A 72,089-nucleotide genomic window follows, 5' to 3' on the forward strand; every position below is an offset into this window, starting at 1 on the left:
CTACCTCAAACTTATCATTTCAACCCCAAGGTTTATTTACATCACTTATGATAGGTGTAGTTCATCTCGAGGCACACAAGAATGAACCTAAAATTTAAATTATTACATTCAATTTTCAACTATCCTACCCTTGCATTATGAACTGATTTTGCACAAGTTTTTGCAACATGTTATATCACAACATTTAAAAACATTCAATGTATCATCAAGACACCAAAAATGAGAGGCAATTAGAAGAAGAATCATAACACACTTCAATTCTTAAGGGTCAAACAACCATATCCACATGATCCACAAGACCATTTACATGTTGGTGAATTATGTTTTTGATATCATTCATCATCATTAATTCAATCCACCAAGGTAATTGATCTAGGAGAACACAATCACCTGTCAAGCCAGCAATCTCCCCAATAATATTCCTAGATATCACCTTGACAATTTACGTGTAAACCAAGAGAAGGCTAGTGGATATTTTAAAGCATATTTTAACAAATTAATATTGCACAACATATATCAGTCTTGTACCTTCAATCAAATCCACATTGATTAAAATTGATCCTGATTGTCAAATCTGAACCATAAGATTTTATAATATCACATAGATCATGTAAAAATCAATTGACATAAATTTATAGATGAACAAATCAATTCCACATTACATCTATATTATTTTTGTATCGCCAATTTTAAAACTAAATACTCTTATACTTTTAATTCCTAAATTTTTATTACAATTATAATATCAACCAATTAATATCAATTAATTATATTAATCCAAGAGCTTGAATATGGACAAAAATAGAAGTAAATTATCTCAAGAAAGCCAACCAAGGGTTCCACCATCCCTTTCATTAAATTGCCATATGGCTTGGTCCCATCCTAAAATAAATGTTTCTCATTATTACACTTTTACCATGAACCAGTATTTTGTCTTATATATTTTCTTTAAAAAGTTTCGCTACTAAATAAATAATTTTGAATTTGATAAATAAATTCGCCAATGAATGAATAATTTGATATGTTATGAGGCATGGGGAAGGAGGGTAAATGGTGAAGAGAAAACGCACAAGGTCGTACGCAGGGCCACATGAACATATCAGGTTGTTCTACAATCTCTTTGACATGTATTATCTGTGACACATGATAATCACAGCATTGGTGGCACCTAAAATAATAAAATCCCTTATTGGTGGCACCTAAAATAATAAAATCCCTTATGGTTTCTCGTACTTGAACCATTCTTAATTAAAAGCATTCATCTCCTTCTGAAGAAGAAGCAAAGTGCTGTTGGTTGATAAAACAAAATCAACTGCAACGAAAAAGGGCCACCTTTACACATAATAATTGATCCCAATTGGATTCTAAAAAACTCCAACCCTGCTAACGCTTTTATTTTACTCCTTAATGAAACAACTGGCTTCCATGTTCCAAATATCCTTCTTTACCCTATACAAAATAGTAGGAAACAAAACATATAGGCTGGGTTGAAAAACAAATAATTAAGAAACAAAATCCACATTGAACAGAGCTCAGAAAGAGCCAAAGCTCCATCTGGTACAACTAAGAAAAAACAAAATCTTGCATTTAAGATAAACCTGCACTTGTATAAGTAGAGATCCACTTCTAGAGGGAATCATTAAATTCAGAGAAAATAATATCAATATCAAAACCCAAAGTTCCCTTCAAACTGCTGATCCTATTCAGTATATCATGTGAGATCAATGGCTCGACTGAACCAATACCAGATATACCATATGCACTGTAAGCACTGATTTAACTTTCCTTAAATAATGTTGCTAATTCACCTAGAAACTTTATCTAGGGACTGCATGAACTTATTTTATTCAAGTTACACAGAACTTTCATTGAACATGTTTCCCTAGGAAAGAAAAAATCTTCCCTCTGATAGTCTATAGAAAATGTTAAAGCGTACTACTTCTATGTAATTCATGTTATAGTTACTTTTAGCCTGTACTCACATAGGTCAATATTTAAAGGCCTGTTGTGTCGACTATCCTTATCTTCCTTTTAATTGTTCACAAACATGAGAACATCACCAATAAGTCTCTCTAAGCATAAAGATAGGAGGTAGGATAGTCTATAGAAAATGTTAAAGCGTACTACTTCTATGTAATTCATGTTATAGTTACTTTTGGCCTGTACTCACATAGGTCAATATTTAAAGGCCTGTTGTGTCGACTATCCTTATCTTCCTTTTAATTGTTCACAAACATGAGAACATCACCAATAAGTCTCTCTAAGCATAAAGATAGGAGGTGGGCCACTCCAACGGAGGTAAGGTTTCAAAGCAGTATATCTAATGTGCCTCAGCATTGAACAATTCACAACTCAAAATTCAATACCCATTGAATGAAAATATATAAGTTGTACATACTGCAGATTTAGTCAACAATGAGAAGACTCTGTAAAGTTTTTCCAGCCAGAATAGGAATTTGATTGAATAAGGAACTGTTGATCAGTCATAATCGGATAAGGATGATGTTGACCGAATGGTAAAATGAGCACTACTTAATTCAAACAGGAAAACATGTTCTCAACAAGGAAAAGAAAAAAGATGTCCACTTGATTCAAAGTGTGATGTGTCCTAGAGGATAAAACATCTACTTATTTGTCATATGTCCATTATCTTCAAGCCAGAATATATGGATCTTAATATACAGCAGAAACAATGGTTATATTGCACATGTAAGTTTAAATAGGATACAGATTTTGAAATGGCTTTACAAATGATTATGTACATATCTCCACAACAAAAGTTTACAATTTTCAAAAACAAAAGTATAAACAGAGAAAGCAATCATTAGCTACCGTGCAGTAGTCACCCCTTCTTTGAAAAAAAATTTAGCCACTGAAGGTGGATGCCAGCGAGCATTACCAGGATTATTAGGATCCTGTCCTGCAGTTTGGGCATCCATGGACTTTTGACCTCCCTGTTTTTTCTTTCTTCCCACTACTTTGGAACCAATACTTCCCACAAGCATCCCAAGTTTCAACACAGTCAAGAAACCCAGAGTAAAAATCACAGGTTGCACTGCCCAGTGCACAGCTTTCAGATGATCAAATTTTTCTACCATACTAACACAAGTATGGAATTGTACAAGTTCTACCTCAGCTGGATCTGCCAAGCAAGGTACATTTCCAAAGAGACGGCCAGGAAACTTCACAAGAAGACACCCATTTGGAAAAATCCATGAAATCCTGCCTGTGTCCCATGCATTTTCTTTGCGAGGCCACTGAAATCTAGGAGATGAAATAGCAACTTTAATTCTCACAAACTGCCCAACAGAAAAAGACTCAGCCATCTGGAGCTCAGAACAACTTCCTGTCCAAAGTGTCTCAAAACCTAGAAAAGCCACTTCAACTTTCTCATCACGGCTTACTGAGTGTAAAATACCCACTGGAGATTGTTTCTTCCCAGAACTTGAACCCTGCAAACTTAACATATGCAGTCGAACCCAATCTCCAGCGGCAAAGCCTAAAGAAACTCTCTCTAAATTAGAGGCATGTATCCTCAAGGGGTCATGCAAGCCATGTACGCCCACAAGCATATACATATCACTATCCATTCCAACTATTGTCCCTTCCACAGTGCTCATATCCCCAAATTTGATCAAACTGGTGTCCTTTCTTGACCGCACATAATCCCCAACTTGAAGCTTGTCCTTCAAAAATAACCAGTTGCAGTTCTGCACATCATTTCCTTTTCCCTCTAGCTTGTCTCTAGCACAAATCCATCCACTATTTCCAAAAGTTGCATTTGGGCTGTTCCAATTAACAGAAATTCATGAAAAGGTGCATCAGATACAAAATTTATCTGTTAAATGCATAGAGGAATCTATGTGACAACGATACAAGAAGCTGGAAAGATCTAAGCATTCTTAAAGTTATCAAACATCCTGATAATATCTTAGTATTCTAATTGCAAAAATTGATCATCCAGATATGATTAATATGTTCTTAATATTGAATTGCTTCCATCAACACAAATGAAAACCAGTTTGATTAAAATAGTGAGTGTCACTCTGATCAAATATCAAGCATGGCATCCACAATAGTAGCCTCTTTGATAAGATTTAATTAGCCAAAAAATCGATAAAACAAGTCTGCATCTTCAATTTAGACAATTAAATAACTTCCGTGCATGCATAGTCAATTAAATAACTTTGAGTTTAACTTTGAATACAATATACAAAAACCAATGCACAAATAAGAATTTGAATAAATACAATTGAGCTTACCTAGAGAAAGCATAAGCATCTGCCATAGAGATTCACCATCTCTAACAGAGTTATGAAAATGATATAAAGGTAGCAGTTCAGAGCTTCTTATATAGAATATTCTCTTACAATGACAAGAGATGAGAGAGTGGGGTAATTCAATTATTATAACTAATTTTGGCTCTGAATAATGACCGAAAATAGCCGTCACTAGATATGACCGAAAACAACAAATGGAACCAACTACAATTAAATGATACATTCTATAGGAAATATTGGCACCAATACAAAACAAATAATTAATTGGTAAGTATTCAATCATTTTAAGGAAATTGATTAATCATTAATTAATAAAAACGGATTTGATAATTGTGCTAGAACCATATCTAAGTCTGTGTGCAATGGATGGGTCTCCCATATAACTAAGACTGCCATCTCTGTTCTCTAATAATTGGTTTTCTTAGCAATTTTAGACCTTCCCTGAGAGAATGCTACATGAGGTGGCTCTCCTTAACTATAATTTATTAAATAATGCCAAATGATACTATTGAGTTGCAAGTAGAATTGGTGTATTTAGTTTTTTAAAGTTTGCAAAGGCATTATAATTCAATGGTTCTTCTAGGCTGGATCCATTTTTTATGTTTGGTTATCAACAAAAATAAAGTTCCTATTTTACTAATAACTACTATCAGTGAAAATTTAATACACAAATAAACTCTTTTCTCAGTGCTTCTATATCTAGATTTCTAGACAAACAGTGACTTGTAATCGATGATGAAAATTTGACTTTTAACTTACTGACAAGCTCCCAACTTTGTTTATCGATTGTTGTGAGATAAATCATATAAATGACATAATACTGAACGTGTTTTCAGTTTCACACAAAATACTCCAGAGTATGATGACAACCATCAATTTACTGATTGGTATTTTAAATTTTAATTCATCAATTGAAGTCTCCGATAGATCCATCTAGCAATTGCTGAAAATTTTAAAGAGCCTATAAAATTAATGATCATATAGCCATTGAAAGCAGTCTAGAAAAGCACGTTGTTTTTAAAGAGCCCATAAGATTAATGATCTAATAGCCATTGAAAGCAATCTAGAGAAACATATCGTAACCAAAACAATGATGTATTAGAAGTAAAATATATTGATGCCAAGATATATCTATTCCTAGTGGAATAAGAATGTACATTATCTACTTATATTATTGCCATATTTTCATTGCTTCCAGAATTGATACTAGGTACAACAGTGATACAATATCCAACATTCCAAATATTAGATTGTTAGCAAAGCCATGTAATGAGTAGTACTAAGATTACTAAAAGTGGTTGCAAACAAAATTGCTAACATACAAAGAGATGGATACATTATCGCTGATAACAGCATCATCCTCTTCTTTTGTGGCGTTTGGCATCCTATTACTTCTTCAAAAGATGTAAATGCCAAGGAGCCTTCCCCTACTTTATTCATTTTGCATTAACCTGAAGTTCTTTTCTTTTACTCATGAAATTACCCTTTTATTATTACATTACTTTATTCTTTCTATTAACCAAAGCCCAGTAGGAAGGAACAAAGTAAATAAGTTGATTTTCTTTTAGACTAGCTAATGCTCGGTAGGAAAGAACAAAATAAATTTCTTTTAGACTGACAAGTTGTAGCTTTGTCTATATACCAATACTCTAGTTGTAGATTTCTAAAGGTGTAGACACATCATACAAGCATGGACAAGACAGACAAAAAACACTACTGAAGTCGTATCTCTATCTTAATACAAGGTCTTGTTTCCTAAAAATCATTTTACTTTGGAGGATTGAAAATTGAGGCTAAGTTTGTTATTTCCTAAATTTAAGTAGAACACCCCCAACATAGACCCACGTACAGACAACCTCATATTAATCTGAAACTCCTAAAAAAATGTTTAAATTTTGAAAGTAAACATAAGTTCAAGTTGCTATCCATAAAAAGTTTTCTTCCCCCAGTGTCAAATATAGTACAAAAAAAGTTAGATGTATAGTATAATAAAATTATAAATATTAAAATAATAACCTTCCCAACCACACTTAAAAAAAGAGTTCCTCCGATGGTCTCAAAAGCCTGTGATCCCTCACTCACCATGTGAGAAAAGAAACCAATTCTCAAATAATCAAATTGATGAATAACAATGTAAATACGGGGAAAATGTGTACCTTCATGCAAAGTTACAAGAACCACTTACTTTTTTAATGCAAAAAGAATATCTGCAAATGATGGCCGACTTCGAAAATCATATTCAAAGCAACCTTTGACAACATTTTCAATGGCACAAGGCAATCCACTGGGAACTTTAGGCTTTTCTTGTCTAATTACAACTGCAGTATAAATTTCCTCTGCTGACTTCGCAAACCAAGGCATGACTCCTGTGAACATCTCTACAATGCTACAGCCAAATCCCCAGCTATCTGTTTCAAACGAAACTGGACCTCTTACATCTGCTCCCCATTGTTCAGGTGCCATATAATTTGGTGTGCCTAACCTTAGTGTCAAATCAGACTTTGACAACGGGATTCCTAGAAGTAGCATTGGAATTCCAAAGTCTCCTACAACTGCTTGATCTTGTTCATCACAGAGGAAATTGAAAGGTTTAAGATTAAGAACTAGGACCCCTTGAGAATGAAGCTCCATCACACCCTGTGCCACATCCACACTATACCTGTAAACAAAGGAGGGACAAAGTTATGACCAGGCAAACCTTATCCTGCTTAATACAATAGCCATTTCAAAACCCATTTAAGACATCAAATTTTCCTTTCCCAGGATATACCATTGTTGTACAAGTACACGAAAAGAAAAAGAACACTTACCTTCTTATTTTCTCATGAAATGTGTTTTAAATAAATGATAAAAATGAAATCATGTCTTTTCTCAAAAAAGTCATTAGAAAAAAAGATTTCTTAGACTTAAGGGCTTCTTCATGCTTTTCAATTCTCTTAGTTCCAGTGCACTCAGAGTTTTTTGAAGGATAAAAACAAGCAACTAACAATAAAGATACTACCAAGATTAGCAAAATAATTGTCACCTTCTGAACAAATCCAACTCTGCAAATTGGTTACAAACTTACATCTACTCCAGAATAGAGCTGCTTTAAGTCAATTTAATAACTCTGCATTCTTGAAATGTACCATTCAGGATAATACTTCACTTTGAACGAAAGATAAAAGCTAAAAAGTATTAGAGGCTGATTAAACTGGTCAATATTTAAAATTGTATAGTATATTTTTCTCTATTAGATATCTGATGCTTCTATCAAAGTCATGACAAAAAATAAGTATTTTTCAGTTCGAGCTATTCAACAATGCACCTAAGTGCTACAGCAATTATTTAACAGGGCTTGTAAGTTGGAAGCAATAGATACTACTTGAAGTTACCAAGCCAATGCATTATGTCTTCAGCTAGTTGTAGAGCACTAGATAAGAGCACATTATTAAATAGGGTTAATCCCAAAGGAAAAGACCATCTGGCACGCAAGAGGGGGATCACCTAGTATCAAAAAGTCAACAGAGCAGAAAGCTAACTGAAAAAAAGCCAACTCAGCTGCAGAGTTTATGAAGAGTAATGAAATCTAACATGAGGTGACTGATCAATTGATTATTTGTCCAAAGTACATAGATTCTTTGATTAGTGAGAAATCAGATCTTGAAGGCCATCAAAGCAAAGATCTCTCTCTGATGCACCTACAAAAGCCATCAAAGCAAGGATCTATTTCTCTGGTGAATCTATGAAGGCCACTAGAGTAAGGATATATATGGCATTGGATTATGCAATAAGGCTATTGATTTTATTTTGTTAATCATGATTCATAAGTTTTTATGAGCAATGTATAATTATCAGTAACTGTAACCCCCATAGTAGGAGCTTTGAAAATAAAAATGGGCCGTAAGTTTGTAACCTCCATTCTAGAAGATTTGAAAATTAAAAAAGGGCTCTATCTTTCTTAAAACTGTGCAATGTTTTCTATTTCTCCAATCTCTGGTGTATCATTTTTCTTTTACATATAATTGGAAACTGTTATTGATATTGGAATTTTGTGTTACTATTATTTTAATATCTCTCACCAAAAATAAACACATTACAAACTTCTTTTTTGTTTCAAAATTACATACAGAACAAATTTAGAACAAAACATCATGACGACAGCAACAAATACAATAGAATTGCAACTCCGAACTTTGCAATATTGTATGTAGTTGTACAACCAACAAAATGATGAAAAGCACAATTAAATCCAACAATTTTCAAATTTAAATTACAGCTAACTCTAGATTACAATGGTTAATATCATCTTGAGTAAAATGTTTCACTCATTTGTGGAAACTGCAATTAAATCTAACTTATAGCAACTAACAAATTTTGTTAACAATTCATAACTATGACAGGTGCTTTCCTTTACCATATGATGCAACTAGAGTTTCAAAGTTGACAATAGTTTCACCATATGCAAAAAATTGCCCCATCTAGCTGCTCAGGGAATTGATTCTTATTTTGCTTTATATCCTCCATCTTCTTGCAGATATCATCCTCTAGAATAAAGAGTTTGTTTTCACCCCAAGGTATGGGCAACCATAGGTTTCTGAGCTCTTTTATATTTCCATGTAGATGATCTAAAGTGGATGCACACTGATTCAACGCATCCTGCATTTCACTCAGCTTCTTATAGTTTCTAAAAATAGATGATGCCTTTATTGAGGCGTCCTTCCTAATCTCAATTCCTATAAATGCCAAATCTTTGTCATTGATTTTGTAGATCATATTCAAAAGTTAGCTTGCTTTGGTCTCTCCTAAGATCATCACTTTTTTGGCTACACTAACATCTTCCCTAACCTTGTAACATTGTCCATATAGAGCATCCATGAATTCAAGCATATTATTCAAATGTCTGCTTTCTCAATAATTTGCCCCCAAATGTTATGGAAATCATTGTCTGCTTAGCAATTCCATTTACCATGTATTAGGGCAACATTATTTCTTTCCTAGCTTCTTCAAGCTTCCTCCAACTTTTGTTGCAAATTTTAAAACTTTATTTTCTTAGCACCATACAATTGTCCATACTCATTTTTCAATTGTTTTTCCTTATACTATCCTCTAATTTTTTCTCTAGTCGTTCTAGTTCAACAAATAACTTAGACGACTGTGTTTGAATGCTCTTCTCCAAATTAGACATTTTACCTACTATAACTTTGTTCTTTGCTTTCACATTATTTAGGTCTGGCCTTAACTTGTTTGTTTGTTTATTCAACTTGTTTTCTTTTCTCTACCTTTATCAGTGATGTATATATGACATCATTGTTCCTTTTGGATACATTTATTGTTGTAGCTTTTCACTCTTCCCAATACCATTGAAAGATTCGTTATTTCATAGACACTCTACAGAATTTGATCCTTGGGTTTGCTAACTTTGGGCATAACATATATGTACTCCATAGTATCTTTATCTCTGTCATGTGTGGGCCATTCCTTGGATGTTGCAAGGTTTGAAGTGAACAAAGTCCCCATCATTTCTGTCTTTGCTTCTTTATTTCTTTGTGATCTTTAGGCAAACTCAATTTCATAATCAGAATTTGAGACGACATTCAAGCATTATCCTTTTCTTGGGTTGACAAAAAACATATATCGTTTCAAAAGGGTTAATCATAATGATGCCTTTGTCTTCCATTTGATCAAGCAAAAGAAAAATGACCTAAAGAAATGATGTCTCTTAAAGCTACAGCTATAATTTATAAATGGGGAAATTGGTTTATTTAAGTTCCAACTTTCACACATATTAGGACATCCAACAAATGTTTCACAAGGACACCATATAGATTACCAATGTGAGTGATACAATGGTATCTTGAGCTTACCAAACAATCGTGTGGAGTGCATGAAGTGTTAACAAGCAAACTCAAGCTACATGTCCAATTTCCTATTAATATTGGTGCCTATTCACATACACCTATGCTATAGGCAAGGAATTTTGATGTGAAGTTATTGAAAGTAAATCTACATAGTCATGATACAAGATCCATGTTTGATCCTAACACGTTGATAGAGTAATATGTAGGATCATTGCATAAGCATCATCTAAACCTCAAAGACTTTTGGGCTGATTGTGATGATGAACATAGAGTCGAGAAAAGGAAATTTTGTATACTTACAATTTTTCAAATCTAAGCATTTGGTTTTGCAAAAGTACAAAAAATCATTTTTAATGATGGAGATGTATTAGACCCAAAAAATCATTTTTAATGATGGAGATGTGTTAGACCCAGTCTACAATAAAAGAAGGATTTTCAGACTCCCTATATCAAAGATGAACAGATCTATGGAAGAGGCAAGCTCCTTAGAAGAAATATGCCATGAGGTTATTGATAGGAGTTTAACTTGGCCAAATAAGAAGAACAAGGATCCTAATTTTAGCAAGAAAGAGGCAAAAAAGGTTGACAAGACCACATACCCTCGTCCTAAGCAAAAGAAAGAGGAAACAATCCAAAAGCAAACTTCTACACAAGAAAAGTCTTTCTTGTCTTGGCTGTCAATGCAGTGAATCCTAAGCTTGAGCAAGAAGAAGAGGAAGAAAAACAACAACTTCAGCGGAAGAAGAAGCCAAGATTCACTTTTAATGTCGAGAATCAAGCAAAAAAATATGCAAAGAAGAAATCTCATGAGGCTCCTATTCCCTCACAAATTCCTTCTACATTTCATTGCCTTCCTCCTCAACTCACCCCACATAGAGCCCACTCAAAAACATGTTGCCCCTACTCCAAGTGAATCTCATTCTCCCCAAAAGTTTGCCACCCTCAAGGTTCACCACAAAAGGAACCTGCTATTGAAAACCTTATTCCCGAAGGTCAAACTTCACCACTTTCTTCTTAAAGAACTCCTTTGCCTTCACCTCTTCCTCCTACTATGCAGCCTAATAGGCCATATGTTCAAGATACTTGAAAGCTCATGATTTAGAACAATCATTTCAACAAGGTAGACCTACCTCTTCTATATTAGAATAATATTAAATTATTACAAGGCATATAGTTTTAGTAAAGCCACCTTAATGGCAAGTGTTTTCTTTCCATTGTTTCTAGATTCGCTTTTTAGTGTTAAGTGAGTCATGTAATGTTTATCCATTTGGATGGATTCATTCTCCAATCTCTATATAAGGAGATGAAACTCTTTAGAATTGTGTCTTGTTAATTAATAGAATATTAGACTATTGTGTTCTAATAATTTTTGCAATTGGTATCGAAGCAAGGGGTTACATAAGCAGATCAATCGGTCACTACAAGAAAAGTTCAGGTATACGATTTTTCTGAAACTCATATCTGATTTTTTGTTGTCCGCAAATCATGTCGCTCACCTAGCTTTTTCAATGACCATTATGGAAGGTTAAATTTACACCATAATTATTCTTTGCAAAAAAAAAGAAAAAGAAAAAAAAAATCACAACTGGTATTCCTATGAATTGCAGCCCGGAATAAAGGAAAAGTGTGGTTTTTTAACTTCTAAAAATCGCAAATATGTAACTCATGATTTTTTGATGGCTAGGTTTCTGCAAGTCACATCTTGTGCAGGTTGAGATTGTGCCATGAGGTTGAAATTATGGCTCAAAACGCCAAAAATCATGAGGTTATCGCTAGAAGGAAGACGTTTTGGACAGATTTTTAACAAAAACTGCACGACAAATTTTCTACACAAAATCATGGATGATTTTTTACACATAGGACAAAAGAAAATTGTGTTGAATTTTCGAGCTTGTTTAATGACTGATTTCATGCCACATTTAGGGTTATTTTTGTTGTTCATAGTTGAACGCTAGGGTTTGCAATTCATTTGAGGTAAAGACTTTTTGTGTGATATTTTTATGTAGACCAATGTCCTAAATATTTCAGAACTTTGGCAAGGAGGTATTAAGGTTTGAAAGATATTCAGTTTTATAATATTTTTCAAAAATAAAAAGTTCGTTGAATAAGTATTTTGGCTTCAACTTCCACACTTGGAAAGTAAAGTCCAGATGCAATTGATGAACAAGAATCTATGGGAATAGTTAATGGATATGAGACACTTCCTACAGATGCTAATAAAGTATTGGAATGGCAGAGCAAAGATGATAAAGCCAAAGTTGTTATTGGTATTGCCTTCTCCAATTCGAAGTTACATCATGTAGGTGTGGAAAAATCATCTAAGGTAATTTGGGAGAATTTAAATACACTGTTTGGAGCAACAACGGTTAATGCAAAATTCTCTTTAAAGCTTCAACTATTGAAGTTCAAGATGGCTGAAAAATCACTATGTCAAGCCACATGAACAATCTGAGTCTCTTCTTCGACAATTAGCAGAGATCAATGCTGTACTGGATGATGAAGATGCTAAAGCTATTTTACTAAAAAGTTTGCCTTCAAAATTCAGCAATGTAACCTTTACTCTTAGTCAATTTTCCTCTAAAAGTTTCGAAGACATGATTTCAACTCTCCTAGCTGAAGAAAAGAGAACTACTGCAGAACATACAATAGATGATCGTCAACCTGAGGTAGCATTATACTCAAATGTTAGGACATCTGAAAAGGACAAAAGAGGGACAGAATGCTACTATTTCAAGAAAATGGCCACACAGCTTGGAACTGTAGATTTCAAGAAAATGATATCCTCAAAGGAAAACTCAAAGGAGCTAGAGCAGCCATTGTTGAAGATCCCTGGAATGTTGACGATGGTGAAGGAGAAGTTGTTTTTTATGCATTTTAAAGAAGTCTAGTTCTTTGAAGACAGATAGAAAACCAATATAGACAGCTCTTAATGGACGTTCGCCTAGTTAGCTTGGGAATCTATGATCTTGGGAAAAATACCCTTATGAGGGTTATGAAACAACTTAATGGGGCTCTATGAATTTAGCTCAGCATGGATTGTTATCCAATGGTTCGAGAGATCTGTAATTTGAAAGTTCAGGGAGGTGGTATTTTGGGAACTTGGGAATTCACCTAGAGAACTAAACCTTTACAAAGGTTCAAGCTTGATGGAATTTTTCCTGGTGTATGGTCTGTTTTCAAAGAAAAGCTTCTGAATTTTATTTCAAGTGAAGTAAGCCTTAAGAGGGGTATTAGAAGGAAATATACCCCTCAATTTTTTGTTGATTTTAAACACAATAAACACTACAATGCACCTGTTAAGGTTAGGAAAGATAATCTCAATACTGCTGAAAGTAACCCTCACTTTCTGATCACCGAGAACCCCACTTGGGAGGGTGAGAGCATACAGTGCTGAGGGGATCGTTAGGAGCTTGAACACTGAAATTGATTACAAGATGGGCGGCAAGCCAGCCCCTTCCACTTCCAGTGGGATAGAGAAACAGAAGACTAGGCGGTAAACCAGCCAAGGAGAAACACTAACACACAAAACAAATCAACTCTACCACAATATTTCAGCGGGAGGACTTATTACAAACTAAATCAACTCAACCGCAGTATTTCAGCAGGAGGACTTAATACTACTAAATCAACTCAACCACAGTATTTCAGCGGGAGGACTTACATTATTTCCTTACTACAAACATAGAAGGCGGTCAAGCCATCCTCTTCCACTTGCACAGTGGGAATTACAAAATAAGATGCAAACAGTGATAGCTAATGGTACTACCATTTAACTTTACAATGATACATTCTAACATTGGCAGCTAACATAGAATATAAGCTATTACAAACATTGAACTGAAGGTGAAGTGTGAGAACAAGGAAAGCTTTACAAGAGAGTTAAAAATGACAATACCGAACTGCTGTTACAAAGAACAGCCTGCTGCAACTCCACCAATCTGCCACCACGAACCACAACAAACTAAGGAAAGTCACACCAACGAAGCACAAACAACATTGGAGATTCACACACACCCAAAATCCAGAATCACTGAACACAAAACAATGAAATCTCTCCCACCAAACACACCAAACATGCCTAACAGCAAACACCAAAAGGTACGGCCTGCCAAAACAGTACGGCCAGCTATGAAGTACGGCCTGCAAGGTGAGAGCGGCCTCCAAGGTAGTACAGCCAGCAAGGAAAGCCACGTCCTTCACCAAAAATCACGTCCTCCAGGGGAAAAAGACGCCACACACTCAGCTATCCAGCAAAAACGATATCCACAGGAAACAACCAAACAATCCAAAATTCGAACCACAGCTAGGAGTGATGTCTCACACTCGAAACTGCAAAAGAAGATCTAGGAGGTTTTCACCCTCGAAGAAGTATGGAATTAATCCGACAACATAACAGTATATGTTTTCAAGAGATGAGAAAAAGAGAGCCTAAGCTCTTATTTATAACATTTGCTCAACGAAATTCAAATTCAACACCTCCAAATTCGCCCACATTTCATGACATTTCATGACATTTCATTTCATCCCAAATGAGCGATGCATCTCATTTCATTTCACCAACATATGGCCGCCCAAGGAGTATTTTGCCTCCCCTAGACAAGTTCGAACTTGTCCTAGGCCCACAAGAAATGTTTCCAAATACTTTTCTCCCATTTTCAACCCCCAAACTTAGGAGAAATAATAAAATTTTATGTATAGAATATTTTTTTCCATCTTTCCTAAGTCGTCCAATTAAATAATTGAATATTAAACTTGGGACAAAGTATTCATATTAAATAAACCATATTGCAGACCAAATGTCATAAAAATGTTAAGTCATTATAATGAGAAATGACCTAGTCCATTAAACTGCATTTTGAACTCAACTAGGCCTGCCAAAAATAGAACAGAATCACTGAGCCATCACATAATTGCCAAAAATAGCTGGTGCTGCCAGACTAGATTGAAACCCTAAAAATTTCCACACTTTCTAAAAATAGTAAGTGACTCCCAACTCTGTTGGGGCACAAACTGGGATCAACTGTTACTTACTAAAAATAGTAAGTCCACTAAAGAGTAGTTAGATGAAGTTGCATGTCATATTGCCGGAAAACTCTTGAAAAACCCAGAAAAATGTGCTATTCAAAACCCTACTTACTAAAAATAGTAAGTATGCAAACCTCAACTAAACGCGATGTATGTATCATCACTGGGAAGCTCTTTGAAAACCAAAAAAAACTCCACAATCAAAAATCCCAGACTCTAATTGCTTCCCACTCAAAATCCTCCCAGAGGATGGAAACCCTAATTCTGCCAAAAATAGCCTACGGGCCTCTTGAATAGGCTATTCTCCACCAAGAATGATCACTAGCTGGAAGGGGACATTACATAGAATAATATTAAACTATTAAAAGATAAGACTTAAAGATGCGATAAGGCCACCTTAGTGGCAAGTGTTTTCTTTCCGGTTTTTCTAGATTCACTTTTTGGCTTTAAGTGAGTCATGTAATTTTTATCTGTTTGGATAGTTTCATTCTCCAATATTTATATAAGGAGATGAAACTCTTTGTAATTGTGTCGTGTCAATTAATAGAATACTAAAATACTACGTTCTATTAATTTTTACAATATCTATATGTCTGTATATGGCTAGAGACTACCATGAAAAAAGCAGGGTTTCCTAGCCCCTCAAAGATGACTTCTCTACTATTTGATTGTTGCTTGAGCCTTGAGAAACCTTCTCGGTGGAAGAAGGCCATAACTGTTTCTTCTATTTTCGTTGATGCACAAGAGTCGAGGATTACAAAAATTCCTACCCTGACTATAAATAAAGACGAAAGAGACTTGCAACCCTTGGACTACCAAATGTCGTGTGTCAATTTGGTTAAGAAAACTACAGAGGCAAAGATAACTGGTTTGCAAATGGCTGTTACAACTATCATTTTAATAATAGCCAAAGATCAGAAGACCAAGCAACAACTGAAGGAGCAATTTGAAAAGCTGACTTCTTACATAAGACATTTAGGTAAAGCCAGTACAGTCTTCGTCCATGCCAATTGCATTACCATCCACCTTTTGAAGTGAAGATATTTCTACCATTGAGGAAATGAAATACATTTCAATGCAACAAAACCAAGATTCTGACCTAGTTAAAGCTTTGATATTTAAACCTAAAAAAGAATTGCAAATTTCACCAAGAGCACCTTCCTCAACCCAAGGAAATGGTTAAAAATGACTTTTAAGTACTCGTGACAAAAGGCATATTTTGATAAAGCAAATAAACCCCTGCTACTAGAATGTCTTGAAGTTACAAATACTTCCAAATATCCTTTATATTTGATAAATTATTAAATTCCTCAAATATATATGCCCAAGTCATAAATGCTAGGTAGTAATGAAATAAAAATAATAATATAAAAAAATTGAATGCATTTATGAAAAAATCTTATAGACCCACTTTGGTTGAAAAAATTTGAAGTTGATCAAGGTGCTTAACTAGGTCTTCTCAATAGTTTCCATCTTTGCCATCAATGCAAAGTACCACTTGTGGAAGTCACAAGCTTGATTCACTTCCATCACACTACCACCCACCAAAGTTTCCTTAGAGACATTCATCAACACATGTAATTGTGGAATCGTTTTCTCCTTAACTACTTGGAACTCATCACAGAATGCAAGCATATCTTGAATCCTGTCTTGAATGAATGTAACTCTACCATATGATTGTGCCAACCCTTCAATGAATACTTTTGCTCTATCAAATGCCTTTCCAATACAACCCTTCACTGCTTGTGTTGTAGCCTTCATCTATTCCAAATCATCAATCGGTTCCCTCAAAAGTATTGTTGGAGGGACAAATGTCTCATCTTATTGAACGGGATTCATCAAGCATTTTATCTATCCTTCAATTGTTGGACCTCCATCTTGAGTTGATTCTTCTTTTCTTCCACTTTTCTTAACCTTTCCTTAATCACATTCAAGGACTCATCAAACTCTTCAATTGCTTGATCTTGTGTTGTCGGTCCCAAATCAAGAGTTGTAATCCCATACTCTTTTGGAGTGATATCATCTCGTGTCTTATCAACTCTTGGAATTGCAACTTGCACTGTGCAAGATCCCGAACTATCCCTCGAGATCTTGGAGAATCTTTTAGCCTGTTTCTTCTCCATTGCCTTGCCAATTCTACTTAAAAAATCTTCTAAGGTAGTGTCCACATTAGTTTCTACCACAACCTCCTTCATTTTGTTTATTAGCCACTCAAGAGTAGTACATTGTTCAATATACTCACTCATTTCATCATTCAATTCCTCATTGTCACGAAATCCTTTGATATCATTCCTTCATTGATATCCTCATCTAGGAAAGCCTTGTCCGCATCTTTCACAATTTCCTCAATTGGCACCACTACTTGATCATCAAGTGGAATTTCCACACCTTGAAAAGGATCTTCCTCACAATCTCGTTGTTAAATGGATTCCAAGGATTCATTCACCCCTTGACTTGTCGAAACACTTGGATGAGCCTCTAGCTCCTTTTGTAACTCATTCTCCATGACTGATGTTACATTTCTACCCACAGAAGAGACAACCTGCTGAACTGAAGAAGTGCTAGCCAATGAGTGAGTTGTTCTCGACTTTTGCTTCTTATGTGATGGTTCCTCACTTGAAACTTCTTTCCTTTTAGTCCTCTTTGCTCTTGAATTCTCGGCCATGTCCTTCTTGTGACTTTCATTCTCTTGCCTATCTCTTTCTTCTCCAACACTGATTTCATGTTGCCCCTCATCAGTCTCACCCTCAAATGAGTTTGATTCCAAATCACCCATCAAGTCATTGGTTAGAGGGATATTCATTTCTTTCAACCTATTTTGGTGATCCATCCATCGTTGTTTATGTACCATGACTAGTCTCATCAATATGTTCAAATCCGCTACTTCTACCTCGGACCAATTAGGGGTTGGAAGGGGTTTACTATTTTCTTCTTCAAAATGGCATTGAGCACAATTCCTGTCATCCTCAACCTAATCCAAAATATGAAATAGGCGACAAATCCTTATCATTTGCACTAAAAGCCTTGTACACATCCTCTCCTTATTTCAAAATCATCCATAGCATTCACCCAATACTCTTTTAGGTGTACCTTGTGTCCATACTTTCTCCCAAATGCTATTCTAATCCTCTAATAAGGATCACAATTTGACCTTGATGCATAAGTCAAAAGAGAATAGAATTTCAACTCGTCCTCTAATCCTTTGGTTGCCTATATTGAAGGACATGTTTCAATTCAATTCCCAATGGCAAGTGGAAAAAAGTCCTGACCTTACGTTTGTTCTTTTGAATCTTATCTTATGTAGAGAGTTGCCTTGTAACTTCTAACAATATCATCTTGTTGATGGGATACCTTGGAAGACTGTAAGGAGAAGGTAAAAATCCTTGAACTCGGATGTAAGTGAATTTGGGAAACTAAATGTACCACGGGCCAAACTTCTTCACTAAGTCCTTAGCCTCTTGTGATAATCTCTATGAGTGCCTCCTTGCAAAGTTCGAACAATATACATGGAGAAGGCATCATTGACTCTACTAAAATGGGTGGCATTTTATGAAGATGCAATTGGGGATAGCATTCATACACCTTGAATTGTCATTCTCCCTTCCCCACTGGTCCCCTACATGTCAATCTTCTATACCAATAAGTTCTTGCCAACATGTAGACTATTTAAGAGCTCATGTAGAATGATTTGGTTTGCTCCAAATTCCTCAATTGCTCATCAAGGTTGTCATCGATTGTCTTGCCCCAGTTGATCATCTTCACTCTGGTTGTGATCTCCTCAATGAAAGAAAACATCCAAGGTTCAAAGTTGGAAGTTTGAGGGGAACCCATCACTCAGTTCAACAAGGTGACCAGATCACTATACTCTTCTTTGAAATCAGATCTTACAAGCTTCTTAGGTATCTTGGTATAACGCTTCCTTGGCTTCAACATCCACGGGTTGTTGATAATCTCCAAACAAGACTCAGGTCCACTGTTGTATACCCTCAAAGCTTCCTCTTAAGTCTTGTAAATTGTAGTATTGTATCTTGGAACGTGGAAGCCTTCGCAATAGAATCCTCTGTCAAATCAGCTAACAGTCCACCATTAGGTCCTATTATTTGTCTTTCCTTGGGATAATAGTGTCTTGCACACTCCACCATCAACTCGGCACATTGTATTGTAGAGGGGAAGCTAGCAGCTTGCACAATTCCATTCCTCACCATCCTCTTAGCTAGCGTAGATGGATTGTATCCATACATTCGTTCTTTGAACTCTTCCAAGTCGATGTGTCAAAGGTTGGTGTCCCCAATCTTTTTCCACTTCGAGATGATCTTTGACTCAGGAAGGACTCCCTTGTAGTCGTACTTCATGTGTGCTTGCCTTGAGAATCCTCCAGCCTCAGCACCTGACATCTACTACCTAAGACAAAACACCTTTAGTTATAAAATGAAGGATGCTAGGACTAATAGTGTAAGGAAAATGTCAAAATGTGAAATGCAAAAAGTGAATTAAAATGAACTTATAGAAATTTTGATGATTCTTGCAATTAAGACCTATATAAATGGATTTTCTTAAAAAACTTGTCAAAAAACATCACAATGCATGATCCTCATCCTAACATAGAAATCTAAAAATGAAAAAGAATCAAATTAAAACTCAGATTTCATAATGATAATCCAGCCCCAAGAGATGCTTTTACTCTCCTCCAATGCCTACCTTACTGATTTCAAAACTCAATTCTGACTTGGGGATGATAATGTAGGCACAAATTAGGTAAAAAATGTAGATAAAATCTGCCTTAAATAAATATATTCCAACTCTCCCCTTGACTGAAATTTAACTCATAAAGTCAGGTCTGATTTACAATGCTGTGCAAGGTAGTAAAGCTGGAATAATTTGCACTAGTTGAGGCAGAATTTTGCACCTTACCGTGGCTGGAAACGATCTTGCTTGGAGGCTGAAATCGATGATTGATAAGGTCTTCTCAAATTCACACTGTATCAGGCAGAGATTCGCACTTGATCAGACCTGAGAAATGGTAAGAAACGCCCTCAAAATTACATGCAATGAGGCCTCAATAGGTTCACAATAGGTCTGGTCTAAAGTTCACATCATTAGGTTGATGAAATTCACTCCCAAAGCAAGAAAAAATCATTTGAATTCTGCTATTGAAGTCTGCTCTTCCTTAATTCATTTTTTGATTGGATTAATTCGATGCTTGAATGAGAAATTTTGATCTTCTTTTATATGCATCTTAACACTCAAAAATGCAAATCTCCAACTAAGCCGACCTGACTTATATGTTTTAAACTTTTTTCATTTTTGAATCAATATCAACCTACGCCGACTTGCTATTGATGTTCTAATTTTGATCATTTCAAAGATTTTACCTTGTTATTCAAAGAGGGCCAACTTGAAGCTCAATCCAAGTTAGTGCCACCTGCATGGGGTCATACCTTGGTGATGAGCACTAATCCACTAGTTAGCTGGAATATGGGGCAGAATTCCTCATCTAAGCTGGACTATTGAGTGCTCAGATCCAACGGAGCTGGAACTTTAGGCGCTATTTCTCTTTTTAGCCTGAAACCTGAGCGTTTGGACCATAGAAACGGGACTCAGACTCGGCAAGACCGACCAAGATTCGGACTTGGGACTCGGAGTCAGACTCGGCTGGACTCTGGAAAGTGAAAAACTCAAGAAATTTAGAGATTTTTAAAGATTTAAAACTAGTTTCATGCACCCTTTATTGAATACACCTTAAAGACACAATAACATCATCAAACTCGGCTCATTTGATTACATACACAAGTATACATCAATCACATAAGCATAAACACAAATTGTAGCTGAAGGAAATAACAAACATAGATATATCAATATTGTTAAATGTATATGATATTACAAAACTCATGGAATAAAAAATCCATGTCATCATATGATCATCATCAAATGTTCCATACAAATACCAAAGGTAAATAGAACTACAAGCCTATGGCTCAGAGGAGCCTGCACCCTTCGGCCCCGGCCCCCTGCGAAGGCGTCTAAGGTAGGTCCTGGATGATTCGACAACCATAGCTGCTCCCCATGACACCATGCCATGCTCACCAACATCAGGAACATCTGTGTCACTATCTACCTCTGAATCTCCTGTCTTTGCTCATTCTCTTCGCTCCTCCTCTGCCATGGCTACAGTCTCAGCCTCTATATCTACCTGGTCGATCCAATCAGTGTCAAACTTGGAGGTTAAATTTTCCCTACTTCTATCGACGCAGTTTCCCCCCATATTTTTTGATAGGAGTTTGGGGCAACACCCCCAAGGTGGGGTCAAGGGGTAGTCGAGTTTCAAGCACTGGACTCGCCGAGTTTGGCGATTTTAGGCCAAACTCGCCAACTCGGCGAGTATGGCGAGTTCGCTCTCTGGATTCGGACGAGTCCAAGCTCGCCAGACTCAGGGGGCATAAATCGTACTCGAACTCGCCGAGTTTGGCGAGTCCTGGGCGATTTTAGGATCTTTGGGATATTTATATTAACTCTTCAATAAATAAATTTCAAACATGTTTAGCATTCATTTTGGTGGGCCACAAAAAAGGTAATAACCAACAACGTTAGTGAATGTTATGCATGTTATTTATCAGATATCTTTCCTTGGGCTCTTTCGATCACACTAGATGTGGGTGATTCTTGAGATACTCTTAGGCTTTGTTTTACCATCTTCATGAAACACCAATATGTGATGTTCCTTGGGTAGTATATTGAGATCCCATCATGTGCAATTTTTGCACACCTTATGATTCATATTTATAGGTACTACTTTATTTTGTGGTATATTTTATAGTGACCTACCTTATGGTGTGGTATATTCTATAAAGTATAGAGTGTGCTATCTTCAAGTAAGGGGAGGCTCATATCAACTAATAACTCAAAATTTGGGCAACTGTATTGTATAAAATGGCCTATAAAGTAATATAAACAAGTAGTGATATTTTTCCTATCTTTCATTGTTTGAGTGCTAAAATGATAATTGATTCATGTCTCTCTCTCTTTCTCTACTCTTGCTCGTACTAAGCTCATCAAGTGAAGTCTATGGAGTGCTAATGAAGTAGAGTAGGTGTGCATCTAATTTCAGCTGTTTTAAATAGGTCTTGAGGATGCAAGTTGGCTTGTCTTGATAAATTACACATCTGCTTATTATAATCAGCTGCTTGACTATCTCTCATGCCATAGTTACCTATGCTTAGGTGTTCACATCTAATTTCCGATGGATCCCAAAACCATGGAAGCCTGCAAGAATGCCTCTATAAAGATTTATATGACTATCATATGGATATTTTAGTATAGAACTAAAAAATTCTCGAAGAAATTCCAAAATTAGGATGTGAATCCTGGAGGAGAAATACAAGAGATGAGGACAAAAATCTACACACAACATTTTGTTAAAAAATGTGATATAGCAGCTAAAATTTAAGTTGAATTGATAAAATCAAAGCAAGCTTGGTGTTATTAGTTCCCCGAAATTCGAGATTTGGAATTATCATCTCTGCAAATGCTTAAGCATGTCTAGAACAAGGGAATTTGTCTCTCATATATATGGATGATCATTAAGCACATGATCAAAAAGTAAACCTAACATCATTGCATAGCTCCATTGTTTTTTTGTATTATATAACAATAATAATACACAACTCACTTGAATCTACTTACACCAATCTTCTTCATTTGCCTTTATGTATTCAGTCTTCTTTCTTATTTCTCCATGAAATATTAGTGCACTTAATTGTTGGAAGGTGTGTGCTCTTCATCCCCTTGGTTGTTCAACACCGCCCTCGGGGATTCGCAACATGGCTTAACCACCTCTTGTCGTTTGTTTCTCTAGTGTTTGTATCGGGCGTTAATAGGTTGATCTTTTGGCGGAATGACAAACGTGTTCCAACAATGGTGTCAGGGCTTAGGTCACAAGTTCAAATCCCTCTATTGCGCTAGAGGGGGATTGTTGGAAGGTGTGCACCCTTCATCGCCTTGATTGTTCAATGCTTCCCTCGGGGATTTGTGACATGGCTTAACTACCTCCCATGGTTTTCTTATCTCTGGTGTTTATATCGGGTGTTAATAGGTCAATCTTTTGGCGCAATGACAAACGTGTTCCAACATTAAAAAGTGCAGCAGGTGCTTGAGAGGACGAATGCTATCATGCATGAGTGGGATGAACGACACTACTATAAAAGGCAAAAGATGCAGGAATTTTTTTTTATCAATAGAAATTGTTACTTTCTCAAGTATCTTCCATCGGAACAATGTTCTTTGATGTTTGAAGAAGCACAACAATATGTGGCCACTAAGGAAGATTGTAGATATTGCTAAGAATGTTGATCTATTCATCCACAAATAACTTATTAAGTTGAATCCAAATTAGATTAGATTAGTATGTTTAATTGAAATTCATCATGATTTTTCAAATCTGAGAACATTGTGCAAAATACAATTGAAGATTATCATTATTTGTCCATCCATGTATCTCCCAATGTTGTTTAGGTTTTATTAAAAAGCACATAATAAATTTAAATTGCTTAGTGGCCTAGTCGTTTTTTAGGGTTTAGTTGGTTTGGCAATGGTTTTGAGCTCTGATTACACATTTTGCCCTTAGGAATATCCCTAGGTCACCAAATTCTTACTTTGAGCCAGTTAGTAAGTTTCGGGATAGTAAGTCGTCAAAGGATGTGAATTCTTGCAAATGTTGTCAAAATTGACAAAAGTTGCAACATCTGGTCAAAAGTTGTCAAAATTGCCAAATGTTGTCAATAAAGCAAAAAATATTGTCTAGTTGTTGTCAAGCATCAAATGGATAAGGATTTAGGGTTTTGAAGTGCTAAGTTTGGAAAAGTTGGAAATTTGATCCCTAGACAAGGAAATTCCTTGTCAAGTTAGGATTTTCCGACCTTGACAGGAGATAAGAAATGAGGAAAATCTTGTAAAAATCTTTGAACAAAATAATTGCAAGGAAAATCTTGTAAAAATCTTAATTTGAAATCAACTTGTTAAAATTGTTTTTCCTTAGCAAAATTTCCATGTTTTTGCTTGGAATTCCTTAACCAATATTTTGTCCTTAGGAAATTTTGTTCAAGGCATAAAAAATCTGGCTTAATTATGGATTTTCACTCAAAAGTCCAGCTCAAGTGTGAATTTCCACTCAAAAGTCCAGCTCAAGTATGGATTTCCACTAAAAAAATCCAGCTTCACTTGGTCCAAACAGCACACTCTATACTCTATAGAATATACCACACCATAAGGTAGGTCACTATAAAATATTCCACAAAATAAAGTAGTACCTCTAAATATGAATCATAAGGTGCGCAAAAATTGCACATGATGGGATCTCAATATACTACCCAAGGAACATCACATATTGGTGTTTCATGAAGATGGTAAAACAAAGCCTAAGAGTATCTCAAGAATCACCCACATCTAGTGTGATCGAAGAGCCCAACAAGAAAAGATAAATAACATGCATAACATTCACTAACGTTGTTGGTTATTACCTTTTTTGTGGCCCACCAAAATGAATGCTAAACATGTTTGAAATTTATTTATTGAAGAGTTAATATGAATATCCCTCGATAGGTTGTGTTATAGAAAATAAAGTGAGTTTCGCAATGGTCTCCTCGAGGAATATAATTCCCCTCATCATTATGATGATAAGTTGTGTTACAGGAAAGACAATGAGTTTTGCAAGTATCTCCTTGAGGTCCATAATAATTTGATAATTTTGGTTTTAAATGCAATGAGAATGTCATACAGAAACTGCCTCTGAAATTCTGCTTTTGCTATTTCTATTAGATGTGCTACAGCAATTTTTCTCCCCATCACTTTGTTGAAGTTTGTGCCTTCTATTTCTTCTCTTTTCCCATCATCGAAAACATTCTGAAAAGGGTTCTTTTCCATATTTGCTGATTTTTGTCCAAGGGGTTAAGCTTAATCAGTTAAAGAATTGAGTTCTCATTGTGGAGACCCAAGTTCAAATCCCAAAGGGACATCTAATATGGAATTCTAAGTAGTTACTCTTGCTCTTCAATAGATGGCTTCTAATGTGGAGGTGGTTTCTAGAGAAGTGGATTTCTAAGTTGTGTCTCTTGGTCTTTCATAGGTGGTTTCTAGTGCGGTTGCTCGAAAAGAGCTAGTATTAGTCTCATTTCTCGCGTGAGCTTGTATTGGTCTCATGTTGATGATCACATGAGCAAAATATTTGTAAATAATTAACAATATATAAAATATATTTGCTGTTTTTTCTAAGCTTCCCACTGTCAATACTGGTCTGCCAATCATTAGTGTACTTATTTAAACAACAGAAAGGCTTTAACCTTGTACAAGACAGAGTTCAACTAATATCACTTAGTCTTCCATCCCTGACTCCTCTATTGAAAATGTGAGCAGCTCATCAACTTTCTATGGCCATAGACCTGATTACAAAGTGGAGCTGGGGGGAAAATCAAAATCTTTCCTCACTCCTTCTAGTTACTAATGATAGGGAAACGATTCTTCTCCAAAAGCATTTGATCCTTGGGTAGCACAATGGAGCTGTAATGTCCATTTTGGTAAATCCCCTAGTTTTTGCCCCAAAATCACAATTACAAGTAAAGCAAGGAAAGAAAGAGTTAGAGATATTATTTACCAATTTAAAATGTTGAACAAGAGAGATTTTGGTTGAGGCCCTACTAGGATTAGGAACATTATTTTAGTCATATGATATATCTAATTCATTAATGGAGCCCAACCATAGAGAGTTAGGATAAGGAGGCATGATAGGGTGCCCAAAGCAATCCTCTCAGATATACCATCCCTCTCGGCCTCATGTGGCCTTGCCATCTCATATGAGGGGGTGTACCTAGTGAGTTGTCCTACAGCTGTTCCCCCTCATCATACTATCCTTATTCACCTTCCTACGATTGGGACTCCTTAACCCAATAATCAACCATGGTTGAGGCCTGTGGATTAACTACAATAGGGTGCCCCAAAGTGATCCTCTACCCTAGGCCCAAGAGTAGATTTCCCAATCCCTCTTGGCCTCATGTGGCCTTTTACCATATCATATGAGGTGGTGTGCTTAGTGAGAAATCTATAGCCGTTCCCCCTCCTTGTATTCCCTTCCTCACCTTGCCATGATTGATGGGTGCTGTTTGGAAATCATATTACTATTCATGTCTAATATATATGGTGTTAAATGCAAAGATATATTATACTAGTATATAAGGATGTGTGCATTTATTACTGCATACATCAGGCGTATAAATATAAACAATTATCATGCATACCACAAGATCTAGAGTATTATTGACTGTTGATTAATATGGTTCAGATCTAGACTGATTTCTATATGGAAGACTGCTGATCTCCTTTGATTAAACTGTTGATTATTATTAACTTAATAAATCCTTTAATTCATATATGTTTCTGCTCTAAACCTGATTTTTATCTGCTCTCAATCTGCCCTGCCCTTTGTGTGCTCTAAATAGAATTATATTCCAATCTGCTTTGTTTTGTTCTTACCATATTTTATCTCCCTTTATACCACATCAAAAGGGTGTGGTTCCTCCAAGAGAGGCAACCTTTTTAGGGGAATCGGCCTTAGTATATATTTAATTAATTTAAGCAAATATTTAATTAATTTAAGTGAGTCGGCCCTTGGGGTAAATAGCTCCATTATATCCCAGTCGGCCTCTCACAGTAAACAATTACTATTATTTATTAATTTTGCCTAGACTCGATCACAAGGTCGGCCCTTCAAGGAATTTTCTTTATTATGTTTTTTTATTATTTATCTTGAGTCGGCCCTCCTTTCATTCAGTTAGTCACTCATGTTTTATTAATTAATGCTGCCACCATTTAATTCACAGGATAGGGGCATGACAGTTTGCCCTTCACAAAGTTGCTTGTCCTCAAACAATGTCAATTTTTCCAAATCTTTTCAATGTGAGGGTCCCTCCTTGTTTTTGCATCATTCGATAATCCTACTAACATGTTTTTGCCCTTTCTCCGAGTGGATTTAATAATTTAGGGTAAGTTTTCTCTCATCCTTAGAAATGAAGAACAAAAGATCAGCAACTGAAAAATCGGTTTCTCTCCTGTATGGGTAAGGGACACATTTGGTTGATTCAACATATGAATATGTCTTTGAGTCAAAGCAAGGGTGAGCTTTTCATATTAAGATGGGGATTAGAAGCATGACACATATCTATGACCTTAAATGCAATGTTCTAAGCAAGTTTGCATCCTTTTTGGTTCACCCTAGTTATTCTCATATTCTAGATCAACCAAAAATAGAAATTTCATGATGATAGGAATATGTATATAGTAATCATAGATACTCGTGGAGTAGATATACTGGAAACACATCAGGTATGAACAAATCACTAAGCATACACGTGAATATATGTAGACACGAAGCATACACGCAAATACATGTCTTGTTAGATCCTTCTTGTTGACTAGAGTCCATTCATTGATCCAGCTTTACCTTGCATGCTAGTAAAGTCAAGGCTCTAATACCAATTGTAATGTCCCTTTTTGTAAATGCCCTGGTTTTTGCCACAAAATCAAAATTCCAAGTAAAGCAAGGAAAAAAGTAGAAATAGAGATATCATTTACCAATTTAAATTTTTAACAAGAGAGATTCTGGTTGAGGCCCTACTAGGGTTTGGAGCATTATTTTAGTCATATGATACATCTAATTCATTAACGAAGTTCAACCATAGAGAATTAGGATAGGGAGATATGATAGGGTGCCCAAAGTGATCCTCTACCCTAGGCCCAAAAGCAGATATACCATCCCTCTTGGCCAAATGTGACCTTCCGCCATCTCATATGACGCAGTGTAACTAGTGACGTGTCCTACAGCCGTTCCCCCTCATCATACCACCCTTATTCACCTTCCTATGATTGGGACTTCTTAAACCATGGTGGAGGCTTGTGGGGAAACTACAATAGGGTGCCCCAAAGTGATCCTCTACCCTAGGCCCAAGTGCAGATATCCCAATCCCTCTTGGCCTCATGTGTCCTTTTGCCACCTCATATGAGGTGGTGTTGTAATGTCCCCATCCTAGTCAAGAACTTGGGTTTGAGGAGTTAGCCTATTTTTGGACCCTTGTAGGCTAACAAGGTATGGATAAAGGGGTCAGTAATGCAGTATCTTGAGGATTGGTCTGTCTATTTGTTCTAGTTCAGTGTTGAGTTCAGTTCTGGTCTTCGTTTCATCAGTTTCTAACACTTTATGAGGATTTCCTATTTTTTAGGGAAAAATTACTAAAAATAGACATGATCCTATTTTCATTGGCATGGCAAACTATGGCCCTAGCTTCTAACAGATTCAATTTCCGAGCAATAATGAGAGAGATATGAATTTTTAAGTGGTTCCACAGGGAATTAATATTTTTAATGAAATATTAATATAAAATCATAAAGTGCATCACTTAAATTTATTTAAGTGAAAATTTATTATCTCCTAAGCTAGGCGTTGCTTTTAGGGTTAAGTTGGAAACCCTAAAAGCAAGTTATAATTTTTAAATCCCTAATTGCCAAAAATCGCACCTTTTGGGAATTTAGGCAGCCAAGATGGAAATTAAACCTCATTCTTGATATTGAGCATTTGACATTTTCTTCTGAGCACTTGGCTATGGCAGCTAGGGTTTGGACCTGTTTTGGAGAGCGTGCATTCTTCAGAATTCAGTAGCTTTGAGATTGTGAAAGATCAATCAAATTGTTGCAGCTTGGTTGGCTTCATTCAGAAGTCAAATTGAATTGAATTGGGGCAGATTTGGCTTCTTAAAAGGTAGATTTGTTGTAGGGTTTTCCTATTTGCTGTTTTGTTGTTGATTCTTTTGTGGTTTGGAGGTTTCTTTTCCCAAACACACAGCTTGCTCATTTATTGGTGCCATCTTCCACTGTTTGGGTGTCTTAGTATTAAATAAGAGTAGATCTGAATTGTTTCAGAATAAAAATCAGAACTTTGTAAGTTGCTGATTTATTCTTTTTTTTCAATAAATTGGCTAAGGACCTACGGGTATGCTTCTGAATTCTCCAATTCATTGTTTCAGTTGATTAAATTCATGTATTATTTCAATATGTGTTGCAAATTAAAGAAACCCTTTTCTGCAACTTCTGTCTATTTCTAAAAGACCATCTTAATAATTAAAAATTACAAAGAAGATCTACAGATTACAGCAGGTTGAAGGGTTGAACTTGCAAGGGTTCATCACAGGTGTGCCTAGTGAGGAATCTATAACTGTTCCCCCTCCTTGTATTCCCTTCCTCACCTTGCCATGATTGATGGTTTCTATTTGGAAATCGTATTACTACTCGTGTCTAATATATATGGTGTTAAATGCAAAGATATATTATATTAATATATAAGGATTTGTGCATTTAATATATATATATATATATAAACAATTAACAATGCATACCACAAGAACTAGAGTATTATTGACTGTTGATTAATATGGTTCAGATCTGGGATGATTTCTATATTTAAGACTTCTGATCTCCTTTGATTAAACTGTTGATTATTATTAACTTAATTAAATCCTTTAAATCACATATGTTTCTGCTCCAAACCTGCTTTTTATCTGCTCTTAATCTGTCCTTTTTGTCTACTCTAAATAGAATTATATTCCAATCTGCTGTGTTTTGTTCTTACCATATTTTATCTTCCTTTATACAACATCAAAAGGGTGTGGTTTCTCCAAGAGACGCGACCTTTTCAGGTGGGGTTGGCCTTAGTATATTTTTAATCAATTTAAGTGAGTCAGCCCTTGGGGTAAATAGCTCTATTTTATCCCAGTTGGACTCTCCCAATAAACAATTATTATTATTTATTAATTTCACCTAGACTCAATCACAAGGTTGGCCCTTTAAGCAATTTTCTTTATTATTATTTTTTTATTATTTATCTTGAGTCTGCCCTCCTTTCATTCAGTTAGTCACTCATGTTTTAATATTTAATGCAGCGATTTAATTCACAGGACAAGGGCATGATAGGAGCCTTGCTTCGCAAGTCTGCCAATCTATGCATATTACCTTTCGACATTTATATAATGTGTTTTATGTTTAATATTATTCAATAATCTCAGATTATAATTTTTTTTTGTGTTGGTTGAAGAGCACATGGTTATACTGAGGGGGTGAATCAGTATAACAATAAATTTTACCAAATTAAACATTTTCAACTTCAGTCAAAAGTATATAACTTATGTCATTAACATATTCATTGCATATCAACATTCATATCTGATCTAACTAATATGAACAAGTAGAACACAAGATATATACGTGGAAATCCTTACAGAAGAAAACCACAACAAATCAATACTTTTATATGAATATCTTCTACAACATTGTTCATAGGCACCAACCCCTAAGTTTGTTTGTGAGCACCAACCCACTAGAAGCACCAACTCCCAAAGCTGATTTTGTGAACACCAACTCCTAAATCTGATTTTGTGAGTACCAACCCACTTCCCATAAATCTGATTTTGTGAGCACCAACCCACTTCTCATAAATCTGATTTTCCACCTTGACGATGTTGCTGTAACAATGGATGATAGATTCTATTCTTCTCAAATTTTCTTTTTCAAACTATTATAATGTCTTCAACAAATCTGCTATAATTCTCTTCTTCACATTGTTACAATCACCTTCTCAAAATGATCACAAGTCTGCCACAAAACTCTCTTACAGTCTGTTCTCCAATCTGCACATATTCTTTTCTATAACTCTGCCATAAAACTATCATAAGTCTGCCCATACAAATCTGGAATGATCTTCTTTATATTCTTATTCAGCCTGTTCATGTTCCTTTTGTATATCTGAATAAATTTTCTTTATATCTGCATATATACTCTTTATATCTGCTTCATCTTAATTTCTCATTCTGCTGTATACCTCTTCAAACTTCCATGCACTCATCCAAAATATATTCTTTTTATTTTGTTCTTCAAACTCCACATATATTCACAGCACATTACTCTTATTTCTGACTTCTATTGTCTTATAAACTTATCGTACCTTTATGTCTTTACGTGGAAAGACATCATTTCATAAGACGATGCACCCCCTTTTTTAATATCTCTTTTCACTAATCGCACCTTTCCTTTACATAAACAAATCCCTTAATGAATCCGTTTTGTCTATAAGAAAATTCCATCATTCATAATCAAATCATAATACTTTATTATTTGTATCGCTGACTTTGAAATATATCTGTCTTTTTTTAACCTTAATCGCACCTAAGTCTTTTATGAACTTATTGCAATTACTCTTCCTTCAGAATCTGCTGTATATTTTTGAATAAATTCATTGCTTTCATATGATCACAATTGTTTCCTTCTTCACTGGTCAAACAATACTATCGTTGTGTCTTTATGATCATTGGATGTGTCTTGGCCACGTTTCTTTACTATTGATTACTGGATATCTACAGCTGCTCCATAAAATACGTTAATACTGTGTTTATTGCACCCATGAATCTTGTCAATGATTATTTCGGCGGTCTCTTTGAATGACGTTCATGCCTGCTTGCTCAGACGACTTCAAATGCTGCATGGTCTTTACAATGGTCTTCAAAATGCCACGTTTCTGAATTTGAATCTCTTTTCTTTAATCGCTGCTTCTTTTTTATTATTATGTGTTACATAATACAGAGTCGCTGTTATTACATAAACCTGTGCTTAGGAATACTTTCAGAACTCTGTCTTATATTGCTGTATTATGGATATTCACTTTAATGCTGAACATTAGAGATCACTTTTAACAGATAGCTGCATTATTTCAATCACTGCCTGTGCATTAGTCTTCAACGCTGCCTATTATCATTGCCTTGATGCATCTTCAAACTTAGAGCTTTCGCATCACCCTTCAATTTAAACCAAGTATCGGATTTTCTCCAAGTCTTCTAAGAATTGCTCACTTAAGACACGTGTCATCTTTATCAACGGCAACATGTAGACTCCCACATTCTTCGATACTATGAATAGCTTCCATAGATGCTGACACCTCAACTTGTATTTTAAAGAGATGCCACCTTTGCACATTAGTGTGGAATCGGTCTTTGTCTTGGTTCATTAATATCGCTATCTTTAAGTCACTTCCTTATAATCCTTTTACGTAGGATTATTATGTCTTTAGTGGGGGCTCTAACATTAAGAGGTGGGCCCCATAAATTTGTCTTCTAGTGGGAAACTCTAACATGAGGAGGTGGGCCCCATAAATAATTTATTTGAATTCTTTTTATCAAAAAATAACTTCCTTTGTAATTGTTGTTTTAGATTTTTATTATTGCTGCCAATCACTGCTCATTACCAATTGATCACTGTATATTATTTTAATCGCTGTTCTCTATTCATTCATTTCTGTGCATTCCTTAATTTGTCACAGAGAACTTTCATTGTCTTTCTCTACGCTGTAGAAGAGATGGTCTGTGATCTCTTTTTTTTTTAATCATATTAGTCCATGGTAGCAATGATCAAGTCTTCAACGTGGATGAGGATGATGAGGACTTCTTCAACTAAATCAGATCTGTAAAATATATATGATCAGACTGTAAAATATGAATCACGTAAAGTATAGTGTAAACCAAACTTCTGTATAATCAACAAAGTGCAAGCATTCATCAAACTTCATGATCTTTGTCAATCAAGAACGCTTATCACTGCATGCATATTCTGTATGTATAAAGTACTGTAAAGTATCATCCAAAATGGTACTGTAAAGTATACTAATTCATATTTGCAAACATCGTCAATAAGTTCATCAATATCCAATATGATAACAAGCAAATTCCTTTGACATCAACGACAATATTTCCATCATGGGTATGGATGTGTGTGTGTCTCTGTGTCTATGTCTATGTGCCGACAAGTGTGTGTGTGTGTGTGTGTGTGTGCATGCGCATGCGTGTATATGAAATAGGCATCTTGTTTTGTGCAATTAGACAGGCTACACCATCAAAATATTAAGAGAAACAACCATTCTCCTTTTTATTTCAGTAATATCAAAATCAATGAAAAAAAGTCAACCAGATAAGTGAATGAAGTGATGTATTTATCTTGAGAACTCCAACAAGTGAAAATTAGTACAACTCTACCAATTTGTCATATCAGTTCTCAGAAATAATTGCAAAAAAGCGTGTGCCAAAAGTTGTAGACTACCCCCTTTGTAGCAAAACTGCAGGTGAATAATCTCATGCCTCAATCTTTCCAGCTCTGTGGATTAGAAAAATGAATGTCTATGCGCGTTCTTGTAACTAATATGCAAATATCTTCATTTTGATAAAAAAAATCTTTCAAATGCATTTACATTTGTATCTATCATAGTACCTTAGGATATCTGGTAAGGGAAGTCGATCTCCTTTGAGATGAGCCATTTTTCCTCCCACAGAGCCTTCATAAAACTTCATAACTATGCAAATCTACACAAAAATTTAAAAGGAGCAAGTATATCCAGACACTTTCAAAAAAATGAATAAATAACTACTCCAGTAAACTAAATCAAAAAATAATTTTAAAACGAGTAACAATGTGAATTTACAATATGCTAATGAAATCTGTTACCTTGCCATTTTTTACAGATATACCATATAGCTGACATACATGTGTGCCCTGACACTTGTAAAATGTGCTCTCAAATTTTTTCATCAAAGGCTGAATTTGTTCTTCACTTACAAAATTTAACATCTTAACCGCCACTTCACGATAATTACCACTGTAATCACCACAGTCATCTGTAAAATGATGAAGCGTTGCTATCCACACATCACCGAAAGGGCCCCTTCCAATTCTATGTGTAAGCTTTAAGACTTCAGGATCAATCCAAGGACTAGATTGAATGGGCAGTGCTGAAACAGTCTTAAGGTTTTCTGCATCTTTATCAAGCAACTCATATTCAAAAGACTCTTTCGATGGACATGAACTACTAGTACTGCTGGCCATATTATACCCCTTTATAAATTGGAACCTGTTAACAGAAAGAAAAAAGAGCATTGAAACCTTAAAATCTCTTCCAAATGGTGTTAAATACAGTCTTAAGTCATTTATGAAATAATTGTATTTATGAAGCAGAGATGAATATGCCAATACATAAGTAATAGAGTGCAAATATGCATAAATTGCTAAGGATTGACTAGCCCAAGATGTAACAAAAAAGGATAACAGAGAATATTGTTTGACTTTGAAACATATTGCAGTAAATCATGTGTATTAAATGAATGACAAACTTGAAGCATCTCAGGTCAAATCATGCAAACCCTATTGATTAATAAGGTAAATGTCAATATTTCAAAAAAGGCCAAAAATTCCACAAATGGCAAAACAAATGTAACAATATATAGCTAAATCTGAATGATATAATGATTTAATGACAGGCAAAGCCAAAATAAACACAGTAGTTCACCACATAAATATGATACTGAGAACAATTGCATGTTTTACAAGCTTAAAAGGACATGAAATTTCAACATGCAAGGAGTACAATAGGTTCATCCAATGTCTTCCACAAAATCAGCAACAGTTGTTCATGGACACATTTTTGTACCCACAGAACTTTGAACTTAAACCTAGAAACCATCTGAATGCTCAATACAAATGATATGACTCTGACCAAAACACATTGAGGCTCGTAGAGCTAGACACAAACTAGGAAATTCATGCTACTTATGGGCCTGAACAAATTAGTGCTAGACTGTACTTTGTTGGACCTTATGATCTAGTAGAGGACCTATGCAAGATGTTTGCCAATACCTCCTTTTTCATCTAGAATGAAGTTACCTTCCAATGGCAAGGCATTTAAGGAAGAGAGATTACATTAAAATAACTCTGCAACACATGGCCCTGTTCATTTCTATGTCAATTGAGATATCATCTAAAGTAAGCAAATCTTTGCATAAATAAAATAAGGTCTTACTACTGTCATTTGGATTTTTTAGGTTTAATAAAGATTATGCAATATTAAACTACACAGAAAGATTAAAATAATTCAAATGCAAATAATATAAGAATAACAAGATTTCAATATTTGTATTCAATTAGATCAATATGTTAAATGAAAGGAAAAAACTACAATATATAGCCTCTAAGTTTACATTGTATCCTAGATTGAGGAAATAAGCACGAAAATCGTGTTTATTTTGCTATTCTGGAGAAGAGCAACGTATGGCAAAAATAGCAAATTAACAAAACAATTTCAAACTTTGTCATGTGAAAATAGAATTTAGAAAGATGAGAGGCAATGAGAGATGGATTTTTTATCAAAATCTGTGTTTTTAAATAAATTTGCAGTTGTGAATTAATCATTTGAAAACTGAAATTAATGAACAAAAACTTCCACCAGAAAGCAAATGGGTGCCTAAGCTTTAATTGCAAAAACAAAGTGGGAAACAGAGCAAAAGTGGCATCCAAGTTAGTTTATGGGCCCATGTAACGATTGGAATGAAAATAAAGCAAAATAAAAGAGATAAATCAATGAATCCAAGCCCTTTATTCAAAGTGACGTCAAAGCCAAGATTGAGGATTAGTTAAAGGAAAATTAGAGAAAAAATTAAAATATTAGAGCCTTAAGTTATATTCAAATGGACGCTTAAGATGAGAAACAAAAATGGATAGAAAATATGTTATTTTTATATTATTTTCGAAAGATGATAGAATTGCTTTCAAAGCAATTATTTTTATTATGTTTAAAGCTTCAAAAAAAATACAGCTAGGAGACTATAAATATGTGTCATTTGCACATACAATGTAATGAGAGTTAATGCTAGACTTATGCTACAAAAATTGTCATTCAAGTTCAAAGTCAATTACATTGTTAAGTGTCTTTGTGTTAAAAATGTGAAGTGAAACGAACTTATGCTGCCAAGATATCTATTCAAACCCAATCCCAAGTGTTGTAATTAATAAGACAATCGGTGTCAACTCTGTGTGACATCAATGATTGAATCTATGAAACAGATTTGAATGCTTTGTGATTATTAATTGTTTTTCAAGTATTAACTAGGTTGTGTAGTGTTCATATATTAACAAGCTTGTTTTTGGTATTAAATGTTAAAGTAGATTAAATCAAGGAGCTTGCCCTACGAACTTGGAGGATTTCCTCATCCACACTGTTGTTTTGTGTTGTCACAGAAGTGACAAAATAAAACAACAATACTCAACTATCCACAAGAATACAACTTTGCATGTCAATCAAGACATACTCAACTTTTCACACGTACACACTTCTAGGCTTATGGATCAAGACATACTTAACTATCTATAGATATAAATTACCAAGTCTGTGGATCAAGACATACTCAACTATCCACAGATACAACACAAAACTGCCAAGCACCCAACTTGCTCCAAAAAGAGACACAAATATAGAACCGGAACTTTTCATGCAAAGTGTCATCTATGAACAAGAGGCTAGCTCAAGATAATAAGATTCGTCCAACCTCCAATGCTTCCAGCCTCCTCTAAGAGCCTATTACTCTTTATTCGGTTGATGCCACATTAAACTCTTTGATGGTAAAAGCATGCAAGTCTCAAGAATCTTTGTGGAGTAGAGCATTGATGGCTTCAAGAATACAAACATTTGGTAACATAATGAAACTAAACATTGTCAATTTTAAAGGTGTTCCACTAATAATGCACCTTTACAATATGATCAAACCAAGACTTTATTTTTGTTTAGAAAGCACATTAACCTTATCACTACAAATTGTCTCAAAAGTCAAAGCATTGATTGCATAAAAAATGAAAAGAATATAAATTTAATTCATAGAGCAAAAATGATGTGATGAAAAAGGACAATGTGAGGTTTGAACCTGTTGTGACCTTTTTCACACATCACCCCATTGAGAATGGGGACCCTCTCCTTTGCTGCTTTCTAGGGGTTTTTAGTGTCCCGTTGCCTTCCGCTTCAGTTTTGCTCAGTTCTGTCAAGTTTTGAACGGTTTGAGTCTTAAGGATTGAAAGTTAGTTTTTGCAAGCCAAGGGATAATAGAGTCTAGACATCGTCAAAGTGCCTAGAAAGGCCAAAGGACGAAGAACGCAATTGATTTGAGCAAATTTGGACAACTTTCTATTTTTGGAAAGTTTGCTTTTTCCTATTTTTTAGGAAGTTTCGTTTTTGGTATTTTTAGCTTGATCCCCGGGATGGCTATTTTTAGAAAGTTTTCCCAATTTTTTAGGGATGTCTGTTTTTTGCTTTTTCCTATTTTTTAGGAAGTTTCGTTTTTGGCATTTTTAGCTTGATCCCCGGGATGGCTATTTTTAGAAAGTTTTCCCAATTTTTTAGGGATGTTTGTTTTTTGCTTTTTCAGAGTAGGGACCTAGGGTTTACACCAGCACCATTGACCTGCATCGATTGTGATCGAAAACTTTCAAGTTTTAACCCAAAAAGCAAAGTTCTTGGATTTTAGGGGTCATGACGCTTCGGATAGGTTCCTGAGTATGGATTTCAAATTTCATGTTAATCTGGCTAAAATTGATGAAGTTATCAAATTTTGAAGTTTTTCAAGTATTTCTCTAAGTCTGGCTAATCCATGTTTGGTGGTGAATGTAAGTCGGGAAATCAAAAGTCCGCCCTCATGGAAGGGAAGCATGGTCATGATCTTCATAAAGTCCGCCCAAGATGATGAAGACTCACAAAAAGTCTGCCCAAGGTGAACTTCAAGAAGTCCACCCAAGGTACCAAGGCAACGGTCATGTTCTCCAAAAAGTCCGCCCTCCAAAGTGCACATGTAGGAGAAAGTCCGCCCAAGGTACCAAGGCAATGGTCATGTTCTCCAAAAATTCCTCCCTCCTAAGATCATAGCCAGCTCAAAGTCCACCTTGCAATGAAGGTTAAGGTAAGAAGCAAGCAAAGTGAGATGAAGTCTTCTAAAGTCCACCCATGATGAAGAGGGAGACTCCAAAGTCCACCCTAAGGTAAGATAAGAAGCAAATGGTGCTTAAGTCTCAAAGTCCACCCTCCAAAGTCTGCCTTGAAGTTGAGTGCATGAAGTCTGCCCTATGAAGGAGTTTTAAAGTGCAAAGTCCGCCCTTGGAGAGTATGTTGGTGCATGACAAACATGAAGTCCCCTTAAGGCATAAGGAATGGTTTTTAAGTTTGTTCAAGTCCGCCATGGGAAGGAGAATCAAAACAATAAAGTCCGCCCCATGAGAAGACATGCTAAGTTTGAAAGCAAAAGAATATTCCAAGGTGAGGTCAGCAAGATTTCAAGATAGAGTTCGAACTGAGATCAAGATAGAAAGTTTTGGATTCAACGATTTGAAGATCAAGCTCGATTTGTAGATTGGAAATGAATTTAGAAACTTGCATTTGGAAGATAAGATGAAGTTCGAACTTCCCTAAGTGTTGACAAGTTCACTAAACGCCAAATTAGAAATGTTTCCTTGTAGTTTCAAAAGACTAAATGACAAGTTAGAAACAAATTTCGAAGATCCTCTATGTTTCTAATTTCAGATTCGAACTCTAATACAAGTACCTGCTTCATTCCTCATTTCTTCACTTGATATTCAAAGTTTCTAGAGCAAATTGAGAATAAACTTGAAAGGTTTTATGCAGGTTGAAAGGGTTTTGGAGGAGACCCCAAGCTTATTCCTGAGTTTTTCAACCATTTTCACAAGTTTCAACACAGATTTTGGAAGAGATTTGATAGTTTGGAGAGCATATTAATTAATTTTCTGAGATTAACATCTGATTCTTTTCTCCAAACAGCTTCCTCTCTCATTTTTCTTCATTTTTCAAAGGTGAAAATTAGTTTTGAGGGCAGGGCATTGGGTTTCGATCCCAATTTTCTTCAAAGTTTAAGGAGAAAGAATAAATTTAATAGATTTCCCTTCCTTTCTTTCTCATTTTCTGCCCTTCAAGCAAGTTAGAGTAAATTTTAAGGAGTTTGAAGTTTTGAACGAACTTAATTCTGATTTTGAAGTTAAATCAGACTATAAGCTCCTTAAGTTAGAATATTTTCAAGGGATTTCCTTAGGATTTTCAGAATATCAAGTGTTGAAAATCCAATTTTCAAGGACTACTTGTTGTGGCCTAATCACACATCACCCCATCCCAGATAGGGACCCCCTAACTTTTAGGCCCTTTTGGTCATTTGGTCTTGGTTTTTTGTGAGTTTTAGTGGCAGTCTCGTCAATCTCTCCACTTTGTGGGTGTTCGAGGGTGATTTGGATTTAGTCTGCTTTTTGTTTGGGCGAGTTTGGTGAAGTCTAGGGCCTGTTTTGTCTTTTTTTAGGGTTTCTGCCTTTTGTCCTAGATTTTAGGGGTTTCTGTCAGTGTTCCACGGGCGTTGGGGATGGGGGGACACAGGGACGCGTTTCCGGGACGAGGGGAGCAAAGGCCTAAGTTTGCGGACAACGGCAGGGGGGTGGCAGGGTGGTGGTGCTGATATAGTTATACATATACATATAGTACTTGAAAAACTAGTTTTGAAAAGATGTATGACAGTATTACAGTATAAGAATTACATTTCAAATGAGACTATAGGAAATTTGAAATACTAAATCTAAATACCAAGATTTCTAAGTTGTGTTGTTATATGGAGCCTAATCAGACTCGGAGGTTAGATTTTCCCTACTTCTATCGGCGCAGTTTCCCCCTATATTTTTCAATGGAGGTTTGGGGGCAGCACCCCCAAGTTGGGGTCAAGGGGCATTGCCCCTTGCAGGGTCAAGGGGCAGCGCCCCACGAGGCCAAAAATACTTTTATTATTTTCTAAAGGCGTCGGGTGTTATTTTTCTATTGGCCCACGTCCAATTAGAGTTACCCCTTAACCCTCAAAAAACTTAAAAAGTCAATTTTTTTTTTTTAAATTTTAAACATTGCATATACGTGGGGGCGATAGGAGACGTCTGGGCGTCTTAGCGATGCTTGGGTGGCAGTGGCGGGACGGCGGGGGTGGACGGCGGGTGACGTCGCGTCCCCGTCCCCCCGTCCCCAAGACATTTCTTACGGGGAGACATGGCCGAAAAGGGGGGGGACGCGTCCCCGTGGAACACTGGTTTCTATTAGGGTTTTGGAAAAACTGAACACACAACTGGAATCAAGACCCTTCAAGGAACCTCCTAGTAAAATTTGAGCCAAAACGGAGCATTCCTATTTTTTAGGGATTTTACTGAGTCACAGAATGTCATCGTTTTGCCAAAAATCAAACTTACTATTTTTAGTAATTTCTATTTTTGGTAAGTCATTTCTGTATCCTGTCTAGGGGTCTAACGCTGACACTTTAAAGGTTTCTATTTTTGGAAAGTTTGTTCTGATAGGACCATTTGGGCAAGGTGACAAAGATCAGGCATTTGCAACTATTTCTAATTCCGGAAAGTCAGAAAGCAGACAGAGAAAGCCAAAAGATGATTGAGTGTTGGAAGCCCAATCCTGAAATGGAAAGCTCGGGAAATTTCTCTAAGTCTGGAAAAATCATCCCAAATTCTTATATGGTAGCCTGATCCGAAAGGGGCTCAAAATCCATCCCAATCCAGAGGAAGCATGGAAAGGCAAAATTCAGCCCAAGATGAAGGACAGGCACCAAAATCAAGGAGGCATGGAGGATTCACAAATTCATTGAATCTTCCACCAATGCAAAATTCCGCCCTACTCTCCAGCTGGGCACCAAAATCAAGGAGGCATGGAGGATTCACAAATTCATTGAATCCTCCACCAGTGGCAAATTCTGCCCAAGATGAAGGACAAGCGCCAAAATCAAGGAGGCATGGAGGATTCACAAATTCATTGAATCCTCCACCAGTGGGAAATTCCACCCAAGATGAAGGACAGGCGCCAAAATCAAGGAGGCATGGAGGATTCACATATTCATTGAATCCTCCACCAATGCAAAATTCCGCCCTACTCTCCAGCTGGGCGCCAAAATCAAGAAGTCATGGAGAATTCACAAAATTGATGAAATTCCCTCTCCAATGAAAAATCCACGCCTAGGATTGAAAATTCAGAAAATATTCTAAGGTATGCAAAGTCAAAGGGTCAAGGAGGAATCGAAAGTAAAAATCCCCTTGGGCAAATTTTTGAAATTTCTATTTTTAGACACTGAATCTTGTCAGAATGTGGAAAATTTTATAGATTCGGAATCGTGGTGAATTTCTCTATCCAATGAACCTAGCTCCTAAATTTAAGGGGGATCCCTAAAAAATAGGGGATGTTGAAAAGGGCGTGAAAATTTCTTCAGAAGCAGAAGGCAACAAGTTAGAATGAAATCAAGCAAATCTTGAAAAAATCGTTCAACTTCCCTCCGAAATTTGAAAGAGTGGAAGTTAATGAGTTGGCGAAGAGAATCTTCCAAGTATGACACATGGCTTAGTGCATTTAATGAAACTTCTAAATTCGAACTCACTCACAAAGGAAGTTTCTTTTGCATAGCGCAGTGATTGGGAAAGTATGACGCATCATAAACTCAATTGCTAATTTGATGCCTCCTAACTTAGCAAGACGTTTTGAAGGATTCTATATAAGCATGGAGAGGCATTTCATTTCTCACGTGCAGGATTCAAGAAAGAAGAATTGGAGAAGTCAAGAGTGGTCATACTTAGTCTTTGTTTTCATCATTTCCAAGGTGCTTTTCAAGATGGCGGAATCAAGCAAGGCAGCTTCCCTCTCCAAGCAAACATTGATCAAGGCAGAAATGAAAGGTTTCCTTCCTCATTCCCGGCTGAATTCCAAATGGGAAGAAATCAGCGATACTAATTTGGGCAAATTCAATCTGGCTGTATTCAAGATCAAAATGTTCGGGACAGATGGGCATAGTCCATCCCCAACAGCTATCAAAATTGTCAAGAGCAGAATTGTTGCGGCAGCTGGTTTTCCTCCTACTATTCAGTGTCCAGACTTGATCCTAGAGTGTGCAAAACATTATAATTTGGAGCGGAAGACAATCTCAACATCAGATGGCAAGTTGCAGGCAACATTGACTCCGAAGTCAATTGGTGAGGCTTTCGGGATTCCTTCGCATTATTCCATGACATACAGGACCAACAGCGGAGCTAAGGCAGTATATGAAGTAGGTCCTGCCCGGTGTGCTGATTTGATTAATAAGTAGTGGTTGTTGAAGCCTAGGATGCATGCCTCCAAGATGCCAAAGACTCTCACTATCTTTGAGTTCAAGTAGGAGTATGTGGACCTGATAAAGATGCTGAGCAGAGTAATGGGGTGTTCACATTCTGTGAACTTTGAAACCTAGATGTTCTTCTACATAAGCAAGATCATGAATGCAAATGGGCTAGTTAACTGGGCCAGATTGATTAGTCATTACTTGCATGAGCAGTTGAAAAACTTAAAAGAAAAAAGGTCCCAGTCCTTTTTCATGAGCTCCTACCTGTTCTATATGCTTGCGCAAAGGGGAGGATTTGATGGTCTGCCAGAAAGAGGAATCATGGGTTGCGGACCAGCACAGCTGAAAGTACATGAGTGTTATCCCCAGCTGCATCTTCACAATGTTAGTTCTTACAGGTTGGCGAATGACACCTTCACTATGTACTTGACACGGCTTATGTAGAAGTTGCACGTAAGGGTGTCGCCGCAAGCAAGTGTCCTGGTCCAGAAGTATGGAGCTACATTCTTGCAGTTTCCTAAATTCACCTACATCAAGACGCAAGGATTCTCATTCCAGTCATACAAATTGCCAAGATATCCATCAGACAAGCTCATATTGTTGGAGCTCATGAGACAGTTAACTGCCTATGATCAATTGCAGAAGAAGAAGCAATCAATTGAATTCCCAGTTGTCTTGGGTGACTTCATGGAAATATGCCTAGGCTTGGAGGCCACTGAGGGTGCAGCAGGGGAATTGGCATTCTATCGCCTGCCATTTTATACATCTAGGGCCCAGTATGATCCTTACCGCCAAATCAGGAAGGTTGTTGGCATCAAATTCATACACAAGTTTCACTTAGAAGATTATTGGGCAGGTGTCGAGGATGACCTTGAGGTCCGGAAGAAAATGCATTCCAGACTGCCCCTTGACACCATCAGATAAAGTGAAGTTTATCAAGTGTCGGATCAAGTGAAGGAGGATTCAGATTTGGTGCAACCTGAATTTGAGAAAGTAAAAGATCAGCCCATTCAGTTGCCAGATTGGTTAGAGCCCGAAATGGATGATTTGAATGTCTTGGCTAGACCAGTGCTGAAATTCACTAAGCACTGGATTGACCGGCAAATAAGGAAGTTGACGGAAGGAAATGTTCATTTGACATATCAACTAATGAGAAGTCTAGATTCCCACAGTGAGGCGACCGAAGGCTCTTCACAGGCCCAGGTAGGAGGGGAAGTTCAAATTGATAAAGGAAAAAATGCCCCAAAAAGACCAAGGACAACAAGGAAGAAGGATATCCAGCAGGAAGTTCCATAGGAGGTTCAACAAGAAGTCCAGTAGGAAGAACCTCCAAAAAAGAGAGCAAGGACAAAGAGGGAGCATTCACCGGCGAGTTCCTCGAGTGTGCAGGAGGTAGAGATGTTTTCACATCCAACAGGTCCACCTCCAGAGAGCATTCTGGCACTAGATATACTCAGCATTAACGCTTCACAGAGACACCATCAGCCAAGAAGTCAAAGACCAGAAAGTCCCTCACACTAGGAGGAGGCTCGTCAGGATAGCTTTGTGGAAGCTATCCTTGGCGAAATGGAAGAAGAGTCACAGGAGCAGGAGCACGTAGAGATTCATAGTCACTCCATCCCCGCTCCAGATAGGTTGGTAGGAAGGCTGAGAAGGAACTAGAAAAGGAAACTGATCCAGCCCGGGAGTTGGAAGAATTGTTGAAAAAGATGGATCAGCCAGCAGAAAGGAAGGCTCCCCGGAAATTTTCCAAGGTTGTCACGGAAGAGTCTAGATCTCGGACCCTGCACATTGCTGAGCTTGCAGTAGACAAAGACAGGAACGAAATCAGGCTGGAGGATTATGTTATCAGACAAATTGATCTTGGCCATGCTTCCACAGGTCAAGTAATGGGAGACTTTGAAGAATCTTCCTTAGCCATGACGGAAAAGATGCTGAAATCAAAGGCGAAATGTAAGCGGCTGAGAGAAGAAAATAGAGCCCTAGGCGAGTACATCAGGAGTTTCAAAAGACCCCTCAAGGAGGCAGGTTCTTCATTCACTCCTCCTTCCTCCCTTCCTAAGGAAGTTGTTGATGATGCGAAAATTATTAGAACGATGGCGCAAAACTCCAGGGAATGGATAGAAGATGTTTACACTGAAGCAGGACAATTCATCGAGGACTTAGCTCACCTTCATTCAAAGTTCGTGGCCCTCCTGAGCAGATTGGAGACAGCACAAGGATTGTGGGAGGATGTGCACGTATACCAAGACTTAACCATTCCACAACTCAGGGCCCTGATGAAGATTCCAAGGCAAATTCTGATTGATGGGAAAGTAATTCAAGAGAACGAAGCTTATGACTTTCCCCGATGGTTCTACGTCGTGTGCTCAGGAAAGAACACTTTCGATAAATTTAGCGTAGACTCCTTTACTTTGAAAGATTCCATCAAAGGGGTGCAGGAGGAAATCATCAATGCAATTGAGGCATTGTTCGTAAGGAAACTCAATGACGGTGGAATAACAGTGAACTCCCTGAAATCTTAGTTGCATGAGTTCTTCTTCTTAGGTTCATTCCCTAAGGAACATTTTGCAAACATTTCTTCATTTTCTAGTATAATGAAGAAAACACAAGAAATCATGATGGAGTGGGAGAGCTTCTTTTCCAAGAGTGAAAAAGAAATTGCCTTGATGGAATTTGACATTGAAAATGTGCCAAGTGTCTCCATCGGAGAGCTAGAAGTTGTCATCAACAAATTCATTGCATACGCCATAAATGAACGGGATAATGGTCGTCCATTCTTGGACGAGAATCTTTTAGTCGAATAGTGGTGGCGTATTTACTGTTGGGGGTATTTTGACTAAGTGTGGGTCCAGTCAATACATGTTGTCGTCGCATGAGGAATCTTCTTGCATGCAGCCGCCTTATTTATGATTCTATGATAGATTCTCCATGCATGTCGTCGTCGCATAAAGAATGATGGGCATTTATTCCTTGCATGGAGATGTTTATTATATTTTGGGCATGATCGGTATAGTGGGGTGCATTTAATGCACTAGTGGGCACTATTTTAGGCTTTTGAATTAATTGTATATGGGCATGATGGGTTATTAATTGCCGATTCCCACCTTGTTGCATCTTGAGTGGAGAATCTTTTGGGGTGAAACCCTAATTAGGGTTTGCATGGCCTAAGGCCTATATAAAGGGGTGACCCCCTCTCATTTGAAAAGGAAGAGAGATTATTATCTGAGATTGTTGCATCAAGATTGTTGAAGTAGCCAACTTAATACATTGTTCGATTTTGAGGGTGTATTCTCGTTCTATTTTAGCAATCTGCATGGTCTTGCTCTCTTTAGTTAGATTAGATTTGCTTACATATTAGGAGAACCGGATTTGATAGAAGTACTTGTTGCAGAATCTGAGCTCATACTTTTGGTGTACAGTTGATTGTTGTATACCGTGCAAAGTTAGCCTGAGCCTTTTGTTATGTGTGTACACTTAACTTCGATCATCAGTGAAGATTGTTCGATCTGATGGTCCATATTGGTGATCTGAAAAACCTCTACGCACCCTTTGAAGATTGCACCGCCTTCGCGTAGTTATGCTCTACTGGCGAAGCGAAGCGTGGTTTGATTTTGCATGAGTGATCCCGTCTCCTATTCTTAGGATTAGATTAGCTTTAGCATAGTCCCCTCTACCCTACTCTCATTTACTTTTTGCATAATTCGAAAAATCAAAATAATCTAAAACTAGGGCTTTCATTGCAAATCATCCATTTAGAAATCCTTGAGCTTGCATGAGTTTTTTTCAATTGAACACACGTAAGGCCCCTTGGGTTAACAGCAAACCCATCAAACAACTGAGTCACATCCACGCACTGAAGGAACCTTGGAATTAGCCGTTTGAACTTTAAGCAATCTTAGCATACGGACTGATCTTGATCAAGAGAGGATAAGGTGACCGTTGGTGACTTTATTCTGTGTTCGACGTCGTCAAAAGAACACGTCGACACTACTTAGCCACTAAACTCACAAATTACGCCTGAAAGTTTAGAATTTAACTTAAGTTTGTTTGTTTTGCAGGTTCCTCACAGCCAGGATGAAGTTTCAGGTGGATAAAGATTCCCCTCCAGAATCCAAGATGAGGTCTAAGTAGAAGCTGGTCGAACCTGGGGCATATCAACCTGAGGGAGTTCAAGCAGCAAATGTATGGCCTAGACAACTTTATGCCTACAGCAACTCCCAAAAAGATGATGAGAAATGGAATTGTACAGGCTGTTGGTTTCCTTCTAGCGATGCAGTGTATTGAGTTGGTAGTAGAATACTCTAAGCACTACAATTTTATAAGCCGAGAGATCATAGCACCTGATGGGAGAGTCTTGGCAAATGTCAGCGATGTTGCTATCAGGGAAGCTTTCCGCATCCCTGAATATCCTAACCCTGTTTAAATGACGAAGAAAGAAGCAACACGGCTATACCAAGATAACATTGAAGAATATAAGGCCAACATTAATCAATGGTTGGAAAAGGCAAGGAAAGGTGCTTCCAAGTTACCTAAGGATCTTATAAGAGCATATTTGAAGGAAGATATTGGAGATTTGATAGTTTTGTTAAACAGGGTCATGGCTAGTCCACAAGGCGCGCCATTTGAGCCTTCGATGTACTACTTCATCAATGAGATAAATACCCGAGTGAAGATGATTGATTGGGCAAGGATTATAAGTGATAATCTTGATGACCAACAGAAGAATTTAGAGAAAAACAGAATATTCTATATGAATTCCTATCTGGTGTACTCTCTTGCTCGAACCTACAGATACAGAGGACTCCCTTGTAGAGGAGAAGTGGGAAATAAAGAAAATCAGTTTGTTGTTTGCAATTGCTACCCGCAGTTGCACTTAGAGGAAAAATTTCACTTCAAAAGAGTCAACGCTGCATTCTTAATGCACATTACTAAGACACTCCAAGGTGGTCTGCATGAAAGGCTCTCCCAAGAATCTAAAGATTTTATCAACAGATTCGAGCATTAGTACATCCAGTATCCTAAGTTTACTTATCTGAGAATTCAAGGATTCTCTGGATCTCCTTACAAGTTACCTATGTATCCCACCAACAGGGTAGTGTTGCTTGAAGTTGTTAGGCAGCTGGAAAATTATATGATTGTTCAGAGAGAGAAGCAGAAGCAGGAACATCTTCTCTCACTATTGGAAATGGATTGGAGACATGTCCATCATCACAGGCTGCTGCTAGTGTTGAAAAGGAGCTTGTTTGGTACCCATTCTTTCAGTATAAGGCTAGAACACATTTTGACCCTTTTCACCAGATGAAAAGGGTTGATGGAGAAATATTCGAGCATAGACCGAATCTCGAAGACTATTGGGTTGATGCAACTGACAGTTTTGAAGTCAGAAAGAGATTGTGGTCCAGACTTCCCCTGAATTCGATTAGAGCAACAGAAGTATTTAGAGTAGCAGATCAGCTTGAAGATGATCTCGAGTTTGAGCAGCCTCACTTTGACAAATTGAGAAATGAGCCCCTTGCCTTGGTTAATTGGTCGGATTTTGAAAGGTCGGACTTGAGTGACCTTATGAGACCAATAATTGAATATTCGAAATGGTGGGCAGGTGAGAAGACAAAGGATCTTAAATCCAAAGGTACCGATCTCACATATGATCTCATGGGGACCAATGAATCAATGTCTTCCAACCATGGTATCTCTTCAGGCAATGCTCCAAATCCAAAAAGTGTTGGATCTAGAAAAAGGAAAGAACCCACTGAAAATTCTTTGGGGGGTAAAGGAAAGAAAGTAGTCACAGATGCAAGCAGAAAGTATAAATCTGATGAGGGTCATTCGACCTTAAGTAGTGCATCCGCTACTCCAGTCAAGGCTACAGCTGATGAAAAGAGGATGATTATTGATATAGGAGTAAGAGCTCCTTCCCCTTCAATGGAAGAGGTAATGGAAGAACCAGCCCAAGAGCTCAAATCTGCTAGGAATGTAGAAATTAAAAAACCTGAGTTTCCAAGGGAATTCCTAGATGGTATAGTTACAGGACCAAAGGAAACAAAGGATAAGTTTGATGAAAGTGGCATGGAGCAGTCAACCATCCCAGATTGGTTAAAGGAAAGAATAAAGGCTCAGGCTCCTAAAGAGGATCATTCAGAGGAGAACACGGCAGCATTCTTGGCTATGGTGAGTGAACCGATTGAGATAAGACTGCCCAAACCAGCCAAGAGATTCTCTTTGATTCAAAGAGATAGAGAAGGATTCCGAACACTTTAGATAGCTGTGCCGAAGGACAGTAAAACTCAGGACGATGTTACTCCGAAAGATTATGAGATCACTACAGTGGGTTTGGGTAAGCCTACTCAGGCTCAAGAGATCCAAGACTTTTATGATTCTTGCAATGTCCACATGGCAAGACTAGCCAAGGAGAGGGAAAAAAGAATGAAGGTTGAGGAAGAGAATCAGCAATGGAAGAGATATGTTCAACATTTGACGAAACCTCTATTGGAGTTGAGAAATACAATCCCACAATAGCCTAAATATCTTCTGCAAGCTGAATAACCTGTTACAAAGAGAAACAAGGAAGCAATAATCTGAAGAACACACAAAACACAGGAAAAAATATTCTCAAAAGATGAGAGCTCCAATTCACCAAAAAATGTATTGTGAAAAGATAATACAATGAAAAGAAAAATCAACCTCTAATAGGTCAATAAACCCTAAAAAGGGAAAACCCTAGGCTTGCACATAATAATTAATTAATATGCACCTAATGTTAGCTTAAGTGTAAAAAGATAATTGGGAACTTAAAGAATTAAACAAATATTGTTTAATTAATCAAGTAAAAACCAATTACTCTAACAACCACTAAATCGAGATGAGGTACCTGTTACTCTGCCCATACCTCTTCCACAAGAGTTGTTAAAGGATTATGAAGACATGAAGGCAACCTTCAAAGAAATGAAAAAATGGACTGTGGATGCTTCAAAACGTGCTTACATACTCATTGAGAACCTAATAGCAGCACATGAATCCACATCTTCCTTATTGAGCAGAATTCGAGACATAGCTGAAACTTGGGAAGATATGAAGGATATTCAGAAGAGGATTATTCCATATCTAAAGGTAATTAGAGGACTTTCTCGGCAGGATCTTGTAAACAAAAAAGTCATCCAGCTTGGTGACCTGTATGATTTCAGCACTTGGTACTTTGCCTTGGTTACAAAGGCTGAATCTCTGAGAAAATCCGAGGCTAAGTGTGTAGAAATTGAAAAAACCGTCAGAGATATTCAAGACAAGGTTTTCCTTGTGGCAGCTGAGATATTGCAACAGGATGAGGTGCGAGAGAAGCATCTGTGTGCAGAGAATTTGAGGTACAAAGTTCAAGGAAACTTCTTCAAAGTTACAGGACCAGTTCTCAAGGCAAATCTCTCCAAAGTCTCGAGCTTCATTCGCATAGACGAAGATTTCCTGACACAAGCACTCGGCTGGGAAGATACTCTCGCCACCTGCACTGATGACGTGGACATGGTCGATTTCCAAATCAGAAATTTGCCAAGTGTGACCAGGAAGTGTGACTTATTATGTCCAAATACATTGAATCTACAAAAGGGGAAACTGGACACTCACCTCAATAATAATAGCAGCTACGCCACTTGTCTTCTTCTTGTTCTTTCTAACTGATAGAGTTTTGAGAAACCCTAATTAAGGTTTGTAACTTTCAATCTGGGCCCTTGATCACTATTTGATCTCGGTCGTTCATTATTTTTCGAAAAACTATATAAGGCTACCTCCTCTCATTTGGAGAGTGTGAGGTTTTTGATATATTGTTGCGTGAAGGTCATTTTTCAAATAATACATTGCATGTGCGCTTTCTCTTAAGGCCTTGTAATCTCTATTATTTGAGTGATTGGCATGGTTTGAATTTCCTCAACACATTAATTAGAAGTTAATTTAGATTTTCTTTCAAAGTTGTTAGAGTTAAATGAAGGATTTGATAAGTAATAATTAAATGGTGTATCTCTGCTCATACTTTTGGTGAATGCATGATTTTCATTTCAATGTGCAAAGTTAGTTTGAGCCTATCCCCAGTGTATGCCAAAACTTCAATCATAAGCACAACCCATTGAAGATTGCACCCACTTTGTGTAGTTGTCCTTAGTGTGGCGAAACAAAGTGCGGTTTCTCGAGAACACCTAGTTGATACCGTCTCCAGAATTCGTAGGTTTAGATCAGTTTTCTTAAACCCTATCCCCTTTTTTCCCTTTTGAAAGTCTAAATCCAAAAAAATCCAAAAAAAAAAAAGGGAGCCTAAAATTGATAAATCCATCTAAGTCCAAAAGCTTGAAAGACATTCGTAAACGTAAGTCCCCCTTGAGATTTTCAGCATACACTACCCAAGTAGCTATCCCACTAAAGTCGCTTGTTCGCACATATAGACCTTGGAATCGCCAGTGGTGATTTTTCAGGAGAGGATAGAATACCTTTGGGTATCTTATTCTAATGTTTGGTAGATGATAGAACGTACACCAACAGAACCTTTATCCTCCAATATTCAAAGTCTTATTAATTAAGGCTTCATTACCAACTCCCCACACATCATTGTCGTTAAATATTTTACTGGCCTTTCTTTTCAAGTGTATTTTTAGATGAGGCATAATAAATCCAAATGGATGGGCATTTAAATGCTTGCAAACCAAAAGCTACAAGCTTCTTTCACTTTAAAAATTATTTTTCTAGAGTCTACTCAAAACATCATAAATATTTTCTTTTTTACTTCCGGCTTTAGTGAATTTACCTTTACTCTTCATGCCTCAATCATGTTTTTCCCTGTTGGAATCTTCTATTGTATATTTGTTCGTGTTGTTATTTTTATTTGTCACTTTCATGACAACACAAAGAAAAATAGCGGCTAAGGAAATCCTCATTTCAAATTCATAGGGGAAGTTCCCTAATTTAATTTAGAAAAGTTCCCTAATTTAATTTAGTCCTAATTCTAAAACAATGAATAGTTTTTTCTTTGGCACTCAGCATAAAGATGAAATAACTTAAACAAACTTGACCTATCTATTTTTGAGGTTAGAGCAAAAGACCTTAAAAATATCTCATCTCACTAATAACTTTTCTCAATATTTGACAACTAGAATATAAACAATAATACCATCCAAAGATTAAAATATAGATCTCTGGAATGTTATCCACAATTCCTTGATCTTGAAGAGCCATATAACACATGAAAACGATGACGACTTAAAAGAATAGACTAAGGGCATTCAATTATTACAAAATATTCAAAGCTATTTCATAAATTTGAACACTAATTCTACACAAAGTTAACACAGATCTTTAAAAAATTTGGGTCAACAAAGTAATCTATGAGTCCAAGTTTTTAAACTATGCCACATGCTAATGGCTAGTTTTGCAAACAATTTGGCCTAGGGAAAAGAAAAAGCAATTGATATAAGAACAAGCTAAATGCAAATTCATCTACCAAGTTCAACGTATCAATGTAGCAGTCAAAAAGTTGGCACAACATAACAAAGTCAATTAGAAGGCCCTTGGAAATTTTGACAAAATAGAAACCAGTCACTCATCAAATGCAAATCATATGCCAAAGGGCGTTCTTAACTAAATTGTGCATTCCCATGTGTTTAATTAAGTTTTCATGACTACAACACTAAAACAAGGTTAGGTATAAGGCCTTGGCTGAGTTTCACAAACTATAAACCACTCATCCATCAGACATTGCTTCTAATCCAAATGGCATAATTAAATGAATGGAGCCTCGGTGTGTGTTTAATTAAACTTTCATGAACTACAAGTTTGCAACATACCAATTCACGATCTAGCAGGCCTTGATTTGGTGACAAGGTGGAGTTCATCCTTGTTAGAATTTAAATTTGCCTCTTTCCAGATATCACAAAACAGAACAGCACATAGGAATAAACATCTCTTCAAAGTAGCAAGGGAAGCTCCCTAAAATGAAACACTGCTCCTAAACCCCAGGCCATAAGCAAGAGTCATAGTTATGAACACTTACAACATCAGAAAGGGAGTTCTGCATGAATTAAATAACTATAAGTCTGAAAGTAAACTTTGACCTATCTTTTTTATTCTTGAAGAATGAGCACAAGATCTAAATGGTTATTCTCCCATAGTGAGGTTTTTAATGAATAAAAACATGCAATTAAAATAAAATAAATCAAATCATGAATTCTTCCTAACTCATTGAAAATAAAGACCAGAAGATCCACATACTCACGATTGGATTAAACAAAAACTACTTCGAACACCAAACCAAATGCAAAATTTTAGAAAGACACTCTTAGAAGCATAGAAAGGCACTTACTAATATGAATGGTTGTGTTGATACAAATCTCAACATTGTTCTTTATACAAAATCACATAAAGCTCAACATTGTTCTTCACTTAAATCTGCTCAATAAAACCTTACACAAACGCACACACATAAAACATGAACCAAATACAAGAATGATAATTTCTAAAGCATAAGCTTCATTTCAACTCATATGAGAATATTGTGTACCCCAGGCCCTTAAAGTTTACAATAAATATGATGATTAGGGATTTGGAAACAATAATGAACTATCCTCATAAATCAAAGTCTTAAAGTAACCCCTAAAAGTTACAAAAAAATATAGAAAGAAAGATGTGTGGAAGCAAATCTAATCTAAACAATAAAAGAACAAACCAGCCTAAACATAGGGACTCCTCATCTACCTAAAAATAGAAAATGGTCAAAAATGGAATTAGCCACAAATGACTAATCTAAACACTCCTCAACATCTAAATCTGGACTAAAGAATTTAAAGAATCTAGTGAAGCTAGTGCTAGTGTTCCATCCTTCTCAATAGTCAACCAAACCTTCTCAATGAATTATCTAGCTATGGCAACACGATACTTGGGAAACATTTCTCCTTTTCAAGTTGTTGATGAGCAAAACTCTTGTTATTGCCAGCCAATGACTGCATTCTAGCATCTTAATTTCAAGTGCTGCCACTTTCACTACAACCTTCATCAACTCATCCATATTATCAATACTTAATGAAGGGCCTTCCAAGCGCATTGGTAACAACTGCTTAACTCCAACTTTGACCTCTTCCAAGTTATCATCCATGAACGCTAGAGAAATATAAGTACTCAAAGTGATGATATCTTGCTTGGCAACTTTTCCCAATATTTTCCTTGATACTTTTCAAGGAAAGCGTATGAATCTATGAAACTATTGATAGATTTTCCATCTATTTACAAAGAATGGTAATCCTCATGGTCAAAAAGACACCAAATCTAATTTTCTCATCTGCACCCAAGAACTTGATGAGTTCCAAATGAGTCATGATGCTACCACAAGAAGAAACACTAGCAATCAACACACACTCCATGTCTACTAACTGACACAAGCCTCCCTAGCCTCCTTGAGAAAAATGAACAGCTTCAAACCACCATCACAAAGCCTCACAATCCATTGCTTAGCTTCTCCACCATGTGAGACTACCTAGTGATACGTGAGTGTATTTCACTCCAAGTCCTTCTACCATAATACTCTTTGAATCAAAACATTACTTTTATGATGGAACTTAAAAATTGCAAAATTTTGTACCCATATTTTTTACATTCTAGGGTATTGAAACACTTGTTCTTCGAGTCCACCATTGCTACTACCTCCTCTTGGACCCTCTTGTTCTTACTTTCTCCAAACTCCCTCCTTACCCTCGAAATTTCTATTCTACTTTTTGCTGCCAAAGGTTTGCCTCCAATAAGATCTCTATTTCCTCCCAGCATCCTCCTTTTGGATCTATTTCCAAGCATATTCTAGGATAAGATCTATCGTTCCCTTCAAGTGACTCCTTATCAAACGATACAAAGGTGCTCAGTTCTTCTCCAATTACCCTAAGAGACTCCTCACTCCAATTTTCAGTCTAACCCAATTCGAGACTTTTCCCATCTTCTGCTTGATTGCGTTAAAGTTAGGTTCCCAATCCTTGATGAAAAACCCCAAGCCATCCATCATTTGTGGCCCTCCTTTCAAAATCTCCCTTTTCTAATCAAGTGTGTTGCACTCAATGATGTAAAAATCATTTAGAAGTGTCTTTACTACTATCCCATCTCCCTACTTTTCTTTCCACCAATCTACAATTTAATCTCTTCCAGGCCTTCTTCCAAACCATTTAGCAAAAACAAGCCCTCTCCTTTAGTTTGAACTTGTTGATCTCCAAGATTTTGGAGGGAATGATCAAGTTTTTTCTCCAAGGCATTTTAAGATGTTCCAATCTTTCATTATTCCTGATTTGTGTGTTGTTAATAAAATTTCCGTTCCTCTTATGCCTATGGTTGTTGTTTCCCCATCGATTTTTCCTATTGTGCCTGGCCCTTACAATGCCCTAATGGTGTCCAGTTCACTCTAATTACAAAGGGAGGAATGGCATCCTGTGCAATGAACTGTCAAGTTCTTTTCCTCCATGCCACTCCAAAACCAACCACTTGACCCAAAATCACTCTCCCTTCTCTACATTTTGTTCCTCCAACTGCTTGGTGAGCCATTTGGCTCTTCAAATGTTAGTTAATAGTAGACTATGTATATTTTTCCTTATTATTTTTTCCCTTTACTTCTTTTTGTAATTTTGGTACTTTATGATAAATAAATCAATTATTTTTTATAAGAAAAATCAGATTTCGATATAATTGTTGTATCACCCATGTGTTCTCCCAAGTTGCTGAAGTTGGTTCCATTGCACCTTAACCTGTGCGCTACCAAAGTTAGATTGTTTAGTGATCTAGAATGCGCACAAGTTCCTTTTCGAAAATATCTCTATCCATCTCCATTGAAGACCAATCAATCACATGGGTAGAATCTAGGATATCCCCATGCAACATAGAATCATGAAAGACATCATGAATTCCACTTAGATTGTATGGTAATGCAAGGCTATAAGCTACTAGGCCAATCTGTTCTAAGATCTCAACGGGGCCTACAAACCTAGGAGACAACTTGGATCTCTTAAATTATCTCTCAAGCCCTTTCCACAAGCTGTTTCTAAGAAACACTTTATCCTTCCACCTCCACCAACTCTATTGAATATGCACAACTTGTTCTTCTATCTCTTTAATCATATCAAGTCTTTCTGTAACATTGTCTTCAAGGCCAAACTAGTTCAGTTGTGTTCTACAAGCTCTTCCATACAGTGCCTCATACGGTCTCATGCCAAACAAACTATGGTAATTGTGCAACTCCATGAGTCAACCAGGGATGTCCTTTAAGAAGACAAATTTTACCCAGGAAGCAGACCAGATAATTTAGGCAGACCCCACTAAATCCCTGAAAGTGTTGTCAACATGCAACTAGTTGCATATGCAAGATTTAGACAAGTGTAGCTGCCCCGAGCATAAAAAATGTTCAATAGATAGGTGATATCATTTTGGTTGGGTGTTTAACAAAATTTAATTGTTTGTCAAATCCCAAACCCTGTCAAATATAGATAATTTTTTAACAAATTGGGAAGTAATCAGAATGTGATGAGCTCAAGTAGTGAAATAAGCTGCCTGCAGCGGACGCAGAATAAAGTCTAATAAAAATCCCTCAATTCATTTCAAAGAAAAGGAAAAAATTTAGACATGATATTTCCACATTCCATTAGAGTGTTCTACAGAGCTTTGGATTAAAATATATGAGTGAATTTTTGCATCAAATATTGCATTAAGTGGAACGATTTTAAGTAAATGGAAAGTAATGAGAATGGGATCAGCTCAAGTGAAAAAGCATCTCTAACTAGAGATTAATTTTGAACAGGATGCACCAAAAAGTGTTAAATTATCAAAATTATTGCATCCCAACTTGTTAGGCGTACCTTTGTCCGGACACACTAGAGCCAGGACAAAAGTTGCAGTAAATTCAAGAAATAAAAAAGATATTATTCGATGATAAATCCAATTAATCAATTCCATCACACTTCTCAATCCAAATAATATAAAAGAATTACATAATTTTAAGGAAAATTTACTAAACAAATTAAACTAAATTTTAGGGAAAAATATGACCGAGGAAAAAAAGCCCATTATCGAAAAAATAAAATAAAATCAGTGCAAGTATTCTCCAACTTTGTTTTCCCTTATAGACTATCATGTTTACAGAAGATTTAAGTCTCTATTGATTTCATTTATAAATTTATTCATAGTTTAAATTAAACCAGGAAAATGGCTAAGAAGTTTGGAACTGCACAGCAGTACGCCCATAAAATGAATTGTGTGATCAAATAATTTAACTATAATTTAAAAAGTAGCCAACAAACAATCAATCCATGAAAATGCTACTGTGCTAACGCCCAAACAAAAACATAAAAACAAAAAACAGAAATTCTAACTATAGCACAACTTTTACCTGTTAAATCTGCTATTAAAGTGTCAGTTGAGACTGCTTAAGATATATAAAGTGTCGACAAGTTATAGGAGAAACTGAAGGCAGATCTGGTAGCTCAGGAACATTCTGCTTGCGCGGGCAGTCGCATGTTAAGCTCGGGAAACTTCAATCAAAAAGAAACCCTCCATTCCAATTAGCCATGCCTGAGCTCCCACGGCTCTATTACTGTCGAAAGACGAAAACCTTCCCTTATAAGCAGAAAAAGATTCTTCCCAGTACTGATCTATAATTTTGCATATTTATCTGCTTGCTTTAAATACGATTACAAGAGCAATTGAACTGTACCCAGTACGCAACACTTTCAATTCCTACAGTGAATGTGCACCACACAACCTTCCACATTTAAAATATGTCAAGTCAGTCAACTGTACTTGAGCAGTCTTCTAAACGCCTTAAACTCGGGTAGAATGTTACAATAAATCCAATAACTGGCATATATATCCCAAGAAAGAAAGAAAGAAATAAATAAGTCAATCAACTTTAATCTCTACGAGACTAAGGATAACGTTGATATATATTTTATCATATTGTAAGCTATATTATATTATGATTATAAAAATTAAAAATAAAAATAAAGGCTCGTTAATGGATTTAAAAAGGTTGATCCTTTGCATAATGAAGCAAGGGTTCAACACCTCCAAAATGTGATTGGCTTAAGGTGAAATTTGATCGTACAACGAAAGCGAATCTTGGTCTATCTGGTAAAAGACAACTACGGAAGTATTATAACATATTGCAGTCAAAGATTAGGATAGGGTTCCAATAATGAAGCAAAAGCAAAAGCATATGCAACTCTCCTTGCTATTGGCATGGCAAGAAAACTGAAGGTGAATAACCTCCATCTTGAAGGAGAATCGCAGATTATGGTTAGACCAATTTCGAAAACTTAGGCAGATAATTGGAAATTAGATAAGATCATTCAAATTATTAAGAGACTATTAGTTGGTTTCAATAAGTTTAAGATTTCACGTGTACTTCGAGAGTGTAATATTGAAGTTGATAAGTATGCTAGCATGGCTCTTACACTCCAAGTTAGTGAAACGACCAAGTGGTCTGACAAGGTAGATGAGTGGATGGAGGTCGATGTCGTGTGAACATAATTTCAAATTGGCTTGGATATTATTATCCGTTATGGTTGAAGAAGCCGATGCAAATGGCCTTATAGGCATTAATTGAAATTGATGGCTTGAGTTTGAAACTTGCATTAATTGCTCCTAATGCTTGGCAGCCTTATTATCATTTGGGAGTTGAAATGACCTTTGAAGTGGGTGAATGGCCTTGGGGAGGAACTTCAGGTTGTTTGATTGATTGTTGCAGGCATGGACCAGATGAGTTGGAGGCATGAGAAAGGGCAACTATGTTGATTAAGATTTGTGGGACTATTGATCAAGATCTTTTGGCTTGAAGTTTGTACGGAGTGAGTTTTCTTATGTGGGAAATGGCAAGTTGCCATTTAACAATGGCTACATCGTACACATAGAGTACCAAGTTGGTGTGCAAATTTCTAGCAACATCAATAACTTAGCAATTGACAGGTTGGTGTGAATTTATTACTAAGGTGGAAGGCTAAGTGTTGATTATGAGAAGAGGCGTCAAATAAAGCAGAATTTAGCATTTGCATAGAAGTCATCTGAAGTTGATACATTATTTTAAAAATTTGTTTATATAAATCTTTTACTAACTAAAAAAAGTAAGAATTGCCCTTATATTCTTCAAATCGTAGGGAATAGGCTTAAATTATCAAATGGACTTCTAGTTACAAAATCAACTTGATCATTAAATTAGAAAGAAGTTCATTTTGTACCATAAATATACATTTTCATTATGAGAAAAAGTCGTTCAAATGTGCGTAAATAAAATATTTGTATTTATGTTCTATTTAAAATAGAACATAATTACAAAACATGGACGGTGTAAGGTAGGTGACACGATGCAAACAAACTTCTCATTGCAGACCATCAAGCCCACAATGGCTTTCTGGGGAAGGATCACTGTTGAACGTCTTACCCATGTCTTCAAAATCTCTGAGCCAACCTTCATATGCAGTGTGAAAATTGTCTTAGGGAAGGAATACCTAAAGGCAAAATATCGATATCGAACAAAAATGGATATCACTTCCTTGTTCCTAGCTTGCTGCCTAGAATTTGAGCCTAGTGAAATAGTCTTTTGGCTCATGCACAACTGTGTGAAGGAGGACTGGTGTTGGGGTCAAGAAAGCCTATTTGGAACGGATCGAATGGGGGAAGCACTAATACATTTGGCCTCAAATTCCGACGGACAAGGCATTTTGTGATCAAATTTGATTTTTTTTTAAATGCCCGAAAATGTCGAAATGTCGACGACGTTTTTCAACGAATCCCATTTTAGTCAGAATTCTAATGACCACAGGCATTATTAAAAAAAAAGTGCGGGTTCATTTGAAAACCACGTCCGACAGATTGAATCAACAATTTCTTTGCCTTTGCCAATTCCTTTGTTTCTTTGTCTCTTTGCAAATCGGGTTCGACATGTCCTTCTCCCTTTAACTCTCGACTTCCTAATTAACAACAACAAATTTATATTAACCATCTTGTTATCTTTTCCTAGTCTGGTTTAAAATTGGGTTGTCTAGCAAGTGATATTAAAGGATTGAGTAGCTAGTTTGGAAGGTACCGAACTATTGGAGAGGGTGAAATTCTTGTAGATTTTCACATGCCTGTAAATTTTTGTGGACTTGCAAGTTGTGTGTTTGAATCATGTAAATTTGGTTGCAGACAAGTTCATTTCAGAGTGTGTGTCTCATAAATTTGAGCTTGTCATCCTACCGATATGTTCTCATTTAATTGTTTTTCTTTACTTTCCTAATGCTACAATTCCTAGTTATTGAAAAGTCTTCCAATTATCGATTATGTTAGATAAAGGCTAAAAGTATGTATAAAAATTAAAAAATAAGTAAACCCTATTTACTATACCAGACTTGGGACATAAGCAGCAATGATGTCCACATATTTATCTGTGGTGTTACAAAATAGACTTCAACTTCCAAGTTTTGTTAAATCCATAGAAAAAACTTTTAAAATCAAATAAGGTGATAAGCATTTGAATCTTCCATAGTTCAATTTGGCACCAGTTGTAGAGTGTGTTGGCATTCAATCTAACATTTGGAATTTTTGCTTGAATGCCCCCTTGTGCATATAGCCTTATTTTGCCCATCATATATAACAGATTTGAGAAATCTTTAAATGGATCTCCCTTGGTCAAATTTGTCTAGGTGTCATTCCTCTTCATTCCACCTGCTATTATCATATGTCGAAAGTTGCAAAAGCCCAAAAAATTTCTCTGTCCAGGAAGGTTTTGGTCATTTTTCTCACTTTTTGTGGAGTTGCAGACTTTTTGTTGACTACTGGACTTATTATAATTGTCTAATATCCAGTTCCAACTATCAGTCCCACGTGGAAGCTCTGCTAAGTATATTGGGTTTTTCTTCTCTTCATTTATTTTTATTTCCTCTTTTTGTGGGTTTTTAACGAACAACTAGACTTTTGTCTCTTTGTCCCAATATTTCATTCTCTTTTGCCCCTAATAACCTATTTGAGGTTGTAGAATGAAGAGTTATCTTTAATTCAAGATAGGTTTGAAGGTCAACCATGGATTATAAAGAAAGTTCTAATGGTTTTTGTCAAAACTATCATAAAACCCTTGTTGACAGGGTTACAGCAAAAGAATTGATTATAACTCTTAATGTAACCACTTAAGTTTCTTCATATTTTGGATTCTAATAGTCAATTCAATTCTCTTTTATATGAAGTTGGTTTCATGTTGATTGATTGTATAAATTCTAAGAAATATTATGCCTTGGCAGGCTAAATATGGAATGAGCCTAAATGTCATTGACTCAAAACCACATTATGAATGATAAAACCTTAAAATTCTTAAATTAAAACCTTAATACATTATGAATGACTTGATTGACTTCTTCGTAAATTCATCATTCCTAAGTTGATTCTATTAGATGACACAATAAAAAGGTTTCTCTTTTTTTAAAACTCAAATATTTTTTATCAACTTGCCAAAATCAAGCTTTTTTTTTAGCCAAGAAAACTATCTAAATAAAATAGTCTTCATAATTGAAGAGAGTCAAAGTTTAAGTAACTTTTCAACTTATATATAACTAGTTCTAAGAAGACTTTCGTACTTGCAATATCCTTTTGCATAGTTTGTGAAGGTTATGCATCGAAGTTTCGATAGCCCGATTTTTTTGCGTGTGAAGAAAGACCATGTTAGAAAATATCAGCGAAGAACAAAATAACGAGACAATTGCTAGATTGAGGTCTAACTTGAAAAGAAAAGGTGATGGAAAATGTTATTGTCCCTGCAAAATTTGTAAGGGCTTAAAGATTATAATACTTCTAATCAAAACAACTAAGAAACATTGTAGGCAGCATGCTCACATTAAAGGGGGACATGATTATCATCCATTGCTAAGCTATTCATTATATCGTTTTAACAATTTATATACATAAGAAATCACTTCATGATGAGATCATGATCATGGATTATTTATGTTGATCATTTTTATGTAAGTCGAGCTCCCTAGGGCACATGCTATGGACCAACACAACCCAGAGAATATGTTTTTCGAAGTGGAGGAACATGGAGGTGTGAATATCGAAGCTGAAGATAATGATCCCATGGAAAATGGTGATCATCCTCTAGAAAACACAATTGAAGATGATTGTACAAATACATCGATCCATGACACATTTAGTACTAACGTAGCCGATCATGATGATCAAGATGACTTTGATGTTGTTCATGATTTGCCTGTACTTGAGAAGGCATAAGAGCCCCTTTATGAAGGCTCCCAAACAACTCTTATCTCTATTGTATTGTTGTTGGTGAACTTCAAGGTTATGAATGGTTTATCCAACATAACAATCTCACGCATGTTAAGGTATGTTGTATATGTCATTATAGTTAATAAGGGTGAATCATGTACCATTAATATTCTTTATATTAACAAATTAATATTTTGTACATTGATAGGTGAGTTTTTGTTACCACCATCAAATATTCCACCTCGCTCATACCAAGAATTATCTTCCATTCTTAAAGATATTGGAATGGAGTATCAAGCAATAGATGCTTGTCCCAATGATCATATTATATATGATAAACAACATGAATTTTCAACAGAATGTCCTGAATGTCATATCAGTAGATATCGAACAGATCAAATAACAAAAAAGGTGCCTAACAAGGTTCTTCGTTATATTCTCATTATTCCACGTATGCAACGATTATTCAACTGCACTAGCTTGACACAATTTATGGATTACCATGCACGCAATAAAAGTCGAGATGACATTATTCGAATGTCTGCAGATGGTTCAACATTTAAGGATATAAAGGAAAAGTGGCCACACTTTAAAGAAGAACCTCGTAATCTCAGGATTTCATTGGTAGCGGACGATGTCAATCCATTTGGAGAGATGAGATCTGTTTACTCGGTGTGGCCAGTTTTTGTTATCAACAATAACATTCCTCCATGGATGTCAATAAAGAGGGGGCACACAATGTTGTGATGATTGTTCCAAGTATTTTATCATTTAATAGTCATCTACATTTAATTATAAATATTGCAGTAAAATGGTCATAATAATTATGTAATGTTTTTGTTCATTCAACTAGGTAAGTACCAAGTTAAAGATATGAATGTATATATTGAGCCTTTTATCAACTAGTTGTTGGAGTTATGGAATGGTGTCACTATGTATGGTGTCTCTAGACCAATAGGACAAAGACAATTTCAATTTCATGCTGCTTGTATGGACAATACATGATGCCCCAGGGCTCACATTTTTGTGGTATGTTACAGTGTTCAAGTTGCGCATTATAATTATAATTATAAAAATTAACATATTTAATCCAATTATACATTATCTTGTAGGTCTTCAAACAAAGAGAAAATTTGCAGGTCTAGATTGTGGTCCAAAGATGAAATCCCATCATTCAAAAAGTTTAGGAAAGCAAGTGTTTGATGAGTATAGACACTTCCTCCACATAAATCATAAGTATTGAAATACTGAAAAAACATATTTTCAATGGAAAAGAAGAGACTACATCAAAGCCACGAAGAATGACACCTTGGCTATGGAAATTGGGATATAATAGAATTAATCATCAAGGTAATGTCATTCCATCTAATGGTTTATGTTTGGAATTTGTATTTTCTATTGTATTTTGTTTACTGATGATGTAATTGATGATCGTGAAGATCATCAAGGCATTAATGACCACCTTCCAAAGGGACTAAAAAGTTATCTAAGACAATTTAGTAGGTTGCCCTACTTGAGCAGCTACAAATTATGCATTTGTTTGATACCATGCATATTGGAAAGAATATAACAAAGACATGGAAAATATTGGAGGGAAGGCATGACAAAAAAAAAATTGTCAAAATTTGTAGTGGCATTCAGGAATCCAATCATGCAATGAAAAATGGGATTCAATCAAATAGCAATAAAGACCAGATTAATATAAGTTCCCTTCCTTGGTTATTAACGGACCAACAAAGCAATTCTATAAAAGAAGTCATACAAAAAAATTGATTTCTCATGGGATTTTCTGCGAACATAAACAATCTCATATCAAAGAAAAGTGAATTTGGGTTAGGGATGAAAACACATGATTGGCATACCTTCATTAAGGTAATTCATGTTCTTGTGTATTTACTAAATATTTATATACTATGCATGTACTTTTAATTGTATTATGTTAGAAACCAATGAAAAGATCATTTGATAATTGTTGTAGTATGTTCTACCTTTATCTCTCCCAGACAACTTTGACAATAATGTCAAGCAAGTCATATATGATCTTGGAAAATACACGAGGTGAGTAGTGATCTTTGTTCAATTTGTTGTATAGATAATATATTTGTGATTTGTTTTACTTGTTATGTAATATATTGTATATTATTTTGTAAAGTCTCGTTTATATATTTTTGCGTCTTGAGTCTCTTCTAGGTGATTGTCATCTAAAGAAATCCATAAAGAAGATATAAAATATTGGAAGAGAAAAATTCTTCATTTAATGTGTGAAATGCAAAAGTGTCTACCTTCAACTTGTTTCAAATACACAAGAATACTACCTCATACACCAAGTTGAGGAGATTGAATTGTGTGGACCTATACACACTAGGTCAATGTGGATGGTTGAGAGGCACTTAAAATTTTTGAAGGCTTTGGTTCGACAAAGAGCACATCCTAAGGGTTTTGTGGTGGAGGGATATATGGTATACCAGACTATGGTGTACATTGTTGAATATCTTCCTAAGTTTGCAGCAGAGATCCACGTAGATCGCATTTGGGATCCCAACCCCATTAACAAATTTTAAGGGGAGTGCTTGATGGGGAAAGGTAGATTGAGGAAAGTGAAGTAATTATAATATGTTATTGTAGTTAATCAATTCTTAATCTTCTAAATAAATCGGTTGTAAGTCATCTATTAATTATTTGCACAATTGGTCGGGAGTGGGATGCGCTACATTTGTATATTGCAAACAATCTTGATTGGATGATGGTGTGGATTGAATGATGTCAACATTTTGGTTGCACATTAACATGAGAAGGTGTGGCTTCATTGGTTAAAGAAGCTCATCATAATGGAGATTCCAATGTTACACAAATGGAATTCGATTTAGCATATGGATTAAGAGATAAACATGTACATATAATTTTATTAATCACCCATATGTTTATCAACTCACGATGCAATAATTTTAACATGTTAGACATATTGCAAGTCAAACACCACAAGGCTATGTGTTGCAATGGTCATAAATTTCACATCAAAAAGTTGGATGACACGAAGAAAACTTGTGATTCTGGGATAACTGTAGTCTTTGAGGTGACCAATATTTTATCTAGAAATGATGTACATCCTCAAGAGTCTCAAAATCTATACTATGGCATTTTGGATGATATACTTGAGTGTGACTTTAATTCCTTCAAATTAGTTTTGTTCGTCGTCAAATGGTATAGGCTACGAATGAATAAAAATGATCTTGAAAGAACTATTTTTGAACATGATAATGGATTTACAATGGTTAATACAAGGTCGTTTGAGCCAGTTGGGGATGAGCCCTATGTTCTTCCAAGCCAATGTGAGTAGGTATTTTACTTAGAGATTCCACATAAACCGGGTTGGTAATTTGTTGTTAGACATGATCCAAGAGGAAGCTCGATAAAGTATAATGAGATGGAAGAAGAAGATACCAAAGAAGTAGATGATGATGATGATGATGGCGTTGCTATTGCTGGTGATGGTGATGGTGATGGTGATGGTGGGGATGGCGATGGAGATGACGATGATGATGACGATGATGATGATGATGATGATGATGACGATGACGATGACAATGACGATGACGATACATTTGACATTTTTTGAAATTTTTGTTTATTTATGGAATGTGGACTGCCTATTAACTATGTGATGGATGGTGATTTATGATACATATGTGATAGATTACATGTTTATGATGATACATATGTGATGCCTATGATGTTCAACTACATATATGATGATACATATGTGATGCGTATGATGCTCATGATACATATATATTTATTGTTTAACAAATTATAAATGTAATGCTTATGATGCTCAATTATTGGTGATGATTTCATGTATATATTATGTGTGTTGTTGCCACCCTTGGTGTAAATAGGTAATTGACTATAGACATCCTCAACCCTTTAGTTGAGGATCCTGCACAATCGACATAAAGTAAAGGTAAGGAATAAAAAAAATACAATGATTATGATGGTTGCATATTGTTCATGTTGTGTACTATGTAATTTTTAGCTAACACAAGATAATTGAATTACATATGCATGAACCTAAACCCCTTTGATGAGGATCTTGTAGAGTCTCATGGATCGACAGGTATAAGTCAATACACCCTAAAATACTAGGAAAACAAACTTCCTCAGTTCTTCAAACCTTGACATTAGCAGCAAATCTAATACAGTTATCAACACTTGAGGCCCCAATTGGGCTTATTCAATTTTTTAATCTCAACGTCAACTTCAGGGTTGATTTCTTCATCAACATTACCCTCATTTGCAAGATATCTCTCTCATTACCAACTAACTCTCTCATTTGATGGAGTGCAGGTACCACCAAATAGGTATTTGTCAGATGTGTCTTCCTCAAGTGAGGGAAATGTAGGAATAGTCAACTAAAGTGAGACATGTAGTAGGTCTAAAATAGGGAGATCAACTAGAGGTCAAAAGATTAGAAGAAAATTCAATAAATGCATGGAATTTTTTCTTGCTCAAGGGGGGTCATGTTCTTATGATGATAAGACCAAAGGCGACATCGAGGTGCCCTTGAGGTACAAACATCTACAGAAACAATCGGTACCCAAGGAACTTCCTCTAATAAACACCGATTTTTGTGTTAACGAGAGGATATATCGCATTGCATCATCGTCGTTACATGGTTTGGGCCTATTGTCAATGGACGACATAAAGGTCTGTTACAAAAAAGTTGTTGAATTGATGGAGTCTGTTAAACCTTGTTACTGTTTATGGTGAAAGTGGATAATGGAAACAATAATATTGAAGGACTAAATGAATTCAACCACAAAACCCTAGCCTAACAACAACAAAGATCCACCATAGCATATGAAGATTACCTATGATAATGTAAATCAACAAAATAAAAAATATTATACCATCACATGTCCAATAGGGTTTGAATCTCCACTCTTCCTATCTCCATTGATCTTGCTTGATAAATTTTCTCTCATATTTTATGTGTGCACAAGAGCTCAACAAACAACAAAAATATGGTTGCGAGTAGACTTGATCACATATGAAAGTTTGAATGCTAGAATGTTTGGGAGTGCTAGGAGATTATAATGCATCAGAGAATTGATAATGAAGGAAGCATCTCCTTATATAGAAGACACTATAAGAAATGGAGAGATAAGATTAAGAGGTGTAAAAGATAAATGGTCGGCTAGGATTAGAGGATAGGTAAAAGAAATAAGAAAATAATGAGAGGGTAGGTAGTGTAGGAATTAAGAGATGAATGACATGTGTCATAGGTAGAAAAGGCTAATGAATTAATTAAATAAATAAATAATTATTTAATTAATAGAAGAAGTGGGATCAATTAAATAAATAAAATATTTATTTAATTTAGAAAAAAAGATAATTTAAATAAATAAATGTATTTATTTAAATGAGGAAAAGGTTAGAAGAGGATAAATGAATTAATTAAATAAATAAAGATTTATTTAATTAATAGAAGACTTAGGCTTAAGCAATTAAATAAATAAAAATATTTATTTAATTAGACTGGACAATTTTAGGTGTCTACATTTTGCCCCTCTTTGAGACAATGTAGCTTGTCGTGTTGTTTCAAAGAAGATAAAATAAATTGGTACAAAGTTGCCCCAAGATGGGAATTATATGCCCCTTCGAGAGATTGGATGAAAATATTTGAAAAGATCACATACAATCTCTCGATAAGAAAGAAAGGCTAGATAGGACAGACAAGATAGGATAGAGTGACAGGGTCACAAGGTAAAGAAGACTAACTCGGGAGACTAGGGCTAGGGTAGTCTATAAGATAGACTACGAGAGAAAACACCTCAGTGTCATCCACACACCTAAGAGATCAGAGTGCAGAGAGAGCAGAGAGCAATCAACAACGATAGCATTGGTGCATAGATTTGATCGTGTTCACCAATATCAAAGGCCAACAGATGCAGGAGAGTCGGTAAGTACCACAAAACCTCCTTGTACCTTGTTGCATTAATTGTTGTCATAAATGCATGTTAGGTAGGGTAATAAATGCACATTAGGTATATCGTAAAAAATGTCAAGCGGGTAAAAGACGCGAAGGCGCGTCTGCGTTGGTGCCAGGCGCGTCTAGGTAGGTTAGGCGCGTCTGCATTGAGTGCAACCACGTTTGTGATTGTAAAAGCGTCTATGTCAAATGCAAGCGCGTTTACAAAATGCAAGCGTGTCTATGCAGGGTAGGCACATCTATGCAGAATAGAGGCATGTGTTGTGTGTTTCACACACGTCTGTGAAATGCAGAAATGTTTGTGAAGTATGTAAGTGTGTTTGTGTCATGAAAGCGCATTTATGTCTTCAAGGTCGAATCAGAAGTTGTGTGATAAAAATACGGTGTCGATTGGATAAGTTGTTGAGAGGATACACTCAAACAGGTCCTCTAGGGAAGACTAGGATAGAAGATCAGGCTAGGATTGACAATTCTTTGATAGAACATACGTTGCCAATCAGGAAACTACTCGAGAGGATACACTCAAGCAGAGGCCCTAAAATTGGATAGAGCAAGGCACTTTGTGATGAACAGGGAGTACCAAATAAATTAACAATTCTGTGATAGAGCATACGTTGTCAATTGGATTAGGCTGAAATTGACAATTTTGTGATAGAACATACGTTATCAATTGGATAAGCTACTCAAGAGGATACACTCAAGTAGGTTCCCTAAAAGATAAGAGCAACACTTTGTTATGAACAAGGAGTACTACTAGGATAGAGTGTCATATGATAGATATAAGCACTAGGATAAAAAGCAACACTTTGTGATGAACATGGATTACTACTAGGATAGAGTGTCATATGATAGATATACGCACTAGGATAAAAAAGAAGCACTTTGTGATGAACAGGGAGTACTACTAGGATAGACACAGTTGATTTTCTTGACTGCAGGAGGACCTACCAATGTTGGAATCACGGGAGAGATTCTCTTCGACTCAAGGGTTATGAGTAGAGTTGACATTTGAGGATAGAGTAGCACTTGAGGCCATGGGCTTGTGATATATTATGTATATGCCTTAGTTTTGAGCGAACATGGGATTGCTGACTACATTAGCTGAGAGATGGCACTCAGAGACATGCACTTTTCATTTGTCAATGGGTGAGATGACAATCACCTTAGAGGATGTATACAAGATACTAAGGATATCGATCATTGGGGAGTTGGTTCCTTACGATCAAAAGGGAGACGGGGACGCATTGCAATGAGTGTTCGAGGATCCAAGATTGAAGATGAGGGTGGGACATGTAGCCTGGGACACCATGACAACTACAAGATTGGCTCTACTAGCGGTGCTGGCAGGAGTGATCAGTGGGTTCCTCTATCCAACTATTCTAGAGTTACAATCTGGACTGATACCATTAGCGGGCTCCTACTATTCGGTTGGGGAGTGGGGGGCCCCTACCCCCTACCATTGAAATGGAATTGGTCGAAGGAATCCTTGGGGATGGCCCTACTATTTTGACGGGCGATTACTATTCTAAGGGCTCTCATCTTCTTTGGCAGAGCAACACGAGGGATGGTTGTGGGATGGAGGAGGACACTGGAGACATTGGTGACTGAGCACACTAGGTTTGCATGGGTACCGTGTCTGCTGGCACACTTGTATTATGAGCTACATCAGTTTGTATATCATGGATCAGCAAGATTGGGGTGTAGAGTGACATTGTTGCAGGTATGGGCATATGAGCATCTTCTAGTGACATAACCGATACACTTTAGAGGCAGCGGACATTGGCGTAGTTATGTGCATCTGTATGATATGATTACTTCCTAGCCATGGATTGGGAGGCTAGAGTATTGGGGTCGGGTTATTGATGAGATAGATAGTATGATATGGAGGCCTTATCGAGATTGCGAGGAGTGGGAGGATGACGCAATGGAGCCGCCATATGTATTCAGGAGTAGGTATCTTATTGGTCGAACACCTTATATCATTAAGTGATAGTTGATAGACAGAGTGTGCAGGTAGTTCGACAGGATACAACATATGTCACGGGGGTCAGGGATGTATGCGCAGATGGTGAGAGATCAAGCTCATTTAGGTCTGTTACTGTCTTATGATCAGACAATGACACAGATGTAGGAGATGGTTCCCATGCCTTGGGATATTTGGGAAGAGGTGGAGGATGCATGGATGGATGCAAAGTATAGTGCATATTGGGTAGAGAATCTATTTCCATGGCTGATGGATTCAAGGGAGTCGATAGAGGGAGATGGTGGAGATGGCAGAAATGATAGTGGGGATGGTGGAGGTAGAGGTCGATGACGAAGGAGAGGTGTAGTGGAAGAGAGGAGAGTGGCTCAAAGGAAAGATGGAGGAGAGGATAGACAGGTGCATGTATTCAGGGGTAGAGGTAGATTGCCTTTACAGGTGTCAGCAGCATAGGTTCCCAGACAGGTACGGGGACATGGACAGGGACAGGGACAACCACAGGAGTAGTCATAGGAACAAGGGGAGAGGGGAGGAGAGGAGGAGGATGAACTACTATCTCTGAGAGACATATTCTAGGGACAAGTAGATGAGATCTAGGATCTGGAGAGGGATGTGGCTAGACTTAGGAGACAGCTGAGGGACACTGAGCGGGAGAGATATTAGGCTATTCAATGCTACACAGAGGCTGAGACAACATTGAGGACAGGCAGACAGGCAGCAGAGGACACAAGAGCCGGATATGCCTATGTTCTATGGGCAAGGGAGATAGCCTATTGCGGAGACCTATATTATGGAGTGGTGCCACCAGATCAATGGGCTAGGAGCTTCTGAATACCATCGCAGATGATGACGACCACTGAAGGGAGAGATAAGAGACATGCATCTAATGGTGGGGTCATGGGTCCTCCACCACCACCAGATAGAGGGGGCAAGAGAGATGATCCTAAGGTGGGGACTTCCAAGGCTCATACTTTGTCGAGGCCAGTTGGCTTCGAGGGAGGGAGTTCATCATAGCCTTAGAGGGATCCCTATGTATCAATTTTTTTGTACCATTTTTGTATGATGATGTAGACACCTTTGAGTGATTTTGTAGCCATGTGTATTTTGACATCATTGTATCATGACACTTATGATTTTGAGATATATATGTGTGTGTGTGTGTGTGTGTGTGTGTGTGTGTGTGTGTGTGTGTGTGTGTGTGTGTGTGTGTGTGTGTGTGTGTGTGTGTGAGATGATTCATCCTTGCGATAACTATATGCATGTGTACCTATGTGATGGTGCTTATGATATGGATGTAAATATGTACATGATGAAATTCAATAGTTTTGGTGTTTTATGTTTTTAATATGTTATGCAAATGTGAATGTATGAAATGCAGGTGAATATGATAATGCAAATAATTATTTACATGATGAGAATGTAAAATGTGCTAACATGTGTTGTGTGCAAGATATGGTGCAATTGTGATATCTATATGTATGTATGAAATGTGAATATGTGGTAATGCAGGTGCAAACTACATAAAATGCAATTTTTTTTGGCGTGTCATTATACTCATTCATGTGATAGCAGGCTACATGGACTCAAGAAGGGTGATGGAGGTCAATCAAGAAAGGGGGATGGAGGATAAAAGATATGGAAGTGAACTAGCTTCTTGTGCTACTATCATCATTGAGCTTTATTATGGCAAATAAGTTATGGCAATCCAGATATAGGTTCGACCCAAAAAGTCAGTGTACCTGTTTGTATGGAGATTAGACAGTCATAAACAAGGAATGCCCCAGTTCACACTAGACTCACAGTGTCCTCATATCCTTGGACATTTCATAGCATTACTAAGAGACAATCCATAGACTGCAAAGAAAAATAGGTGACGATACCCCATCCTCGCCTTTCTAGTCAAAGACATTTTAGAGATGAAATCTCTAGTCAGAGACATCCTGGAAAAGCTAAAAGACATGTCACAAAAAGATAAAATTAAAATAAAATCAAGACTTGACACCAACATCCATTGTAGTCCTCAAGTTTAGTGTCTCTTGTCACTTGTATAAGTCTATTTGATTGTGGTCACAATGTTTTCATTCACAAAAGGATAGATAGCACTAAACCATAATGTTGTATGAGTCTGTTGAAAGATTTGATTTGTTGAAGCCCATTGATGTTGTTTGTGTCTCATCTGAAACTGACTAAATCCATGAAACTGATACTTTATTGTGGAGAAGGTGAAACTTTATTGTGGATTGTGATGCGAGTGTTGCTTTATTATGGATTGTGCACGGATAGACTAAAGAAAACTGGAAAAAACTATACTCCTCAAAACGTGTGATGCTCTTAGTTCCACACCCATCACTAGACGTAGGATTTTCCTTATCCACAGATAGGAGCTGATTTATTATGGATGGAAAAGGGTGAAGAGGAAGGATTATTATGAATGGCTAACCAATCTTAGGTAGATCAATAACAAGCCATGATGGGAATGGTAAGTTTATTATGGATGGATAGGCAGTGAGTGTGTGCAAAGTGAAAGGATGAAAGTGAATCCTGAAAGAGGGAGGAGCAATGTCTCTACACATGGCACTAGTAACCTGGTTTTCACCATGGTACTTGCCCAGGGCACCACCAAAGTGGTTTTCACCATTAGACGAATTTATTTCTCTTTATTATTATTTTTTT

The 72,089-nt window shown here is 36.5% G+C and overlaps 1 protein-coding gene across 1 annotated transcript; it reads right to left on the reverse strand.

The window, feature by feature from the left end:
- Positions 1–2,679: 2,679 nt before the first annotated feature.
- LOC131029345 (E3 ubiquitin-protein ligase KEG) lies at positions 2,680–57,024 on the reverse strand. Its single transcript, XM_057959793.2, has 5 exons — positions 56,591–57,024; positions 33,722–34,124; positions 33,488–33,579; positions 6,466–6,939; positions 2,680–3,786 (listed from the first exon to the last, which is right to left on the reverse strand). Exons 2-5 carry the CDS (start codon positions 34,097–34,099, stop codon positions 2,829–2,831), a joined length of 1,902 nt encoding a protein of 633 aa, XP_057815776.2. The 5' UTR covers positions 34,100–34,124; positions 56,591–57,024; the 3' UTR covers positions 2,680–2,828.
- Between the last annotated feature and the right edge of the window lie 15,065 nt (positions 57,025–72,089).

Source organism: Cryptomeria japonica, chromosome 10 (assembly GCF_030272615.1).
Source record: "Cryptomeria japonica chromosome 10, Sugi_1.0, whole genome shotgun sequence".
Lineage (NCBI taxonomy): Eukaryota > Viridiplantae > Streptophyta > Pinopsida > Cupressales > Cupressaceae > Cryptomeria > Cryptomeria japonica.

Coding starts and splice junctions, on each gene's coding strand:
- LOC131029345 (XM_057959793.2), bottom strand. CDS start 34,099: ATGGCCAGCAGTACTAGTAGTTCATGTCCATCGAAAGAGTCTTTTGAA. Junction 33,580..33,721: donor TATCTGTAAAAAATGGCAAG/GTAACAGATTTC, acceptor ATTTTTGTGTAG/ATTTGCATAGTTATGAAGTT. Junction 6,940..33,487: donor CCCTTACCAGATATCCTAAG/GTACTATGATAG, acceptor CTTTGTTTACAG/GTATAGTGTGGATGTGGCAC.